Below are 70,992 nucleotides of genomic sequence, written 5' to 3' on the forward strand. Positions count from 1 at the left end.
CCAAAGTACATCTTGCTTTGAACGGACCATGGATCACCCAGATCCTCCTTCAGGGCTGAGTGTTTTGGACTAGGGCTGGTTGCTTGAGTCCAGGTGGCACGGTTGCAAAGCTAGTTGTCAAAAGATGAGCTGGATGGACCAACACTGCTTCATCCGGATGGGTCCTGGCAGATATAACAGTGATACCTGAGGATGCCACCAGCTCTGGACACCCTGCTCCTCTGCCAGACATCACCCATGGAAACCTGCCTGTGCCTTCAGCATCAGTGCCCAGCTCCCTCCACCACCCTGGCTGAGGGGCTCCTGCTCCTTACGGACCCTCTTGCCTGGCAACTCTCATTACAGGGGCTGCCCACACTGATGCAAGGGATGTGGTACAGTGATGCTGGTAATATGTATCCAGGGAGTCAAATGTGCCCGATGGACGGCTCTGAACTGAAGCTCCTGATATGTCCACCTGGGAGAGGACCTGGGAATCACTGTGTCTTCGTTGCAGGCAGGCGAGAGACCCAGAGCCTGGGCAGGGAGCAGTGTGCCTGCTCTTCCATAGGTGCCCTGGAGAAAGTGGGATGTGGGGCTGAAGACGTATTACGTGTTCATTTTAGACTCTGGCTTCAAATTATTTCCCAAATGAAAGATTCCTGCCTCCACTCCCTCTCCTTAGTGACATTATTGACCAATGTACAGATTTCTGTAGTGGGAATGGGTTTGCTTTTTGTCCTGATGGGTGAGATTGCTGCAGACCCATTCCTGGTCTTGTAGCTTGTTGCTTACAGCGAGATTTGCTGGCCCAGCTTTTGCTCCGTGTAAATCACCCGCACGCACTCTCTGCCAGATCCTTCATCTATTCTTGGATCCCCGTGTCCTGCAGATCTTCAGGGCTTTGCTACATGGTCTTTTAGCTACAGGTCCCTTTTGTTACTTCAGATATTAGGAAATCGGGTGGAAGACATCTGCTTAGTGTCTAATGTATTTAGGATACTCATTAAAGGGATATTTTCCCCTGTTATCTCATGTCTGATCTCTGGAGGAGGATGCTAGTCACTGTGGCCGCAGGCTGCCGTGTCTCACCAGGGCCCCACCATGGCACGGGCTGTGCCTCGCAAGCCCCCCACACCCCTGGGGACCTGGCCTTGGCTCCTGCCCGGGTAGGACAGGTCCGGCCAACACTGTGAGCTGAAAGCTCCCTCGCAACCCCATGTTCAATATTTCATTTTGCTCCACTGTTTAGCCTTTTAATGTGGTTCTGCTTATTTTTACAGGTTTCCCAATCTGCCCCCTCCCCACATTGTTTATATTTTTGGAAAGCCTTCTGTTTAGTGCCTGTAATACCCCTGACGTCCTTTAGCTGCAGTGGTCTTCCCTTACCCGCTCCTCTGCTGAGACTTAACTGGGATTTGTTTCAATACTAATCTCTCAAACTGTTTATTAAACCACCTCCTGATTTATCTGCAAAAGATTTTTCTTTAAGTTATAAAATTTCAATCAAAATTCCTTCGGGCATTTCGCATTCCCCTCTTACGATCACTAAATCCTATTTGTTCTCGGCATGCCCCTCCTTGGCTCGCAGCCCGGGCTCGGCCCCGGCGTGGCTGGAGGAGGCGGCAGTGCAGCAGAGAGCGCGGATGCGTGCAGCAAGTGAGCGGCTCCAGTTGCCCCCCTGCCCCAGCAACCTCCCACCTCCAGACAAGGAGACTTCTAGAGTTGCTCTGCTGAAAGCATTTCTTTCCTTTTCACCTTCAGACTTAGCCGCTAGCAAGGCTTCCCTGTTAGCAAAGGTGAGTTTTCCTTGTTGTTTCATCCCCTCGCACTTAGTTCCAAGCCCGTAACATGCTAAATAATTCCTCTTCCACCTTGGTGTTTACATTCTTCAGATACTTTCCGCTGCTTTTCATGTCCCGACTCATTTGGTCCTTTGCTGGGTTATACCTGGCTCCTTTCATCTTTGCCTAGCAGAGCAGCCTCCCATCCCTCGCTCTGCCCAGCACCCCTAGTTCCACAGCAGCAGCACTGGCCAGGCTGCTTTCTCCCCCAAAAAAACCTTGTCCACCCATCCCAGTCCTTCCAGGATGAGGTTGGCCCAAAGGATGAGCTTATTCCCTGTGCCTGGATCCCAGCAGCTTTCCCAGCCAGCTCACTCCTCTTGGTGTAAATCAGGTGTAGATTGGACCAGGCAGCATTTTATACCCATTTCTCACTCTGCAGGGAATACAACTGTCTAAAATCCTGATTTGAGAGGAAGCCCATGAATGCACATGGCAAAGCTTCATCCTCCCAGACCCAACTGCTCTACCCTATTTCCCACACCACCACCGCAGCTTTTCCTAGTGCCCAGGACAGCTTTCGGCCAGAGATGAGGACAGAAAATATTTCACCTATCTGGAAAAAAAGTATTTTGTGCTCAGGCTTTCAAACATCTTTTGGGCTCTATTTACAGGAGGAGGAAAACCCTTTAATGATCTGCATACCGAATAATGTCACATCAGGGGTTCAAATCCTTCTGAGGGTTTTACCCTTGATGTCATTTGATTATATATTTACTATAGCAAAGGAATGGCAAGTCAGTAATTGGAATAATACAGCTATGCAGAGAAGACAAAACCACCTTATTAGTTTAATGCACACTATTTCCCCCAAAACACAGGTCCTGACTAAAGTTAGCCAAACAAAACAGTCCATCTACTATACGCAGGACACTTCAAAGAGAAAATTAAAAGGGACAAAACCGATGTGAGAGGATGAGGAATCCCAGAGGGTCCTTATCAGGATCCCTTTCAGTGGATGTTCCCATGTTTTAGTGGGAAAAAAAAAAAAGCAACAACAACAAAAAAGACCCGGGAGTGCGAGCCTCTGCAGCTGATAGAGGATTTTCCTCTGGCTAGACACAGAGTCTTTAAAAAAGCTGCGGCAGAGTGTGGGATCATTAAACACCTTCAGATTCCTTCCCCGCTGCCAATCACGGCATCAGCAACCGCCCTCTCCGTGGCGTCTGCTGATCCCACTTTGAAAACCTCCCCATTTATCACTGCTGGGAGAGATCCTGCTGAGACCGCTGGAGCCTGCTGCTTGTCAACAGGGCATCTTATCTTCTCCAAACATTTACTTAACCCTTTGTCTGGCAGGCCGGGAACAATGGGAGCCCGGCCGCGGCCCCGCGCTGGGGATCCCAATTCCAGCCCTGCCTTGGGCAGGCACTGCCGGTCCCTGCCTGGTCACGGGCACTGGTGGTGGGCTGGGCAAAAGGAAGATGCTGGAGACCACCATAGTACCAGCCTCCACCTCCATGGAAAAGGTCACCTGCAACACGGTAGAGCAGAGAATTATTTTTTTCACTGTTTTCTACCAGGGACAGATGTACGAGGAGCTTTTCTAGCTCTAGGCAAGCAATGAAATACATCATCAGTAATTCAGATAGTCCCCCAAAATCAGCTACATCAGCCCAGAGCTGGTGCAACTCTACTTGAAGGAATGACACCACTTTCAGAAGACGTAGCTCTTGCTGTGTACCACTCTAAAGACAATTTTAAATTATTTTATACTCATTGCCATTATAGGTGGAAGACTCTGGATGTGTATTCGTTGAACAAATTGTCATTTCAGAACAGGTTTTCTTATAAAAGCAGGCTTTTTTGGAGAACTTTCCTATGATGTAGCAAGTGAACCAGAGTTACAGGTTCCCAGTGGAGATGGGTCAGACACCTGCAACAGGAAAATGAGATCTCAACTCTTGACCTTCAATGCAACAGGAGAGAAATCCACGAGCCAGATCCTGGTCCCAGCAGCACAAAGCCTCTGATGTGCATCCACTCCTGCTGTGCCAGCACTTAAAGAGTCAAATGGCAGTGATGGGGTACCTGCTGCCAGAAAGGATGCCCGTGGGGCCACAGCTGAGAAATTTTGGCATTTTTGGCATGAAGAACCTCAAGGCTACACATCCTCACTTCATAACAAGGCTTTAGTAGCCCCACAGCAGCTGATGGCATGTACAGAGGCACTGGCCCAGCAACGCAGAAGGATAAAAACCTGTAAGGAACCAGAGGACATGGACATGAGCTCTCACAGCTCAGTTCTCCCAGTTGTGAACAACCTGCAGCAGCCTGGCTCAGCAGCTGCACTGAGGACAGTAACAAATGGCTGCACATTTGAAGCCGAGTTTGAAGTCTTTGTATTGTCGTTGTAATGCTTTGTGCTGTTATCTATGACAAGAGCCGGGAGTTCACATCTTTATCTAGGAATAAAGACTCACAGATCACGGCAGTGTTTGATGGTATGACAGCCTTGGGAAATCTGGAATATAGTCAGCAACAAACAGCCCTTCCAGCACAGTGGTGGTGGCAGACCGATGCTACTTGCTTAATCCCAGTCTGGATTACTAGATTCTCTGAAGTGTTTTAATTAACTGTCCTTCATGTACTTGCTTAGTGGAGTTGGGAATGACATTGATAACGCTTACGTGCTTCCTAGTACTTCAGCAAGTAACGCTATCCAGGTGGTCTCCCTAAGCCATTTGGAGGGAATATAGGAAGGGATAAGTAAGAAAGAACTTTATATTTCTGAGTCATATATATGTTATATCCATACTGCCACTCAGTTACATACTTAATTAAGCACATATTCACAGCCTTGGGGACAGGTTCTTGTGTTCTTAACTCACGTACCACCTAACAAAGCTTAGGACCCTTTCTAAGGAGACAGGTTATTTATTCTTCAGCAATGAGTATTTATATTGAGTGTTAGCGCTGGCAAGTGACTCACGCTGTATTTGTGTGATGTTTGGCAGGCCGGTGTGGCCTTGTGGACACCACACTATTGTTACTGAGATGCAGGCATGGACCTTCAGTAAAGGAAGGGACTCCTTCAAATATAGCTTATGATGCATCTGTGAAATTTGCATTCTCCCAGCCTGTGGGAACAAGAGAGCAACAAGAGTAACATTACTGGCCACTCCAGAGCAGAACTGAGCTTAGATATCTAAAGGCCACCCCTCTAGGACACGGGACCACGACCAGTCAGTAAGAAATCGGCAACATGGGCAGCGTGTGCAGAGGTCTTCAGGACTTGTGAGTGCACAAGCAGAGAGCTCTGGTCGCCTTCTCAAGGGCACCAGCATTTACTCTTCAAACATTGCTTATAGCACAGCAGAGCCCTGGATAGAGTTAGACTGTATCCTGAATTTAAGTAAGTGCTTAAATAGTACTTAGACCAGTCTAAATTTCACTGAACTCAACGAAAAGACTGCAGTGGGAGTTAGATCGGACAATATGCATTGAATTTTGTCTAGTGAGAACTAAGTCCCTCTACATAAAGAGGAGCTCTTTTCAGACCTATGCAGCCGCTCAGAGAGCTAACGTGTTGGTCTTAGATCTATAGGAAAGTTTAGTGATTCTTTCATGCTACTTTCAATCTTTTTTTGGACAGTGGAAGTGCCAACTTACTCCAACTGTTAACTTATTTTTCTAAAGACCTGTGACCAAGAGCTAGTGCTTCTTCAGCGCTTCTCCATTCCACCCCCCCCAGCCCCCCCCGGCTTGTTCTGCGATTTTGGACAAGGAACACACAAGCTTTCTACTGGTAAAATGGAGACAAGACTTCCTTGTCTTATGTCATGGTTTTTAAAGGATATTGCGATAGGGAGAGAAGCACATAGAAGTAGGTCGAAGGAATGGTGTTATATTTTAAATGACGTCTGAGAAACAAGCACCCACCTTTATTCATTTGCTAAAAAAACAAAACAAAAGAAATCCAGGATGTAAGTGGCTCAGATAGCTTTGGATCTAGAAGGGGCTTTTGATGGGGAAGGAAAGCAGACTTTGGATATAGCTTGTACAACATTTATCCTAAGAAGAGCTATAGGAATGTGACCTATATTTAGCTAACATGCCTTGAACTATAGAGGACACTGCTGTTTAACTCATGACTCCCATTTCCTCATGTTTTTATTGAGAAAGGCTCCCTGAAATTGCCAGACATGATGTCTTTCACTGCGACTGAAGATAGTCCTTCTGGCACGGAGCATGCAACCTTTTGTTTTTACAGAGCATTGCTGAACTGACTGGTGAAGTGGCTGTCATACTGCGATGGCGTGCTTTCCCCAGGTTAAGTGACATTCCCGTACCCTTGGCAGCAGAAGACATGTTTCTCCTGTAGTGGAAACATTTAGAGGAAAGCCCCGCGTGCTTTGGCAACACCAGCTGGGTACCTGGCAAAGATCACTCAACACCGCCTGCCCTCACTCCATTCCACGTTGCCTGCACTACAATAATGGGAGCCTGCAAGCATGCTTCTCCTAATCCCAACAAGGAAAAGTGGAATTACATCAATCTTAAGGGAAGAGAAAGACATCACTTTCTGGATGGATGAGTTACAGTATCTCCTGTTTGATTTAGGACAGAGTGGATAAACCACAGTTCTAGCTCACCGATGCAAGCAGGGTTGCACAACTGCGATGCACAAGTTTCAACATGAGCAGGGGGGATTAGACACAGTGAAGACAACGGAGCTGCCATTACACATTGAGTTATCACACAGTGGTCCCATCAGTGCAAACAAGAATTCAGCAGCAGCAGTTAAAGATGATTTTTTTTTCTCCACTCCAGCAGTGATGGGCAGACATTTGGCATCAGGCTGACAGCACACCCAGACCTTTGCTGCTGTTCAGCAGATACTGCAGCGGCTTGTTTAGGTGACATGATTCAGCCACACACCTGAGCTCCAAGTAATAGTGTAAAGATAAGGAAAACCCCTTTGGGATCATCAGAAGTACTCATGGGATTTTTGGAGCACGCGTATTGAAGCCATAGGTCTACGCCAAGCTCTCCTGCCTTTCCCTGGAGCTGGCTCTGCTGGAGCAGCAAAATGCCTGCACGGAGATCAAAATGTTACTAGTTATGTGATGGCGGACAGGTCTCTGATGCTATAGCACGGCATGCCTACACAGGTAAACTTTGACTCCTCTAGGGGAAATATTGTTTAGGAAGAGAGGACTAGTCTGAAAATGCCTCCTGTGTTCCTCTTCCAGGCATTGAACAGGATAAGTTTTTTTTTCGCCCACCTGAGCTATTTTTGTTTAACTTAACAAAGAAGGATGACTACCAGGAGGAAAAAGCCATAACATCGTTTTTTTTCTGCAGTTTGCATAAGTTAAACCTCATCTTGTGACCTTCATTTCAGAATAGACATATCTGCACCAAGCCCACCAAATCAAAAACTGGTTTTTGAGTCACCCTTTTCACATCTCTTTTGCCCCAGCCATGCCCAGAGCAGTAAGTCGTTCTCATGGTACCAATGCCAGGTAACAAGCTGGCTGCTGTGTAAGCATCACAAGTCTGACTCCAGCTTGTTGGGTCTGAGACATGAATGGAGTTCAATAAGAGACATTAAGCCCGTGAAACACCAGTTAGGACACCATGGGACTTTGCCAACCAGTAATTAACTGGCTGTTAGAGACCAGAAGACCAGACACAATAGGTTAGTACCCACAAGTGCTGGCTTCCTCATTGTCTGGTAGCTGGCCATTAACATGGCTTTGAGAGGAGAACCGACGACAGCCCTATGATTATGTTTTACCCACCAAAAAACCCCTCACATTATGAACTTAATTTAGTGGAAGATGATTATGAAGCAAGAGGAAACAAAACGAGATACCCAAGATTGTCATCAGGAGCCACGGGAAGGGTTAGAATAGAAATAATCCCTTGAAAATGCTCAGCTGTTATCATAGCAAAGCTGGTTTTTAGCTAATAAAGCAGCCAGGACTGCCTGCATTACCCCAGTAATCCCATATATAGATAAATAGCTGCAGGTGAAGCTGAGTAGGTGGGCTCCCCTGGGCCATGTCCTGCCAAACATGAACACAGAAACCCTGTGAGCGGCATGTCCTCACCAGCAATTTGGGAACAGAAAGAGAGAGGTCTCAGATCCCAGCCTCACTGGGGGAGGGAGAAGATTTCAAGCCCCCCCACTGATGAATGAAGCACCTCTGGCAGAAGCCAAGATTACTTCAGACCCTGAAGCCACATCCCTGAGACAACATACAATTTCACACCGATGGTGTCTGCAGGGGCCCCACACAGGCTCGGGTCCATGGCTCTCACTTGTCCTGGGCTTGCTTGGACTTTGCACCTCATTTGCTGCATGCCAGGAGAGCAGCAAGTACTCACACAGGGGTAAATGCTGCATCATTGAAGGTGGCGGCGGCGGCGGCGGCTGCTGCTGCTGCTGCTGCTTACCTGAGCCCACCTGGGACCAGCAGTGCCTTCACCTCCCCTCTCCACCAACACCCAAGCACCCAAATAACCTCCCTTATATCGCCCAGCCCCTCCAGCCAGGGCTGAGGGATGTCCTTCTTGCTCTTAAAGAGGTGCTATCCAGATCTGGCCCATCCTCATTGAAACAGGCTTTGTTAGAGGGAGAGGAATGCAAAGGAACACTTTGGGCAGTGGCTGATGGACATGCTACAGCTGATGGTGGATGGGGGTAATGCCCACCTCTCTTTTGGGCCACATAGCATTGACGGAGCATCCTCTGCTCAGCGTAGGGAAGTGCGGAATGAACATTTTATGCACAATTAGTCATTTTTCATTCATCATCGCTTCTGTGAAGTGGCTCCAATCTGCAGAGAATTTAGCTGGAAGGGTATAAAAAAAATTTCAAGTTCCTGCGCTTTCATGCATTTAACATTTTTCCAGATACTCTTCCCAGTCCTTACTCACGTTGTTCCTCTACCTGTCATGGTCTTCTTTTAGGCATAATGTTGTTATCTATTACTTTAATCCCAAAATGGTAAAGGAGTGCTACATGGAAAAAAAAAAAATAATGGGAAATAGGCCCGGCAAATGGAGTTAAGGAGAGATAGGAAGGAGCCAGGGTCTGTCAGCTCCCCAGGGCCCCGCAGGATGCCTGCAAATGACAGACAACATTTCCCGAGTATCAGACGAGGCCAAACACATTTCTTGATAAACTAATTAAGTAAATGTGTTGAAACAATGTGAGTGTGACTGGGTGCTTGCTCCTCTGCGCGCACTGGCTGGGGCTGCTCCCGGGGCAGGAGGCAGGCCTGTGGCTGCTGCGGGGGGTATGGCGGGGGGTAAAGCATTCTTCCAGGGAGACGGGACCGAATAAAGTGCAATTTGGGAGTGGGTTATGACCAGGGTGCCCGTTGTCACCGCTCAGTGGGGAATCTCCAGCACCTGCTCAAGGGAAGCTCCGTGGGTGCCCATCCCTGGGGCCATTGTCCCACTGTGTTGAGTGAGGGTCACTTTATGGCATTTGCCTGATATAAAGTGGGGGTGCTGAGGTGGGCTGTGGCACGCCACAGTCCCCATTAGCTGGACTACAGAATCATAGAATCATAGAATAGTTTGGGTTGGAAGAGACCTCCAAAGATCATCTAGTCCAACCCCCCTGCAATGAGCAGGGACATCTTCAACTAGATCAGGTTGCTCAGAGCCCCATCCAACCTGACCTTGAATATTTCCAGGAATGGGGCATCTACCACCTCTCTGGGCAACCTGTGCCTGTGTTTCACCACCCTCATCATAAAAAATTTCTTCCTTAAATCTAGTCTGAATGAACCCTCCTTTAGTTTAAAACCTTTACCCCTTGTCCTATCACAACAGAGCCTACTAAAAAGTCTGTCCCCATCTTTCTTATAAGCCCCCTTTAAGTATTGAAAGGCTGCAATAAGGTCTCCTCAGAGCCTTCTCTTCTCCAGGGTGAACAGCCCCAACTCTCAGCCTTTCTTCATAGGAGAGGTGCTCCAGCCCTCTGATCATTTTTGTGGCCCTCCTCTGGACCTGCTCCAACAGGTCCATGTCTTTCCTGTACTGAAGACTCCAGAGCTGGATAAGGTACTCCAGGTGGGGTCTCACCAGAACAGAGCAGAGGGGCAGAATCACCTCCCTTGAGCCACTGGTCACACTTCTTTTGATGCAGCCCCAGGATAAGGTTGGCTTTCTGGGCTGCACACATTGCCAGGTCACGTCCAGCTTTTCATCCACCATGGGTAGCCCATGGGAGCAGCCATGTGCTCGGGACTCAGTTCCAGGGCAATACTCCCAACCCACGAGGGAGACATGAAGTTTTGTGGGTGAGACTGGCAGGTGAATAAGGGCTGCCAGTCTGAACCAGTTGAGCGTTGGCACTGGGAGTACTGGGGGATGTGGTGCAGTGAGCTTTGGGCAATAGCTCTGGGTAAAACCAGCTGCACATATTATTTAGTTACAGTACTGGTGCTGCTGGGATTGCTGGTGAGAGTGAAGAGGAAGATGGTGGTGGTACCCTGGAGAGGAAGGAAGCCCAGTGCATCCATCACCTGCTTTATGGGGTGAGCTGGGAGGCAGCTGCCCTGGGGTACCCTGAACTCATGCCTGTGTCCATTAGTTCGATATCACGCATACAGCCTTCCTCCTCAGCTCACACATCCACACTGGACCATGACCATGGCACATTTGTGCCTTTAGATCTTCTATTTCTTCATCCACACAAGAAGCACCACTAAGTTCAGCACGATGTCCCCAACATTTTCTGCCTTTATATTTTTCCTGCAGCCAAAAATAGCGAGCAGATTCTCAGGAGAGCAGTGCCAGGGCTGCGGAGACAGCGCCTGCTCTCTGCCCGGGCTGGGGACTCCCTTCCTCCACCTGGTCGGGGCCAAACCCCCGGCAGCAGCAAAAAGAAATATTCCTATCCCACATGCTTGCTTGCAGGATGAAAGATTACATCCTATCCTTCCTTCTCCTCCCTCTCGGTCCTCCGCTGCCTTCCAAACACAACGTTGGGCCACGCATATCCTGAGCAGCGTTTGCTCAGACACGACAACCTGGACTTGACCCCTGAGGTTCTGGCTCCACCGAGTCTTCCTGGCCGTTTCGGGCAGCAGGAACCTCTGTCAGCGCCGGTGATGGATGGGTTCAGTGGGAGAGAGGCCTACAGACAAAAAGTCTCGAAAACACAGCAACAGGCAAAAATAAAATAGTCCCTGAGCAGCAGCAGCTTGCTATGAGCAGAGCTCATGGCTCGCAGCCACAAAGAGTTGTCCCTCCTCGGGGCCGCTTGGTTGTCACCATCCTTTGTGCAGCCCATGCTGTAGATGGAGAGCTTTTTCTCTTGCCCAGGCATATGTTGGCTTTCAGGCTTTCCCACCCTTCATGTTAGCCATCAACAGTTGGAAATAAAGCAAATAGCAGCAAATGTTTCTCTAGCGTGTTAAGAAGCAGAGGTGTGGGCTTTCCAGGTGGAGGGAGTGCCATCGCAGACACAATGAATGCCTGAGGCCACATCTCTGTTTATTCATGACCAAGCTCCCAGGAAAGCAGACGGTCCACGACAGTATCTCCAACTAAATGTTGTAATCAGTCTGGCTTGACCAGCAGATGACTTCATTATATTGTGAGGGGTCAGGACAACTTCTGGGCAGGATCCATCTCCTCAGGACCGTACTACCTGCAAGGTGTCACCGAACTAGAGGAGCTCTGGCATCCCTGCCCAGCGCCCACCCCTCGCAGCTGCCAGTACACCCTGGGTGGAGGGTTTGCACTGCAGGAATCCCTGGTGAGAGACATCCCGGGGACCAGTCTTGGAGACATCAGCCTCTTGACTCCTCTGCAGTGTCTGGGCAGCCAGTGCAGCCAGAAGAGGAAACGAGGGCAGAGGAGAGAGGATCTGACCTTGTGTTTCTGCCTCCTTTTCCAGATTAAGCCGTTTCCTTGTAACAGACACACGCCCTACAGTCCAAATATTAGCTGAGTTTCCATTTCAGGCAATGCCATCAGCAGCAGACTCAATCCCAGCATGCATTTGTACCCACTCTCCATTTCATGACATTTTAACATTGAAACTCTATTCATTTTTTAAGACTAGCCTTTCATTTGTGTATCCAGCGCAGAAGGCAAGGTCATCTGAAGCACCAGTGACCTGTGAGGGCTGCATTGGGGGAACATCAAACTGGAGGGACAAGTCACAGCAACCCTTTGCTGCTGCCCCAGCTCCACGTGCCAGGATACGAGGAGAGCAATGCTGCTTCTGGGGACAGCTGCATTTGTGTTCCTCCTTATTCCACCACCCTTATTCCACCGCCAAAGCAGCAACAGGAGCTGCGTTGTGCGAATCGTTTCCTTCAACCGGGGGAATCAAGGCTGAAGACTAATCCTTTGGGAATACTAACTCTGACCAAGGAATAGGGGTTGCTGTCAGACAGCGACTGTGTGTGCTCCAAACCCTTGCCCTTATTGCCTGTGCCCCTTATTCACCTGGTGCTTTATGATGAGTTATGCTAACATACATGAAATTTAATTTCCGGTTATTAACCCACAGAAAGGTATTGCTGTTTTCAGAGAAATTACATTGCTTCCAATTAGTGTTGCCCTTTGGTTTATGGTATGTTGTTTTTCTTGAAAACCTTTGAACCAGGTTGTACACCAGCTGAAGGGCATTCTGGGGCTGTTAATAAAGATTAACTCTTTTGAGCAAATACGCGTTCTGATTCATTTGCAAGGATTGCACCATTGCAAAGGAAGGGGATCTCAGGAAATGCTAGGCGTCTCTTTGCTTTCCCTTCAGTTTTCTCCATATATATTTTTATGCTTTCCTGTTCCTGGGGTCCCATTTTCCAGCCTTGCCAAAGGAGATGTCCTTCTTTCCATTGCCACAGCAGGATGGTCATGACAAAGTGAGAGTTGCCTTCAGAAGCTAGACATTTAGCAACTGCCCTGCTTCTGCTAGAGAAAGGCTTTGGGCTGGCTTTGTCCAATCCCTCTGTAAAACTTGCATAGAGAAGAGGAAACTTGTGACACCAAGAGGAGGGAAATGAGGGTTATTGTCACTTAGGAACGGTGATATGCAAATCTATTTGATGTCTTGAGTCTTGACTCTCACTGCCCATCTTTCCCCATACTACCATAAAATTTTATGGCTCCGAGTCAGCTTTAGTCCTTCTGCTTGTTGGGTATCATTTACCCACCTCCTTACCTTCAGACCACCGACGTACAGTACAAATACAAAGGCAAAAGTGTCCTCAATGTATGTGTTTTCACTCTGACTGGCTTTCAGCTTACTTTTATTATTACATTACACTTGTATCATGCTGCCAAAGGCTGTAGTCTCCCATGCTCATTTATTTTGTCCTTTCATCGGACCTTCCTCAGTCAAAATATTTAAAACCAAGGGAAAAAAAGAAAATTTACCTTAGGAAATTCAGCTTTCATTCCTGATTGTCAGCCAACACTTCTCTAGACTCCTTGCAGCTCCCACAGGAGAAATGTGGTTTGCAGTGTGGGTCGTTGTGCTATACCTCTGCAAGGTGAGGTGATGTGTTTCTGTCTAAGAAGGATGACAATTCAAAATATTTCAATTTTCCTTTAATAAAGCTGTTTGCATGACCAACACTTGAATTTTGTACTTCTCTTATTTAAATGAGGCACACAGCCTGTCCTGTTGTTCTGCGCATAATAAGAGCACGTAGCTCTTATTTTCCAGTAAGATCACTTGAGAAGGAAATTGTTGGTGTTTCTGATTAGTCGATGGCAACTTTTAGGGCACTATGCCAGTCAAAGAGGCCGTTGAAGGTGATCCCATAGCTAACAACTGTCACTGCTGCAACCTCTCCAAATGATGCCGGTTGTATATTAGCTCTTTACCATCCAGGCCATGACTTGACGCTAAGCAATAAACAACATGTTACCCCGTGGACACACACAACTCTCCAACCTGGAGTTCCAGGACAGAATATGGCAATCCCACTTTCATCCTCATGTTCCAGGGACACACAAACACGTCCCATCTCTGAAAACCTACTGTTAAGTTCTTGGAGTACCAACGCATAGAGAAGTCCGTTATCTTTAATTTCAAGCAAAACAGTGTGAATTAGACTCATTTGTGAACAGGTCTGACGTTTAGGGAGGCAATGTCTACATGGATTTCCTTGCAGTTCAGGAGCATCTCACCCCTTTGCAGATGCAAACCCAAGACAACATCTATATGCCAGACAGCCATGGGTCAATATATTCCTTGACCATACTCATTCCTTATGGAAGTGGGTGCTTCATTCTCCACCTGTTTGAACAGGCTTGTTTAATCTACTGTCCTGGGCTAGCACTTCTGCTGAAAGCTGGTCTATAAAGCAACGAGTCTAAGATCCTGAGTGGGAAATACATTGCACTTATCTGTTTTCAGTACGGCCATATGTCTGCAAGGACGTGTGGTGAGCAAAATGGCTGCAACCTTGGTGGGTCTGCGGACATTTATTGTGAAAAGCAGCTGGGGAACAATCAAAGTAATTGCTCTGGGCCGATGTACATGTTTCTAATGAGTCTCATTGCAGAGAGACTTTTTCAGTGTGTCTTCATTATTTACACAGGACACCACTATCAGTAAAAGGCCTTATTATCTTCTCTGTATTTGTTTCTATATCTTTCAGTTTAGCAACTCTCAAATTCAGTGGGTCTTTTTTTTATTTTATTTTTATAGCTTGTTTCCTCTTTAGTGATATTATCATGGAGCCAATAAAAGTGCTTTCCTTCTACATCTGGTCAAGGAAAGATTTTGCTGGGTACACGAGTCATATTTCTGAAAATGCCTCCGAGTGAATATAAAAAGCTGTTGGAAGCAATTGAGTTTACTGTTGCCTTATGTACTGTCATTAATTAGGAAATAAAGCAAACCGCATTTTATATCACTTGTAATCAAAATGTTACAGTCTTAATGTGAAATCTTCCAAGTGCAGAGCCTGAAAACAGACTCTGTTCTTGTACAGATGAGCAGAGAAGAAAAGGATACGGAGCTTCTTTAAATTTTAAAATTCATGGCCCAGATTTCCAGAGTGACAGCATAAGAAAGGCTGCCATGCAGCAAGGCAGGATGAGGGCAGCTGCCCCGATGGGGCGGGCAGGCAGGATAACTGCACGGTGTACCCACCCCGGATAACCAGGTGGCCACTGTGATTTATTGCACCACTGCAGCATCACAGTAACTCTGGTAACTGGCTGAGCTGCAGCTCATAGTCTGGCTCCCATTCCTGGGTACCACAAAACACCCATCTTCAGCAATCACTCTTTTCCTCTGCTTTAGATTAAATTGACATTTTTGCCCCCTAATTCTGTTTTCATAGAGTTCAGAGTTTTCCTGATCCCCTTTCCTGCCTCCCAGTTCAAAACATGGAGCAGGATAAAATATAAATAATAAAAGAAATACAAACAAAATACTTTAAAAGAAAAAAGAAAAAAAGCGTTTCATCAGCAACCCCTTTTTTCACAACCTTTAACATTAGGTGCCTTTGTCAAGTCCATTAGGACCATATCTGCACTTTCCGGAGTTTGAATGCTTTCATATATTTGGCTCCATATGAACAAACTGGTGGAGCAAACATATTAGTAGATCATTTGCCATGTACATGATTCAGATACCCAGACATGTACAAAACCCAGGCAGGGATTAACCAAGTCTGACAGCACTGAAGTGACTCCAGTTCTGTGTATGTATAAGCGATAATGAACCAAAGGCCCTGTTTGCCTTCAAATAACACACAAAATGATTAATTAGACGGAGGGCATGAGTAATAATCACAATATTATATGCTCTACCGTAATGGAACGCTGCTCTCTTCTTGCTTTGTTCCTCTAATCTCCGAGAAGCAAATATCCATAGGGTGTTACCAACAGAGCTGGAGGCAGATTGCAGTTGCTTACAGTTTATAAGCAGCACTTCTTTCCCATTGTGATTTTATACCCCCGGGACATACAGAAAACCTCTTTAGAAAACACACATGGTTGCTAAAGGATTAAAGGGATCTGCAAGAAAAAAAAGCAAAGAGCTCTAGTTGCAGACTACAGACTTGGACATGTTCCCATTAAATTCAATGGCAAAGTTTTCTTTGATTCAAGGTTGGATCCTGAATCATCCTTTTATCATCAATGTGTTCTTTGGTAAAAATCATATAGTATGTCATAGAGATACATAAAAAACCAGAAACAGTTGCTCAACCCCCTATTTCTTGTTTATTCATCTACTTCTGATGTAAGGCAAAACTCCTCTTTTGAATATTTACCAAAGCAGCTCTTCTGGTAGCGTGGCTTCCACCCTCGGAGATGCTCGTGGTGGGGTCGGGCACAGGTACCGGCTGGGACTCGGGCCCGGGAGCTCGCCCCGGGGCTGAGCCTCTGGCTCTCAGCCGGAGTCGGCAGAGGGAGCAGCAGCCTCGACTTGCTCACCTCTCCTTGTCCCTCGAAGGAGCAGTGTGGATAGCAGGTTTCCAGCACAAACTGGGGAGCAAAAGGTGAAGTCAGCAGCCACCTTACGCTCTGCTCCGTGGCCCAGGGAGCCAGGCAGCGGCCGCTGCGTGATCCTGCTTCCAAACTGCGCCTGCAATCAGAGCCCGGGCCTCCCCCCCTCTCCCCTACTCGGTTAAATAGCAAGCAGGAGAAGGGGGTAAAATCCCCCCAGCGCCTTTACAATACAATCTGTACTTGCCCCTCAGCTCCCCTGGGAAGCCCACTCACTGTGTACAGCTCTGGGGTAAGTGCAGAAAGGGGCATTGCCCAACAAGGTTTACTGGTTTTGAAGTTACACCTACTTCAAGCCAGTTACCCAGCTAAACAGCCACACTTTTTGTTTTCCTCATTTAAGCAACAAAACTCATTTTTCTGTATTGACTATATATAGCTTTGCCATCCTCCAAGTTTAAAAATATTATAGGCAAATTCCTGTCTTTGCCTATTTTTAGCCGCTATTGTCCACTTTGACATTTTGGTGTGCAGTATTGACTTGGACGCGTATGGATCTGGCAGAGGTTTTGAAGGGGTTTTTCAGTAGGAAGTGACCAGGGAACACAAGCTGCGATGCATTTCTGCATTTTAATTCATTAATTAGAGCTCAGCCCAAGGGAAGCCAGTGCACTTCCTCAAGTGCCACTTTATCTTCTCCCCCAGGGACCCTTGGGTTTGGAGGGAGTGAGAAGGCAATTGCACTGCCTGTGTGGGAACCAGCCCCAGACAATGGAGTTTTCCAATGCGTATTTGCTTTTTGCTACTGTATTTTTCTCCTTCAGATGACTCCCACCTCTCTTTCCTCAAAGATGACTTGGTTTGAGGGGTGCACTTTGCAAGCAGGCCACGTTCAAGTGGAAGCAGCATTAAGTTTTTCAGTCCCCAGAGTATTTTTCTCTCAGCAACATCAGTTTCTGGTGGAAATTTTAATCTAGGATTGCAAAAGGGCTTTCTCATTCATTCAGCAAAGTAAGCTGTTTCCACCATGACCTCTTGGTCCAACTCTGCCTTTGAAGCACCTCATGTTGGCCGTTGATGGCTGGTGTAAATGGAGATGTGAGATACCCTCACAGGCTGTGCCAAGCTTGTGTCAGAAGGACCTGAACAAGTAAGAGTGAAGGTGGTGTTCTAGCCTACTCGAGAAACACTACCTGGATAAGCTTGGGAAAACTGGTAACTATTCACGATTTAACTGTCCTTGCAATCTTGCAGTAACCTCTGAAATGCAGAGCCAGGCAGCTCTGCCAGTGCAGTTCACGAACATCGGACTTTTCTTCACCACTTCTTGACCCACAGCATCCCATTCCCATCAGGCGCTGCCCACCCAGCACCTTCCCTTCCCCACAGCCTCTGAAGCACCCTGTACCCCATTAACTGCACTCCTTGCCAGCCCTGACATTTGCACACATGCTCCTGTGACCGACCTCGGCAAAGTTGGAGTCTGATGCAGAAGGGAAAATATTCCCTTCACTTGACATACCTATGTGTTAAAATGAAACAGGCTTGTATGGGGAAAAAAAACCTCGCCCTTATCAGTGTGACATTGTGGAGTCTCACGATCATAATCCAATATTAGTGTGCGATAGGGATCCTGCTGGTGGTGCAGCCCGTGCTGGGGGAGAGATTGGACCTTGTGAGTGACCTCCGCCTGGCTCGCAGGTTTGCCTTCACCTGCTGCATAACTCCCAGCACATCCCCGCTCTAACACGGGTATTTTTGACTTTAGGAGAGGAGAGGAAGGTCTGGGACCTTTCCTCCTCAGCCACTGCCCTTCCACAAAGTGCTCTGTAAGAGGCACCAGCCATCTAGAATAGCTGGATCTCTCTGGGCCTCCATCACACCCCAAAAGCTTCCCGAGCTTATGGCAGGAAGGACCGTGGGAAACAGGGAGAGCTCTGTGCTGGGAAGATGCAGTGGGGCTGAAGGGGAGGCTGGATGCAAATCAATGCCTCTTCCCATCAGTCTGCCTTCCAGATCTGGCCCTCTCCTCTGCCCTGGAGGCCACAAGCTCATTGGGTTCCTGCTGTTTATCTTACACTTGCTCAATTACTCCAGTTTTCAAGGACCTCACCTTTTTAATGCAGTAATCACAGGAGGTGTGGGAGTGCTATTATCTGCACTTTATTCTGCTAATACCCACTTCCCGCACAGCACAGGGCACTGGCTCTGGGGGGACAGGTCAGCCCCACCACTCCCCTTTTTGGGTGCAAAAGGTGTGGGGAGCCAGGCAACTTTGTCCCCAACAGGCACATCCCTGAGCTCATCCTGCTCCAGGACAGCTCTGAGCCACAGCTGGATTCATCCCTCCAAACCTAACATCCTAAATCAACGGTGCAGTCATCTGAGGCTCCACCTTAGTCACTGGACCCACATGATCCAACCACCCTCCTCACCCATGGGGATAACAGACAGATTTTTAAAGCACAGGCTGAGATGTAATAGCATGAAACCAGAAGCTGAATCTTTAAGGAAAAAAAATATTCCAAGGCTAATAAGAAATCGTAAGAACCCACTGAACTGGAACAAACCAGAGTGGATTTGCACTGGCAGAAGCTTTTTGCCCCTGAATAATCCATTCAGGGGTAATACCTGCACCCACTGCCCAGGCTCCAGAGTACAGGTGACAGCAGTCCTTGGCTCAAAGGTTATTGCATGAAGCAGAGTTTGGCCCATGGCCCTGCCTCTGGACAGGGATGTTGGACAGAAGCAGGCAGCTTTTCATGGTCACTGTCTCCTCTGAGCATGGCATGGCTTTGCTGAGGAGTATGGAGCTGAAGGCCAGCAAGCTTCCACATCCAGCTGGGACCACGAGAGTAAACCTTGTTCCCTCATCCTGCAATCAAATCCCAGCCAACAGGACCCAAAGGGACTCTGAAACCTTTCCTCTTTTTGTAAATAAAGAGATATATGTCAAAGCATTATACTTGAATGTGAACCTGAGAAGGTCTGTGCCAAATGATGACCTTAGGAGCATTAAAGCCATATGCTCTGCAGGGAGAGCTGCAGCCAAGTCCTTCTGTCACCCTGGCACCCACTGAGCCTCCTGCAAAGCCCTGCCCATGGCTGGCAGAGCCAAACTGGCCACATGTGCCTTTTCATATTTATCATCCTATAATCTCTCTGGCTCAAGGAAGGATATTTAATATGTCAATCATTCCCATTACTGCAGTGATTCATTAGTGCAGTGAAATGAGATCCTGGGAGAAACCCTCTTGAAGGAAAGGGGAGGAGAAACAAGCTGAGGAGTCTACAAGGTTAATTCACTGGGGAATTGCTTTATTTTTTAATTCAAGGCAAATTCAATCATGCTTGCCAACTATTTTAAGGAAAAAACAATTACCTTGGGTGCTAACGCACTGCAGAGACAAGAGTAACTAGGGACTGACCTGAGTTACACCCCTAAACCCAAACCAGATTTACATTTTTCCAAACCAGGGGCAGGAGAAACAGGACAGCAAATGGCACTGTTCACTCAGGCAGCCATGTACCGCTTCCCCCAGTTGTGAGACCTAAACCTAATATTAAAGTTTAGCATGACAGTGGTTAGATGATGCTAGAAACCCTCCTCTCGCTTTATGCTGACTTGTAGCTCTGCCTGTACTAGGTAACTACATCAAAACAGCAGTACAGGCAGCAGCCTGTGTATTTGCACCCCACACCAGATCAATGGGATGCACATGAGCTCCTGAAAGCACAACATTTGTCCCAGCCTTACGAGCATCCCTGGCCCAGACTTCAGCAAGAGCCACACGTGGCTGCTGAGAGCATCCATTTCTAACTGAGACGGTGGAGGTCCTACTCAGCACTACGGAAAGGCTCTTTACGTCATAAATCGTATTTAAAGGTTCTTTCAAGAAGACAAGCAAATTTAAGAGGGCAGTTAGCTTCTGGCACTTAGATGCATAACTTTATTTGAGTATTCAATTTCCTCCTTCATTCATAAAGTAAACATCTGAGTTATCTGAAAGTGACTGTATACTTATGCAATGTTTTCTTAAAAGAGTCAATAGGAGCAAGGCGACATAAAATGCTTCAGAGAGCATGACACAGGAAAACACAAGCCTTTAAATTATACACATTCAGGAAACGGTTGAATTCAGCATTTTAGATGGAAAGGTTAAAATGTTTGTGCTGAATTGTATTAAATCTTTCACCAGTAAATCCTGTAGGAAGCAGAACATTTGAAGGAGCCTACTTATTCCCAGTGTCTAGGAAAGACTCCCAGAGTTTCAAAGGAAAAGGTCCATTAATCTCATTGGACAAGTGCAATCTAATAAAAGCTGTTGTTAAATTAAGGCAACTTTGTTATTAAGTGTTTTCCAAATTTAGTCTATTCCCCCCCAATAAAATCCCTTTTTGTTCTGAAATGGAGGACCTTTGTTGCCTTCCAGCCTGAAATGATCTTTTTTAGGAAGACTTCTGTACAGAGGATTGGAAGCCTACCTACTAGTGAATAGTTTCATTTACTACGCATCTGCCTTTACAGAATCTTTATCGATAGATGAGGTTTTGGTTTGGGCATCACCTTAGCAGTATAAATATCCTACTGACCTTTACGCAGTGGACGAGGCCCCTGTTGCTTTGGGAGCGCAGAAGCCCAGCAGGAGCCACGCTCCAGCCCCGGGGAGGACAGCACGGTACTGGCAGGGATGGCCAGAGCTGCTCAACAGCAGCTCAGCTCCGCTCCGAGATGGGTTTGCAGGTTCAGGTCCATCAGCAGGACTATCCCATGCCCACTGGCCGACCCCAGCAGTGGTTGCATTTCTCAAACGCAATCCAAACATTACTATATAGATTGTTTTTACTCCAATTCCATGACAAAATCCAGAGTCCAGAAACCAAGGCCATTCCTGCCACTGACCTCCTGTTGGACCTTCAGCAAGTCCCTTTGCCTCATTGCATCTCAGCTCCATCACTGATGAAGTGTGGATGCGACAAATGACCTCTTACACGAAGATGACACCAGAAAGTGCCCTCATCACCACAGGGTTAAAGGTGGGGAACCAAGCTTGGAAGTCTGATAGAGATTAAACATTTTACCAATGTTTTACCAAAAATCTCTCTGGGGAAGGGAAGGCAATCAAGTGACAACAGGACAGCATATTCACAGCCTCTTTCTAAATTAGAACTGAATTAACAATTTCAGCAGAGGACTGAAAATGCATAGCTAGATTTATTTAAAAAAAAAAGGAATTTAGCACTTCTGGAGTCTGGAGAGCCTGAGGATCTGAAGCATTGAAACTTGTGAGCTTCTCTGTGGTCACTTCAGACTTGGCTGGGAAGGGAAATTCTCAGCTTTCTTACAAAACAAACTAAAAGCAAAACAAACCACTTTTCCTGGTGAGACTTTCATTCAATTCTGCAGACTCAGGAAGCTCACGAGATAAGCCTCCACTCCGAGGATACACTCCAAGCTGGCTGAAGCCTAGACCCAAGCTGGCAATTAGCAGGAATGCAGCTTGCTTAATGAATTAACACATTTGGTCAGCCTGACTCAGTGTGGAAAAATAACCTAAACATTTGCGGTGTTTTCTGCAGCCCAGTTGTGCACCTCAAAAAAAGGCATCAGTGATAACAAAAAGCATGTCGGTCTCCCAAGAAACCTCCTGAGGAAGTCCCCAAATTTCCTGCTTCTGAGCAGAACTGAGAAATCATAGGGATTTATCCCTGACTTTTTTTTAATTCCTAGTTTTGGATCTCAGTGGGAAATTCAGAAGCACTCAAATACCAAGTTAAGCTTATAAACCTCAAATCAGATTCTGGTTTTGTTTAAATTTGGTTTCTGATGAAGAGACAAGTAGATTCCTATTCTATCCAAATAAATTTCCAACTAATTACAGATTGATCCCTAGCCTGTTTGTCTTTGAAAAATCAAAACTGAATTTAATTACAAGAGTAGAAGACAGCTATTTTAACTGAAAAACATGGATGTTATTGTGGTTTATTTTTGGCTTTTGCCTCCTGCAAATGCAATAGGGCTTGGCTGCCATTTATTCAGGCTGCCTTTAGAAAACAAAAGAAACTCCATCCCCGGTGACCTTGCTCAGCGCGCTCCAGATGTAACTGATTTTGCGGTTATGTTACAAGCCCCATTGACACCACTGTAACTAAAATGATTGGTGATGCACGAACCAAGCCAGAAAGGAAAAGCAAGCCAGAAAAGGAAAAGTCAAGAGGTATCTTCATTTCAGAGCAACCATAGGCTTCAAAAAGTTTAAGAAAAACCACTCTGCGCAAGCACAGAGACCTTCTGAAACCTGGAGCTCCCGAGGAGGAAAAGTGCCAACATCTCAAACTAACTAGTGGTGTCAATCTGCCCTGGCTGTCACCTCCCAAAATTCTACAAGGCAGTACTGTTCCTGTCTGCAACTTTGTTTTAGACATAGGTACAAATATCGAGGGGCAGGAGACAAGGGCAGGCCAAGCGCTCCCTCCCCCGAGCATCCCAGGACGCTGCTCATGCCCTCGCAACCATGCAACTTCAAGGTGACGGGGCAGATGGGGCTCTTCTCTCCCCAGGTTTATTACCATTAACTCTGCAAAGGTAACACCAGCTCTGAAATGGGGGTGCTCAGGGCACCCCACACAGTAGGGGAAAGGAAGCAACATGAGGACCAAATCTGCATTTTTTTCTGAAGATAAGGGCAAGCAGCAATGTCAAAGTCAGTAACCTCAGAGCAGAGTCCGTCGGAGAAGAAGCACTGTTATTAAAACTTACCGCTCAGAAATGAGTTATCCATTATTAATATTTTAAATTGCTAAATCCTTTCTAATCATGTTTTAATATGAGGCAAAGCTGCATGATTTAAAAGCAAAGCTCAAGCCACTGCCAATCACTCCTGGGCATGTAGCAAAGCCTGCTGCAGGAATACTGATGAGATCAACTTTCCTGCAGGGAGAGATACTTCTGGAGCAGCTTTGCTGGGTCCTCAGCCTTCTCCAAGAGAAGCTGTGTGGCCTTTCATGCTTTGGGACTTTCCTGGGAGCCACAGACACTGCAGGTACGTTTACCCTGAATGCAGAGCACATGGCCAAGCTGGCACACAAGGCTCATGCTCATCGACCCTCTTCTGTGGATGCAAGGCTGGATTTAGGAGCAAGCTCTGCGATGTACCAAGAGGCAATGTACCAAGAGAGAAACATCCAGGAACCAGGTCCCTTTACCCTTTGGTTTTATCATGTGCTTTCACCAGACTCTTGTGGATCCTTCTGGCACCTCAGCACGCAGGAAGGATTTGCTCCTGGAGAAAGCCTGTTTTGGGGCATGACCTGAAGCACCGCTGCAGCCAGCAATCCAAGCTAAAGACAGTAAGGTCTGGGTTGCTGTTGACTGGGATGAACTTGGTTATGGAGAAATGACAGTCTGTATTTATCACTTGCTCCTGTCAAAGGAAGGTGATGGCAACATGTTCAGCTACATCTGAGTGCCAAGTCAATCCCAAATCTTGCCTTGTTATTGTATCTGTGTTATTAAATACAGAAATAATATATACCTGTTATGTCCACGATGACATAATAGGTTTTAAATGCTGTAGGACAGCAGAAAAGTAAGCTTACACCCTTCCAAGGGAATTCCCATGGAGTGAGGCTCAAACACCACCATTATTCCTGAACACTCACCATTAGACATCAGCTTCCATGGAAGTCCTCTGCTCCTGTTTGGTGCTGAGGCATTATTAATCACGGAGGAAAGATGTCAAGGCAAGGCTCAGGAGCGACAGTCACCCTGCAGTCCCCATCCGTGCTGTCTCAGTGATGGCCCTGCCAGTGACAGAGCACCACGGCACGGGAATGTGCTCCCACAAAGCAAACAAAGGTGGATCTGAATAAACTGCCTCCCCAAAAGGCCACTTTATGGTGCCCTTTGAGCAGCGGCTTCCCCATTTAACATTTATGCTTACAGATCCCTATACACACAGAGTGTCTATTATAGCCTCCATCACACTCGGGGTAAATGATTAACACTGCCAGTTCCACCTTGCCGCTCACCTTAGTCCTCCTGCTTGCACACGGAGGGGTGGTGTCTCCAGCACTATTTTCCTACCCCACTCGCTAAGGCCATATCACTAAAAGTAGCTTAATCACCCCTCCAGTTGGATGTTATAGCGGGCTCCTGCAGCTAAATGCCCGTCATTTCCATTCATTTCATGAGCCAGAGCTATTCTTCTTTATTACAAGCAAAGAGTGAACAGATGGGGAGAACGATACCGACACCTGAAATAACAGCGGCATTAGGGCCTCGCTCCATGTCCCGTCTGTGCCCACCTCTCCTTTCCTCCCATTCAATCTTTCGGGCGGTCCCACAGGAGGGTCAGTCCCACGCCTTGCCCTGGAGCCAGGGAAATGTGAGCACAGGTGAGACTGGGACAAGGGCTGGAAGTTTCCACCAGTGCTTGCTTTAAGCCACTTGCTTCATTTGGAGGAAAAAAAAAATAGTAAGAGGCACTCTTACTTTACTCTTTTCTAGTCATCCTTTCCCCCACATGTGCTCTTACTGGCACTCGTCCCTGAGATGAGGGCTACCAAAGCTTTCACAGGCATGAAGCAGCCAGTTTTGCACCCAAGGCAAGACAGACTCTTCTACTGGAATGATAAAATTTTCCCACTTTCTCCTGTTTTCTTCTGGATCATCAGGAAATGTAAATAGCATCCTATTAACGACATTAGAGGTTTATATGGGAGACTGATTCAGCACTGTTACCTTGCGCCAGCTGAGGAATTGGCCCTGGAGGCAGCTCAGACTCCAACATTTTCAAACACCACAATAGTCATGGTCTGCTCTTGGCTGCGTTTAACGTCGCTGTGGAAATGCTGGTTGTAAGATCTTTCTTCACATTCCAATACTAATGCATTTCTTAATGACAGCCTGAAAGAACAGGAAAAAAAGCTGGTAAATGTTAACAGTCCCAGTGGTATTATAGCACTGTAGACAAAGCTGCTTTTTGCCAAGTTTGACCATATAGACAGTCCAGCACTGCTCCTCTTTCCTCTCAACACCTACTGTATCCATGGCACATTACCTGTGGTGGCACTGTTGGGCAGAAATTTTGCTGAAACATGGGATCTGGGGTTTTCAGAGATGACAACAGGATACGAGGATGAACTCCCTTTAACAAGAGCCTTTTTGGTATGTGCTGCTTCTCACCAAGCTTCCCCTTGAGGAGGAGCTTCCTTGAAAGAAAACCACTTTGAAAAAGGTGTTACTGCTCTTCATTAAGTGTCTTTTGGGTTATTCAATGTAAATTTGATGCTGAACAGGAGAGGTTCTTGGAGACACCGCCTCCTACCAACCCCTGGCCACAAAGTTGCTCCAAGAAGGACCACCTGATGTGATGAAAGGAGCAGTGCTGTTTGTTTTCTTCTCCTATGCATACAATGGTGAGATTGAATACTCAGCTCTGGTTTAGCTGCTGCACAAGTAAATAGCCTAGACATTTAATTACTGCAGCACATTGACCTGGAAAGCAACATGAGTTGTTTTCCTTGCTGGTACACAACCAACTGAGCAATAAAAAGCACTGGAGAGAAGCAGGGGACAAGGACTGGGAAGTAACAGTGAATTTGCCTCTCTGCACCACCAAGCACTTCCAGAGCAATCAAAAAAACCAGCAACAGAGCCCCTACACCCCCATCAGCCCCTATAGCACCACTGTACCTGGCTCACAGCCTTGCTTCCACCTTCTTTCCAGGAAAAAACCTCTTGGATTCACACAATACTTCACAGACTTGCCAAACACTAGGACCAAGAAAGGGAAGCTTAATGCACCCCATCCTCTTATAACCATGATGGGCATGTTCCTCAGCTGGCATAAATCAGCTTAACCAGTGACTTTGGTGCACAACTTCACCTGGGGGATCCCCAAAGCCTGTGCAAAGGAAGAGCCAAGCCTATCTCCCAGCTGAGTGGTGTTTGCAGTTCAGGCAGAGCTCAGTCGGCAGCTGAGCTGCCACACAAGTTGTGCTGAAGACTTCTGTGCGCAATGCAGAAAAAATGATGGCTCTCTGTGCTCCAATGTAAAAGTGACACCCCATTAGAGAGTCTGGGGCTTCAGGGCTCCCAGCAGAAGTTAAACCACAACTTTCTATTTTCCATATAGAAATCAAAAAGAAACAAACTTTTTTTTTTTTTTTTTGAAAGCAACTGCTTGGCTGAGCAATGATTTTATTGTGCTATTAATATGATCATAAACAAGAACAACATGTGTTTATAGGCTCAAGTGCTTCATTACTCACTCGCTGACTTGGTAAAAATCACCGTGGCATCAGTATAAAGTGCAAAATGGAACAGACCATTGTAGTCATGTTGTAAAATCATCTGGGCAGGTGACCTTTGAACAAAGGCAATTGATAGCTCTGAGGCAGCTGTACAACAACAGTAAAGGTAATAGTTGTCCACAAGCCACCAGACCTGTAGGGGAGCAAATACACACCATGCCTGGGAAGGGGAGAGAGCACCAAGGGGATTGAGAAAGCGTTGGGAAAGAGAAGTAAAAGTTGGTCTCTGAAGTGCGTCTGTGAATCAGCCTTGTTTGGGGATGGGGCGGGGAGGGGTGAGACTGGTCTCAGAAGGTGGCGGTGGTGCTCTTAGCACAGCCTGGGCAGGGTCCGACCAAAGGCAGCTCCTGCCCGCTGGCTGGAGTCAGGCAGGGCAGGACAGCGGCCACCGCGTGGGAAGCCCATAACCTCCAGATCAGCCGGGTGGTCTGGTTCTCCCAGACCTCGGTTTTGGGTCCAATCTCCTCCATTGCTGCCACCCCAACCATTCAAACTCCTGCAAACGTGCGGGCTGAGCTGGGCTGTGCAACCAGGCACACGGAGGCTGTAGGAGCAGGATTGAGGATGTAGCGTGAGCTAGGAAGACCCAAAGTTTCCCATGGTTTTTGTTCACACCTATTGGGGCAAATGCTCCTCTTTGCCACATAATGAGGGGTACAAAGGGCCATGGACCCCCTAGGGAAGGTCTTCAAAATGGCAGGTTGGGAAGGTAATGGCTGGAAGGTGCATGGGTCCCCCTGGATGTGGCTGCTGCAAGGCTGGGACCTGCACAGGGTGAGCTTCCTGGGGTGCCGGCTCCTCTTGGGGTGCAAGCACCAGAAGGAAAAGAAGCCTCCTCTCTCCCGCAGGGCTGTGCAGACGGTGCTGCCTCTCTTGTTAGGGCTGACCAGGAGACAGAAGTCTGCGGGGATGGCTCCTGCCTTGGGGATGGGAGCGAAAAATTGGAAGACACCCCCGAGAAATGAAAAACCGGCATTGCGGATGATGCTGTCCAGTGAGTGCAGGGAGCGAGCAGGAAGGAAAAATTACACGTCCCGGTTGTTTCACTTCTTGTCCCTCTGCCTCGTTTCATCAGCCACCAGCCCCCAGAGCACCCCGACGCCCGGTCGACGGTTACCAACAGGCAATAAATAAAACCGCTGGAGCCACTGGTGTCAACATCTTGGCATTGTTTGGGTCTTCTTGTTTGCCTTTAAAACAACTCTCCCCCTTGGGGTCACGCAGACGAAAAAGCGAGGATCCCCTGCCATCGTCCATAGAAATCATCTTGCCATGACTTGTGTTGCACTGCCTTTTTTTTGCCTGCAAAGCTTGGGGTTTGGGGAGCTGCCCGGGAGCATTACTCACACTACGCCCAGGGCTCCTGCTCCCTCCTGCCCGCCCATGTCCCGACATGTCACCTCGGGCGCCTGCAGGTTGCCTGAGCCCGGGCCACATCACCCATTTTCCTGACTCCCAGAGGCACAGTTTGGGTTGGATTTGCGGACGGTGTCACCTCGCCAGCCCCGTGCTGCTGGCTTATCTGCTGTACGGCTGTGCCTGGCTCTGCTGCGGATGTTGGCAGGCCAGAGAGTGGAAAAACAAACGGTGGAGACATGGATCCGCGGTGAGAGCCCAGCCATGCAAACACGGTGTGCCACTGCTGAGCCCGGTGCTGGAGGGATGCCCCTCCGTGACAGCCCCTGCCCTGGCACTGGAGCTTGGCATGATGCAAGCTGCTAATGAAGCTCTGGAGGCACAAGAAATACTCCTCCAATGAAAGTTTTCATCTATGGGCTTTGATAAAAGGGTGGCTTGAACCCCCCCCATGCCTGCACAGGGCTACGTTGAAGGACCAGCCGCTGAGCTATGGCAGCGCTGGAGGGGACCAATGCTCCCCAGTGCCTGGAGCATCTCCTTTCCTCCAGCAAGGGTTGCATGGTGGAAAGCATCATCCTCCATCTCAGCTGAGTCGGGACTTGATGTCAGATTCACTCTCCCTCATCATCTTTAGCCTGTTGTTTATAATAAAAATCAAGCGATCCATCTCTTCTGACAAGAGGAAGAGTTGCTCCAGGAAGCCCTGGACAGGTCAACTTCTATAATAAGGAACTATTACTTGACGGCTTCCTGGCCATAAATAGCTGTCCAGCCAGGCTGGGGATTTTATTTAGAAATAACAAATAAAGCAGGCCATAGAAGTAACTTCATGACCTTGCTCCCCCTTCATTTCCCACCCATCTCCCCTCCTCAGTATGGTCTTCTCCTCACCCCCAGGCTCCTCAGGAGCTTGAGGGCCCCCTTGCATGCCCCCAGCAGAGCATATCTCCCCATCGCCCACCTCCCCGGGGGCAGCTCCGAGAAGCTGTAGACACACGCTGTTACCAGCTTTTGGAAGTGTGATGCGGGTTTTGCATCACTGATGAACTTTTGCTACAGCTTAGCTCCAAGACGTTATTTTCTACTTGGCTTTTGTTAAAATAATTAAAAAGGAATCTCTGCCCTGCGTGGCTGAAAGCTGGAAATTGTCCATTCAAAACATCCCCAAAACTGGATGCAAACAAATATACCTCCAACACATCCTTTATTTTTCAGTCCCTCAAACCTTTCTCTTAACTTTTGGAGGACTAACTTCTGATTTTCTAATGCTCAGAGTTGGCAATATCAAAAACAATCAGGAAATACAAACCAGCATTTCAGTATTTTTTTATTATTGGGAGGTTTTGACCATTTTTGTCATGTGGTTTGCCTAAAATAATAATAAAAAAATCTTTGTTTGGAGCTGGAAAGGGAAGAGCAGCGTGTTTATTTCATGTATGACTCATCAGCTCAGTGTTGATATGCTAAACGCTTCAGAAGCTAACACTCTATAGAGATGATCGTTTTTAATATAAAACAGTAAATGTTTAAAACAACCGTTGCTTTTTTTTTCTCTTTTCTTCCTGCTGTGGCCAATAAAACATAAGGGAGGCCACACAGTTTACATTTTAATAAAATTAAGTTATTTGGTGCCACGTTATTACAGTCTTTATTGGAAAGTGGAATAAATTGCACACAGAGGAGTCATAGGAGGGAGAAATCACTGCGAATAAACATAGATTCTGGGATGCATTTATTTGCTGGTTTCATCTCAAAGGAGGAAGGCTTTCCCCAGGAAAACAGAGGCGGCCCTGGGGCTCCGGCCTCAGGGAGGCAACCCTGGGTCGCTCCGGCTGAGGATGAGCTTTTTCGGGAGCCACTGCCACAGCGGGGCCATCCTGGCCCCGTCCAGCCAGCATTTTCCACGCGCATCCTCCAAGAGAAACCTGTCCTGCGGCCGCGGCTCGACACCCCGCAGTCCTGAAGCGCTGGGGCAGCCCGTCCTCCCGCCCGTCGGCCGTTTGCAGGGCCAGCCGAAAACGTTGGTCCCGAGGCTTTTTGCTGGAGGTTGGGGGTTTCTAGGCGAGCGCCAGGGCGCACCAGGAGTCCTGCCGGAGTGGCACGCTCAGCCCAGGCTGTGGGGCCATGGTGGTGGGGGAGAAGGTGTAGTCCTCGGGCTCGAATTTGAACTCGCTGTGGGCGCCGGCCAGCACCTCGTCCGACTGGCTCTGCGCCTGCCCCGGGGAGGGAAGCAGAAAGTCATTAGAAAGCCTGTTATTAGCCAATGGGTCACTCTCCCCCTCGTTGTAACGCAGTAGAAGGACTAGGATGGATTACGAACAGGGTGGGTTATCCCTGATGCTACTGCTGCCCTGCGGAGGAGCCCAGAGCTGGGCAAGAAGGGTGCTCCATCCTCAGCAAGCACAAGGACCAAGCGGGGAGGAGGCATCCAGAGGCCCATCTGCATTTATTTATTGACTAAACATGTCCAGTTTGGAGATCTCTAGGTACGTGTATATTTTTTAAGAGCACAGGACAAATCAGATTTATCGGTTTCAGCCAAAAAACCCCCTCTCCCATACAACGCAGCTGGCACCATGCCAGGCGCTTGGGTGCTGGAGCTGAGCTTCCCCGCCATACACACATGTCCAACTCCGGGAGGGCTTAGACTCAGCATAAAGATAGTGCTGGGTCACAAAATTTTGATGTGCGTGTTGATTTAGGGCCATTTTTTCCTCCACCAAGACAAAATAGCAATCTGCTCCAAAGAAATCCTCGGGCCAGAAGCACAGCCTTGCAATCTGGGGTCTCTGACAGCATTACAGCTCTGTGAGCGCTGAGCACCTCAGGGCTATAAAGCGCAGATAACGTATGCCCAGGGAGCCTTTTCTCGGGAGCTACAGAGTTTTCCACCCTGGGCTGATCCCACCAACTTGACAGGGTTGTAAATCCCAGGATTTCCTGGCAGGAGATGGGAATTAAACCCAGCTCCGCACCAAAGCTGGTTCGCCACCAATCGCCTCCGTGGCAGCAGGGCTTGGACCTCCCAGTTCCCCACTGCAAGATGGAAGAACCGATGGGGAGCCAACAGGCTGGAGCCCTTCCTGGTCTGCAACGTCTTGGCTCACGCTCCCTGCTTTCCTCAGTCTGAGGCAGTCCATCAGGCTGGTGGCCCCCAAAGCAATGAACTAATTGCTTAACCTCATCAAGGCCCCCCAGGTCAGCGGCTATCGAGGCGTGTGGATCATCCACCCCAGCAGGAGATGGCTGCGGGCCCACGTGCCTTACCTGGGATACCGACACAATGGTTTGTCCAGGATACTGCGAGGTCGCGCTGGGCTCTGACTTTAAAGTGACCGTGCTGTCTGAGTTCGTAATGGAAGAAGGGGAGTTAGTGGCCGAAGTCGTAGACCCTGGAAGACAATCGGTACAGGATGGTGAAGCAACATAGGTGCAAATCTGCTCTTAAGGAAATCTATATTTTAATGGCTACCATCACATCTCATGGCACAACTCTACTGTTCTCTTTCTCCACCGCATCTCTGTCAGGATAAGGCTTTGTATTTGGCTGCCAAGATGCTGATGGAGGAGGAGGAGCACCCTTTCCCAGCCTGGCAGTGCTGGTCCTGGTACAGGCCAGATGGGCTAATGTTGAATACGTCGTAATACCTTCCCCTCCACTCTTTAATACACCATTCCCAGCCCTGTTTTTTCCCATTACTCAATTTAGCCCAGATCTGCTTGAACAGGAGCGCTGCTGGGCTGGAGCCGGGTACCCACAGCGCAGAGGAACCTCACGGGAATATGACAGCAGTGAGATTTCCCACCCAGCATCCTCCTTCCATGTGAGGTCTATGCATAAATACAGGCTCTACATCTAAAGCCATCGTCAGGGAAAAAAAATCACAATATTATTTTCTAATTATCATAATTTCTTGCAGAAGACATGTTGAGGTGAATTGTGCTCCAAGCCCCCATGATGGATCATATCAGCACTGTACCTGTTGAGGTTTTGCCTTTGGTAATGTTTTTAGGCTTCCTTTTCCTCGTCTGGATGCTTTCCTTTTTCATGGCCAGAGGTCGTGGTACCTTGACATTCATAAAGTTTGGAATCATTAATATTGTATTTTACTTAGCTCCTTCCCACACACGTGTTGCTCTCCTATTTACATGCTGTAGCTCATGCAAAGCACCTAAAGTCCTTGTCCTTCACTAAGTGCTATTTTTCTCTGCAACAGGCCTTGGCTGGAAGATGTATAAGGCTAACAGCTACGGCTTTCCCACAAATTTTGTTTTTTCCTTTATTTCCTATTTTCCTTTTCCTGATTTATTAGTGACCTTTATGACAGGGCCCTATTAAATTACACTGACAGACTGAGAGCCTACATGGCTCAGAGGGAACGGTTATGGGATAAAGAGACTGTAACCTTTATGGTAGAAGTTTGAAGAAGCCTGTATGGAGGGATGCAGCCTCCCCTTTGGCTGACGGACATGTTACCAACAGTTCCCATCCTCTGTGGATAAATGTTATCAGCCAGCCTCCACGTGGACTCCTTAGCATCCTTCACACATTCTTAATTACCACATCTAGAAAAATATGCTCCTTATCTCCAGTCTGGGTTTGGGGAGCTTGAGTCTCCAGCTGCTGGAGCCTGGTAAGCTTTCTTTTTGGGGAGTAACTTGGCAAACAACCTAATTAAGAGCCACCCAATGCCAGAAATGTCTCCTCTATGCAGGTACCTCCTGAGAGTGTTCCAGTACCCCCTTAGCCTTATTCTGGAGAATCTCAGTAGACTGAGCTTTTAACTGTTCACGGAGACAGGACTGGGTTATGACTCTTCCGAATCCAGTCTAGAGGCCGGTCCCTCCAGACCTGATATCCTGGACCTGCTGGGCGGTGATCCCAGTGCCCAAAGGGTCCCTCCCGGTGCGGACGTGCTCCTCACCCCATGGAGCTTCATGTACAACCCGCAGGCGTTGCAGACGGGCTCCCCTTCGGCGTTCCTTCTCCAGAGGGTGGTATTGGTTGTGTGGCAGTTAGTGCAACATAGGCCAGCACGTCTAGATGAAGACTTAGAAACAAGCAAACACATGAGTGCACACATAGGAATGATTAATTGGGAAGTTTCCTTTCATATAAAAATAAAATCTCCAATTACACCAGTTTCCTGGAAAATATGAGACACACATGATAGCCAAATTCAGAACAAAGAAATGACATTCAAATGAGATAACTCTAATTTGCAAGTGCTTTTTTTATTGAGCTTGATAAACCTGGCAAATATCCTCGCAACTCATTTCACAAACTACCAACAAATCTGCTGGAAGTGACCGGGATTCAGAGCATAGAGAACTTCCCTCCAGGAGATCCACTCAGATGGAGAAAGAGATGGAAAATGCCAGCCAGGCTTTAAGTGCATGAGGAAAAGTCCTCATGCTTTAACTGAACTCTTCTTCTGTTTTTCTGCACTCAGAAGTACCACTAAAGTTAGTAACATCCCAATTAATCTCTGGTTTAAGACAACTGGAATCAATTGGCTGAACTGAGCAGAACCAAACTGAAGTGGCCCATGACGGGACCACGGAGGTTATTCTTTGCACATCTTGCAGACAATCTGTTCTTTTAGAGGCTGCAGAAACACCGTGCAAACATTAATTAATGACATATTTTGTGAGTGCAGTGATTGCTGGCTCTGAAACGCTAATACTTCCAAATGGAGAAGGAAAATATTCTGGCAGAAGCAGCAAACTAATTTCTGACAACTGTACTCCAAGCCACTGGAAAATTCACATATCTTTACATACAGACTTGTCAGTTCAATAGGCATTTCATTTGAAAGTCTCTTAACAGTAGGTATTGAAACTATTTTCATAAAAGACTTCACTAAGTATAAGATGCCAGTGACATAACTAATACCAAAGGCTCTCCACATTCAGGTGTTTGAATATGTTCTTCAGCCTTGAGAAAAATCACTTTGATTCCTCTCAAAGGCAGAAGATATGTGATGCAGGCAATAAAGAACTCCCTGTTTGTTTATTCTTCCATTATTGCTTGATATCATGACTGAGCAATATGATGAATGAGGTGGGAAGAGTAGGAATAAAAATGAAATGTTTTTACAAGGTTAGCAGTCAAATAAAGATCAGCTTTGAGTTTCAAGAGACACAAGTGACATGCCCAAGCTTTGATTCACTCGTTGCTCAGCAAAGAGGTCTCAGCAACTATTTGCAAATAATGGGTATTGCTTTGGAAATCATTTAGCTTTCAAGAAATAACCAGGCAAAAATAACAATACACCGAGGTGTGAGCTGACAAGCCTGGCACAGAGGAGGGGACAGCAATCCTTGTCCCTAATACAGGACATAGTGTAACAGCAAGATCCTGGAGCAGCTACAGAGCTTCCTTAAAGCCTTTCAGCTTCCAGGGCTGTGCCATTCATCCCCGCAACCAGGAGGGACCTCCGCCCCGATGGGAGCAGAGGGAGGTGCTGAGCACCCGACGGGCTCTGAGGTCCAGCTCCTGCCGCTGGTGCAGAGGGGAATTTGGAGGCACTCAGCCCTGGGGTAACTGTGCCCGGCGTGGGCTGGCAAGATCTGTCATCGCCTGTGGATGGAGGAAGGCCAATGCAAAGCCCTTTGGAAAGCCCCGAGATTTCTGGGCCACCGCGGGTCCCTGGGAGGGAGGGACACACTGTCCCTATTTCATACAACGCTTTGTCCGCGGCTTGCAGATGAGGTGGCAAGGAGACATGTGGCTCCAGTGGCCCAAGGGCAATGCCAGCCCTGCCAGAGCTCTGCCTACCCTGCCAACACTGCATCCCAACCTGCTCGCAGGCTTTCTGTTGGGGCAGTGGCACGTGCCTTCTGCATCTCCTGTACATCACTCTGTGGGCTGCCGCCTCCTCGCACAGCCAGGGAGAGCAGAAACCATCTTCCACGACCAAATATTACAATTTAAACCCCAGAAACCCCATGAGAACCTGGCCCTGCACCACAACCTGCCAGCTTAGCAAGAAAGAGACAGTCAAGGCTACTGTTGCTCACTGAAGGACAAGGGTACAATACATTATTGCTGGTTTCCCAGCAGTTCCCTTAAAAGAAAATGCATTTCTGCCTGCCTCCACCCGGCTCCCTTTGTACCATTCTGACCTTGTCTAGGAAGTTGTTGACTTCAACATTGTGCTCCAGTGTTTATTTATACAAATGCAGCATACACTCAAACAAAAACTCGTCACGGACTGGACTTGACAGCCAAGTGCTGCTGATAAGCTCAGGGAATGGTGAGTTGGTGCCTATCGAATCAACCGTGTGCAAGCGCTGCTTGGAGAGCCCGAAAAATTCAGAGCCAGCAGGGCAGGTCCTTCCAAGGGAGCCCAAAGCTGCCTCCTTTTCAAAGGTGGAAATGAAACCACAGGGTTTCACAGGAAAAAAAGAAGCCTTTGAACCCCCAGATTTAATCAACACTTCTCTGTCCCCCTTGCCAGCAGGACGGAGGGGACCCGGTGTTGATAGGAAAGAAGTTGCAGCAAAGCATGCTGAGATACCCGAGCTCAGCTCCCGAAAGCAGGCAGATCCGAGGCTCAGAGCCAAAGGTAGCGGTATCCTCTGAGATTTGCCCTTGTTTCCATGGCTCTGAGCAAACCTGCACCTTGGAGGACGAGGGAGCAGCAGGAACTGCTGGCCAGGAGAAAGCCAAGGCACACACCATGAACGCTGCATGGCTCTAGGGTCCTGTTAGATTGTCCCAGGGCTGTGATCACTCCCATCCCCACCTTCCCCAAAAGTGTCACCAAACCCAAACTGTAAAAAAGGACAGGCTGAAAAAATGCCCCGAGCCAAGCCAGCAAAACTCAGCTCCAGGTTAGTCCTTCAACTCAGGATGGTGTGGGAGCTGTGAGCACAGGACGGCTGCTGCATCTGCCCCCCGTGCTGCACCGCGCGGTGCAGCTCTGCTCCTAACACGGGGGAATTGCATGCGCAAGGAAGGAGCCATTCACCTCCACCGGCTGCTCCTGGATGGTAAAAGTGATTTGGCTTTTAGGACTGAGTCTAAGGTATCATGTTGTGAAACGCGCCAAGAAACTTTGGCTAGAAAAGATACTGCCTAAAATAAAGTGCTGCTTCCATCCTCCTCTAAGATAAACCCTTTCTGCCGAAAGCCACAGTGCTTTGAATCCAGACATAGCAAAACGGCCGTCCCTGCTGCATAGAGGATGTTGCCCTTATCTCAAAAAAGAAACAAAAAATGAACTGGAAACTACACTCCTATTGCTCACCCTCTCCCACGCACAAGCAGGCTGAGCGCTACCGAGCTGCAGGACGTCATTCCCGCAATGTTATTGGGGCCACGTTGCGTTCTCCAGGGCTTTCAGCAGGACTTTGCTTTGTGAAAGCAGAAGTCAGAATAACTCCCAGCGTGGCGTCTACTTACAGAACAAAGGTCGTAATGTAAAGGACAAAAGCAACCATTTTTCCTTCCCGTGTCTGTATTTCACCACATTGTGAAACAGCCAATTTCATCGTTCCTAGAGCAACGGTGTGTCACCGCATTCACTGCTCTGCTCCCACCCAGCCCATGTGGGTGAGGTTATGAGCAGGGAAGACATCCCCTGCCATGGAAATCGTTCGGGCGAAGAAACATCCCAAGCCACAGGGGTGCAGGTTGCTTCCTCGGTGGTGGATTTGCAGAGTGTGCCTGGCACCCTCTTGTCCATCATCAGTGGATCCCCCTTCCTTCGACAGGGCAGAACTTGTTGCAACATGACATTTCAAACCCTTGGGAAAATCCAAGATTTTGAAATGTTTCATTCCAAAGTCAGGATGGAAAGTCAAAATTGCAGCCCCTTTTCTAATCCATAAAACAAAATCGCCTCAAGTATTTCAACCTTACTGAAACGTTTCCCCTGGATAAGAATCAGCTCTTTCATTTGGGCTTTATCATTATCGTATTGATTGCCAAAATAATAATAAAAAAGGTTGGAAGTGCTTTGATAATTCCCAGCAAGATTCGCTCATCCCTGGGAAACGGTCTTAATTCTGCGAACCAGCGTTCTCCACCAGAAAACTTTGTTGAAATATTTGCCGAAAAATGCTTCACGGGTGCTACGTATGGCACTCTGCCAGCAACGATAGAGGAGCAGGCAGGGAGCTCGGGGTTCCTGAGCGCTGCCTGCACCACGCGGGTAGGGTGCAGGCAACGCGAGGCTGTCTCCCTTCCCACGCGCCGAAATAAAATACTGAATAGCAGCGAGACCTCTCCAGTTCCGTTGGGGAAAAGCTGTTCAAAAAACCCCTGGAAATTCATCCAGTGCCACATTTTGATGCCAGTCCGAAATGTGCAGTCGGATTTAAACTGGTTTGCACCTCTCTCTCTATGCACAGCTCATATTTGCTCTGAAGAAATCAGCAGCGTAACTCAGAGATTTCAGTGCAGCAGCGACCAGAGCCCGCTGCCGGGGTGCAGATTTAATGTCATTACATTAAAGGAGACCCGGAGGGTTTTGGCGAGACAAGCAAATCCTGTTGGATAATGCTAAATGTTTCACAGAAATGCCTCGATTTTGATGTGATGAACAAAACAGGGTGATTTTCCACGGAGCTGCTGCTCATTTCATTTTGCAAATCCAGAGCCACATTTCCGGGATCAGAATCAGAATGAAACATCTTGCTCAAACCCAGCTTTTTTTTTTTTTGTTTTATGGTTTTCTTACACAGAAACTTGTCACTGTTGGGTTATTGCTAATAATTTGTTTTCCAATGCAAAAAAAAAATAACTGCGGGAATACACCCTGAGTGAAAGCAAAAGGAGCTCCCAGCTGTTCCCCAGCACAGCTCCAACAAACATCCTGTTTGTAATGATGCCTTCTGATGACAGGCTCTGAAACTAAAACTGTTACCACCAAATTTAAACATTCCAAAGCGACTCTACAAAAAAAAAAAGGAGGCGCCTTTCCTCTCTCACGATGGGATCCCAATTGGAGGAAGCCAAATATCACATTGCGGGGGGGCGGAATTAATGCTTTAACCTGCAGAGAAACCGGGAACTACCAAACCCCAAATTTCCCCCTTAGGTGGGCGGGTGAAGGCAGCGGGGGAACTGGGCCCCATCCTGCTCCCATTGCGAGCGGCCGCAAACCTGCCTGGGCCAGCTCAGGATCAGCCCTGTCTCCTGTTCAACTACCCTGCCTAGACCGTGTGCGTCTGCATGAAGAACTAGGAAACAATAATAATAATTATTATAGAATAAAAAGCAACGCACCCACTGTGGGAACGGAGCCGAGGGAAGCTCACAGAGCCCCGGACCGCAGGCAGGGCTGTTCGGCCCCCACTCGGCTGCGGTGCAGCCCCTCCGTGCAGCCCCGGGACCCCTCCGGTCCCTGCTGCCCTGTCTCCGTGCTGCCCACCAACCGTGCCGGGGCAGCAATCCCTCCGGCTTCACTCCGCTCCTCCTGACCCAAGCCGGCTCTGCAGCGCAACAAGGGGCTCTTGCCGGTGCTGATGGCATTTTATTTGTGGGAGGATCGAGGGTCAAACAGGCCCTAACACAAGTACAGAGACCCCAACAGCGCGGACACCGCAACAGCCCCCCGGCTCCTGCCCTCCAGCCACCCCCCAGGTGGAGCAGGGGATCCCTGCGGGGTTTCCCCCTCTTACCAGCCTCTTCTGCGGCTTGAGCGGCCGGTTGATGCCGTTCATTTTGTGGTAGAGCCCGCAGGCGTTGCACAGGTAGTGCCCGGTGCCATCCTTCCTCCAGAGTGGCGTGGACATGGCCCCGCAGTTCACGCACTCCCGGCCGTCCCCGGGGAACTCCTCCAGGTACTCTGGAAGAGACACCCAAGGTGTGCGGGTCAGGAGCCGTCCCCACCGCACAGGGTCACCCGGGGCTGGGCTGCTCACGGGGACCCTGCGGGACAGGGTCCCTAATCCTCTGTGCCCCACTACTCCTCTGTGAGGGACAATCCCTGCCCCGGGGGGAGTTTACCTCCACCCTACAAGGTCTGGACCAAAACCCTTTATTCTCTCCACACCTTAATCTTTTAATATTTTGCTTAAAGACAGCACATTCCCCCATCCCTTCCCCAAAAGACCCCAAAGGGCTGAGCGCGGCTGAGGTCTCCCTGGGACGGGAGCAGGCAGGGAGCCCATCAGCGGGAGACCGCGGTGTTATCCCTGCGTGGGATGCAGCCCCGGCTGCAAAAATAAATTGGGGGAGAGGGGGGGGCAAAATGAGGCGATTTTCCTGATTTCCATCAAAGCGCCTTGGTCGCTGGCCGGTGGGGAGGGCCCGGCTGGGGAAGGGCTCGGGACTGCCCCTGGAGCAACGCCGGGCTGCGGCTCCGCTCGCCCGGCGCCGGCCGGGCTGGCAGCCGCGGGGTGCCCGGGGCTCCCCGGGAGAGCATCACCAGCCGCCCGCGGCCCCAAACGCCTGCTAACGAGGCTCTTCCTCACTTTTTTCCCCCCTTCCTCCGAAAGCCCCAGGAAGAAGCCGCGGAGCCGCCAGCTCCGAGCGCCATCCCCGGTCCGTCTCTGCCCCGAGCGCGGCTCCGCGGCAAACGGGCAGCCCGGAGCAAAACCGAGAGACCCCTCGATTGAGAGTCGGTCTCTTTCCTCCTGCCGCTTTTCTCTCTCTTTTTTGAAATAACTTCCTCCGCCTGGAATGTTATTTTCTTCCGAAGAAAAATACGCTCTTTTTTTTTTTTTTATCTTCAATCGTATTAATAATGATCCAACGGAAAGAAAAAGGAAAAAGAACAAAAATTAAAAGGGGGAAAATGGAAAATAAAAACAAAATGTAAAAAGTAAAAAAAGAAAAAAGTTGCAATAATTCATTAAATGAAAAAAGAATAGTTTACGCTACTTAAGAGCGGTTTACACTATTCAAGAGCAAAAAATAAACGGCAGAGAGGACGGCGGCCACTATTCGGATCCCAAACCACCAAATTCAAAGCGCAGAAGGGATTTTTGCGCCATCACCTCCCCCGGCAGGACCGCGGCGATCCCTTCCCGCACAACGCAACGGATTTTCCCAGACAAAGAGAAAATCCTGGAAAGAAACCGCTCCCGAGCACCTCCGGCGTGGGAGGAAAAGCCGAGCCGGGGAGGCAGCTCGGTGGGGAGCGGGGCTGCTTCCCTGGTTTAACTTTGTTCTTGGGGTAAAGATAAGATAATTCGGTTCACCGCCGTAAAGATGATAACGCGGCTGAGATCTTGAAGTGGCTTTTAAAGGACTTTGCAAACCACCGCCGGAGGAGGATGGTGAAATACCCTCGGGGTTATAAACCCTGCTCACGGAGAGCCCTTTTAAATCAAGCCCTAAACTTTATTCGCTCGGGGCTTGGTTTAAAAGGACTCTCCGGTGTGGATGCAAACGAATTGAAGTGAGGTTTATTGTTCAACGCCTGAGTGCGTTTCAGTGTCTCTCCAAAGGCCGCAGAGCGATGCAGCTGCGGACCTGTTTGGGCGCAGGCGAATTAGGAGACCGAGAGTCTGTTCAAATATAAACTAATTTACCACAATAAATTACTTAAAAGGGAGGGAGCTATAAATCTGCCCCGCTAATTTAAACACAAGGGTAAGTATTGAAGCACAGGCACAAAGTCGATATTGTGGGAAGGAGATATCGTGGGGGTGGTGGTGGGGCGGGGAAGGGGTTGAACGGCCTCTGCTCCTCTGTCCTCCGGGGGAATTGCTCTCCTTTGAAACGTGGTCTTTGCCCTTCGTGTCACACCCCCCCGCCCCCCCCCCCCTCTGTCCAGGGTCATCCACACCCCCCCCCCCGTGCCCGGACCATCTCTCCATCCCTGGATAAAATCATCCCCTCCTTTCCCGTCGGGGATGCCAGCGGGGCAGCTCACCCCAGGGCCGGGCCACCAACACGCCGAGGGGGGGGAATGGGGATGGCTCCGACCCGGCGCCGAGAGCCGGGAAATGACTCGGCGCCCCGAGGCGACGGCGAGGGGCGACGGCGACCTACCGAAGGTGGACCTGCGGCCGGGTAAAGCCGCCTGCCTCGTCTGCAGGCTGTGCAGCACGCTGCTCTCAAAGTGTCCGGCCGTCCAGGAAGGTGGTATCTCGGGGGTCACGTAGGCGGGGTAGGGGCTGGAGTAGGACCCGTTAACGGAGCGCACCAAGGCGTTGCCGTACTGCTCCCGGCCCCCGCCGCCCAGCAGCAGGGGCCCCTGGTAGGCGCCGTCGCGGCCCGGGGGGCTGCTGCCCGGCGGGCTGTGGGAGTAAGAGAAGCCCGACGGCGGGTGGGGGCTGCCGGCGTTGAAAGCGGCGGCCTCGCCGCTGCTCTGCCCCCAGCCCGGGGGGTTGGCGAGGTGGCTCTGGTGCGGCTCGCAGCCTTGCAGGTAGGGCAACGTCTGGAGGACGGAGGGTACCCGGGTGGTGGGCACGTAGACGGGCGAGCCGGCCGACGAGTGGAGGAAGTTGCTGGAGTCATGGGAATAAGCCGACTGGCCATGGTTGGGGGCGAGGGCCAGACCCTGATACATGTTCCGTCCTCGGCGGCGGCGGCTGCTCAGGGCCCGGCCGGCTGGGCCCCGACGGTGCCGAGAGGCTCACTCAGAGGAACCTGGGGGGAGAGCAGAAAGCCGCGGGCTGAGACCCCGGCAGAGCCCGGCCCGGGGCCCTTCGTTCCCGCCGGCGTTTCCCGCGGTGAAAGCGCCTCGTCCCTGCCTCAAGCAGGGGCTGTAATTTGTAATTTTTTTTATTTTTTTTTTGCTTTAAACTTTCCTCTGGTCAGCTCGTCCCGCAGGGGAAGCCCGCGGCGCCGGGCCGAGAGCAGCGGCCGAGCCACGGCGAGAAACAACCTCCGCGCAACGGGCAGCGGCACCGCCGGCACCTTCCCACCGCCCCGCCGCCTGCCTGGGCACTTCCAAGGGGCCGGAAAAAAACAACAGGGTTTTTTTTTTCATTTTTCTTTTTTTTCCCCTCCCTACAAGTATTTCCCTTCCCGTCTTTTTTTCGAGCCCCGGGCCTGGAGCGGGCCTCGGGGCCTTGCTGGCGGGGAGGAGGCCGGCCGCGGCCCCTCGGGCGCCCGGGCCGGGCAGGAGCGGGGTCCCGGCGGCCCTGGGCAGCGGCCCCGGACTGGAAGCATCCCCGGTGTCCCCCATGCACCAGCGTTGTCGCTTTCTTGTTAAAAAAGCGAAATAACCCTCAGGCAGGCCTCTCCGTGCGGACGGAGGGCTCAAGCCGTGGAGCACCGCAAGAGCATCCCGCCCCCGGCCCCCCTCCCGGGCCGCTCCGCCCGCACAGGTACTCACATGGCAGCGGGCCGGGAGCGGAGCCCGACATGGCCGGGTGGGCATGAAGCTGCGCTCAGACCATCCAGGGAAATCCCAGGAAAATAAAAATAATAATAATAATAGTAGTAAAAAAAATAGAGTAACGTTTACGGGGGAAGGGAGGAGAAAAACCAAAACAACCAGGACCCCCTGGCAGAGAGGGGCTGCCCTCCCCCGGTCCCTCCCCTCCCGCCGCCGCCGTCTCCCGTGGGTGCGTCCCTGGCTGCTCCCGGCGGGGAAGTGGCGGCGGCGGCGCCGGCGGCGGCTCTTTACGGCGGGCCCCGGTGCGGCCCGGCCCACGTGACGGCCGGCGGGATAGCCCCGGTCCCGGCCAGGATTGGGCGCCTCCCGGCGGGGGGGGGGGGCGGGATAAGTCCCGCCGGCTCCGCTCCCGGCGGGGGGGACGCGCCCGTCGGCTCCCCCCTGGCGCGGGGCCGCGGGCGCCGGGCGGAGCGGGGGCAGGATGCGGCCCCGAGGGTGCCCCGCACCGCCCCGGACCCTCTGGCTGCTCTCCCCCCCCCCCCGCAAGGTTGGAGGTGTCCACCCGCCCCCCGGGGAGGGGTGGGGGGTGACTCCCTCCTTTGCGGGCCTCGCTGCGTTTCTGGGGGTCGCTCCGACACCCCGGCGGGAGGAGATGCTCCCCCCCGGGCCCTGCTTTAACCGGCCGCCGGTAAATGCTGGGGATCACACCGAAAACTTTCCGGCGGGGGTTTCGAGGACGTGGCCAGGCGGTTTTCTGCTCCGAGCGAGCGCTCCGGCTCTGCTTTGCAATAAAACCCCTGCTAACGGGGAAGACGGGGGGGGTGTCTCACCAGCCTGCCCCCCAGCCCGCCCTGCCTTTCTCAAGCGGCCCACGGCCCCGCCGAGGCGGGGGCGATGCTTGCAGCCTGCCCGGCCCGGCCGTGCCCGGGGCTGAAAGCGGCTCTGCCCGGCCAGGCTGCTTTGGAGAGCAACGCTCCGGCCCCTTACCGTGCCGTCGGGGCCGCCGGGCCCCGGGCTGCCCCGCTTGCAGGGGCTCTGCTATTCCCCGAGGGAGAGCGGCGGAGAGGGTCCTCCTCCCTGCAGCCCCCCGGCCGAGCGGCTCCGGCTTTGCGACGGGGACAAAAGCCCTTTCCCCGCTTTTCCCCGTCGGTGCGAGCCCGGGAAGAGGCGGCAGGAGGGGAAGAAACACTTAGTCCCCGCTGCCCGCTTAGCCCGGGTAGTTTGGCCGATTTAACTCTCCTCCGGTGCCGGGCAGCGAGGCCGGTCTCCACTCGCCGCCGGAGCGAGGAAATATTTTCATCGTTATCGGGTTTTGCCTCCGGGGCGTGCGGGGGAATTTTTGCGCTTTTACCCCAAGGCGCCGGCTCTCTCCTCCTCGGAGAAACAGAGAAAAAAAAAAAAAAAGCCTCGGCGAGTCTCACCCGCCGCTTGCTCCATCCACGGGCGGACAGAGCTTTGCCGCCTGCAGGCCTCTGCCGACAGGATCAGGCCCTGCTCGGCCCCGGGAGCCCTCCGGTAACTCAGCTGAGCGCTGCCCGGCGGTGGGGTCCCGACGCCCCGGGGAGCCCGTCCAGCCCCGACTCCGCAGGGACCAGCGCTGCGGGAAGGGTGGGAAATTTCGGCTCCAAAATAAACTGGTGCTGGAATGCCAGCTATTTCCCTCGGAATAATGCAACGCAACTGGCTGGAGATGTATTTATTTGCTCGCGAAAGCGGCCGTTTACGGCTCGCAAGGGTATCCCCGTGCCCGCAGAGCAAAAGAAAAAAAAAGAAAAAAGAAAAAAAGAAGAACAAAAAAAGAAAAAGAAAAAAAAAAGGAAAAAAGAAAAAAAGGGAAAAAAAGCGATAGAAAAATAAAACAACAACCCGGGGAGGCTCCTGCTCAGCGAGCCCCGCGGCGGCACGGGCAGAAACGTCCCCGCGGAAAACCAGCCCCAACGGCTCCGTGGCTGTGGCTGAGCCAACGCCGGGGTTTCCTTCGTTTCGTTTCGGTTGTTAAAAGCGGGGTGAAGCCGTGGGGACGCGGGGGTTTCCAGGCTTTACAATTTCCAGGTGTTATTTAACTGAGATTTATTCCATTTTTTTTTTTTAATGCATGCGAACTGCCCGCTCCGATCGCTTCTGGCGTTCAAATAAATGTGAAAACGTTGAAAGAAACGAGGCGCTGCTGAAATCCGGAGGGATTTACCCCGTGAGCACGTTCACGCCGGAGGAAACAGCCGTGCGCGAAAACCTGCCCGTGGACGTGTTGCGTGTCTGTGTTCAGACCTATCCAGTTGGTTTTGGGTTTTTTTACCAGTTTTTCAACCCACTTTCTCCTCGCGGTAGCGTTAGCTCAGCTCCCGGAGCTGCCTGGCTCTCGCCCCACCGGGCAGCGGAGACCCGAGGCCGCGGCGAGGGGCGGCGGGTTCCACGGGCGGCTCCTCCCGCCGCCGCGCAAGGCAGCGCCCGCGGGCGCGGAGCAGCGCTGCGGGCAGGTGCTTCGACACCGGGGAGTTTCCAGCACCAAGCGCGGCAGTCGCCGTTGGACTGGCCCCATATTCCGGTCCCAGTAGGGCACCAGCCCGGGCCGGTGCCACCCACCCGTGAGGCCTGCGTGGGGCTGCCCACGGGGAGGGGGCCGCACCCGGCGCTCACAGCGTGCTTCCCTATCGCTGCGGTTTGGGTGTTTGTAGAAGTTTGGGCTGCGCTCGGTACCCGGCGGCCAGGCGGGGGGTGCGGGCGTCCTCCTTTGAGGAAGACCCGACGTGGGCGATGCTTTGGGTGAAGCGGGAGGGAAGGTGCCAGCGTGGCACCGGTGCCAGCGGCCATGCCCCGTCCGCAGCCCTCGCACTGCGCCCGGGGAAGTCACGCCGGGGTGCGGGACACGGGGAGCCCGGGCTGTGCGGGCACCCTCCCGCAGGGACAGGCAGGGGCTCCCTGGCGCTCCCTGCCCCACCGAGGGCACCCCCGGCGCGGCAGCCGGGCGCAGGGTGCCGAACATCTCTGCCTGGAACCCAGCTCACGGCGAAGCTTAGACGGGCACAAAAACTCTAGCACAAGCACCGGGGCAGGTCATCCCCGGACCCTCCGGAGGAGACCACAGACCCTCTCTTCCAGCCCCGTCCGGAGCGGGGGCAGGCGGGAAGGCCTCCCGGGAGAGCCCGGTGTCACCCCGACTGTACCCGCCGGCAGCTTTGCCACCGGTGCACATCCCTTACCGGGCTCACGGTCCGTTAGACAGGCTGCGTCGGACCTGGCCCTGCTCTTCCTGGGGGATACGGTCACATTTTGCAGGAGGGAGGGGGTTAGGAAGAGGTTCCCGCTCCCCGTCCGTCCCCCCCCCCCGTCCAGGCAGAGCCTGGCTCCGCCTGCGTCCCAGCGGGGCCGGTGCGGCTCGGCACGGCACGGCTCGGCTCCCGAGGGAGCCCTGACCCCTCCAGGTGAGGCTCCCCCGGGCCGGGACAGACTGCCCGGCGCCCCGGCCCCTCGGCTCTAATCCCGCTCCGGCTGATTTGTGAGTCCTGCGCGGGGGCGGATGCGTGGGAGCGTCCTGCGCGGTCCCCGAGGGGGGCTTTTAGCTCCCCCCCCCCCCCAACGAAAACCAAGGGAAAAAAAGAAAAGGAAAGTGGAGAGAGGAGGGCAGAAGCGTACCCGCTCCTGCTGCAGCGGGCAGAGGAGAGGCAAGGGGCACCCTGAGCGGGAAACCGCGGATTCACTTTCCCCCTCGGTGCATCGGAAGGTGGCAATTAATTAAATACGTCCCCTTTCCTCCCTCTGCCTCCCACGGGCTGCAGCATCCTCCCCCGGGGGCTCGGAGGCAGCTCGCAGCCCGCTGCCCTCGGGGGTGCCGGGGAGGGCGAGCTCCGACGTTAGAGTCGAGCCCAACCCGGTGCCCCGCGGCGGGGCTCTGCCCCGGGCCGTCCGCCCAAGCAGCCGGCACTGGGCCTGCTTCGAGTCACCCTGCACCGAGCACCCCTCTGCAAAAGGAAACCCATCACGTATTTCACCCCTGCAGCCGCTTCCCGGCTCTGCCCCCAGCTCCCAAACGAAGGACGAGCTGCCCAGGGGTACAGCAAGCTCCCCGGGGGTACAGCAAGCTCCCCGGGGGCTGTTTCCCCCGGCCCAGTGGGCTGTGAACGGCGGGGATCGACGGGAGGGGACCGGTGGGGTCTGCATCCCCTCGTCTGCATCCCCCGGTCCTCATCCGTGGTCTCCATCCCCCGGTTCGCATCCCTCCATCCCTCCATCCTCCCCCCAGCCCCTTCTTACCCAGTCTCCAAGGGCTGGGTTGGTTGATCCCTGCCCAGGGACCGAGCTCAGGTCCCTCCTGCGGCCGAGGCCGGGCTGATTCGTAGGGCAGCGCTGGAGAGAAGAGAGAAGTGATGGACACAGCCAGGGCTGGGGGAGGCCCCAGGCAGCGAGGGGCTGTGGGCAAGGACTGAGCTGCCCCAGCCCAGTCAGGCAGGGACAGCAGGGTTTTGTGCCTGGAGAAGTGAGGCGATGCCAGAGGGCTGTGTCTCAAAAGGGTTAAATAAACAGCGGGTTCCGCCAAAAAATATTTATCTCCTGTTATATGCATGTGGCAGTGGCTCTCAGGAAAGGGGGCTGTGAGAGAGAGGGGGGGAAGTATTTAAAATCTTTCCCCGTCTTACTCTTGAGATCTTGTTTTCTTCCTTAGCCCATAAGGATTTCACTGGCATGGAAAATAAAAGAGGTCCCGTAGAGCTGACGTTGCCTGCTGTCCCCTACAGACCCGTTTTATGCGGATGCTTCAGTCTCAGCCATTCCTCCAGCCGCTCACGAGGCAACAACGGCTGCAAAAATCACCCCACTTCCTTCAACATTTAGAGGCTACAAAATGCAGACTGCAGCGTGTGCCCCCCTAACGATGGGTAACTTGGCATGTGCCTCCTAAAAGAGACTTTTGCTTGTGTGATTTTGGCCCCAATTGTTTAAAATTCATTTTCCTTCCAGGCTGATTTAACAGAAAGCTCCAAGTTTCAGAGCAGTCATGAAATCCTCAGGCTGACGGTGGCAGGGCCAGTGGGCACAGGCCGGGGGTGCAGCACCCGCTGCTGGGAGTACCCCGCGAGGGATAAACCACCTCTTTTTTTGAAGATGGGCAAACTGTGGCCTCCAGATTTATTTGATGCGGGGGACTCTGTGGGCTCCAATTTGCCCCAAGCCCAAAGGACAAGGACATCCAGCCCAGGCAGGATATCCAGCCCCAGGAGGGGCTCAGCACCTCGCAGTGGATGAGGATCTGACCCCACCTGGGAAGTTCTCCAGGAGTTTCGCCAGGGGCAGGGGCAGGCGGGAGCAGCAAGTGACTCAGGCTCCGGACATGTGGGCACGCTGGGGGACGCCTTGTGTATACAATTTCTTGTGCGTGTAAATGCTTGTGGGCTTGAAGCCGGAGGGCACAGCGAGCCAGCGGCCAGGCAATGAGAGGCAAAAATCTTCTGTACTGTGAAATGGAAACTATTTCCCTGAATAAACTCGAGCCCACGTGCGCTGAGCTGGTGGGCTGATGCTGGCAATGCCAGCCCGGTCCTGGCAGAGGCCAGCGAGCAAAGAGCTCTGATATGAAACCACTTCCAGAGCCTTTCCAGTTACGCAGGGTTTCCACCATGCTCCCCACTGCCATTATGGGCAATAAATGGGGAAAGAAAAAAAAAAAAAAAGGCTATTTTGGTATATTAACCTCCTTGTGGCCAGGTGAAAGGTTAAATTCACATGATTCATTGGCAGCTGAGAGACAGCACTTTGTTGCTAGGATTTTGGGGAATGCGGAGGGCTCCAGCGAAGGAGTCTCGCTAATCTTTAAGGGAGGGAGCCAGGCTCCTGTCTGACGGCTGCAGGCCCAGCAGCTCTGTGTTTCATTTCAGACTGTCACTCTCCTATCTCTCAGCTCACTCCCAGCTCCAGCTTGCTGCCAGATCTTGGGAACTGTTAACTCAGACAAATTTATAGATGGAAAAAGAACAGTTAGCCATTGTTCCTGGGGTGGGGGAGGGAGGAAAGCGAGGAGCTTCGGCCACCAAAGTCATGATGTAACCTGGTTGTTGCTTGGTTGGGAGAAACATGCAAAGGATCTTGCTCTTCCCGTGCCAGGGAAGGAAACTGGGACCATTATGTTACTGCTAAACGTTGGGAGATGGGATGCTGGTGCCCAAGTCATTGGAGACCTTTGTAGAGCGTTCCCATGAAGTGGAATCTCCCAGCTGGACATCTCTGGGGTATGAGCTCATTTTTTCATTTCAAGTCCCGTGATACTGGGTGTTTTTCCTTAAAGCTTCAAACTCTGGAGTCATGAGTTCTAGTATCAACAGCAGTGTTCTCATAGACAAAGTGCCTCACTATGTGGGCTGCTGAGAAGAAACTGGAAATGGGGAGAACTCCAGGGTTAAAAAAGAAAAATCCAGTTGGCGAATATGGACACCCTCAGATTCGTTATTCTTCAGGAGTGCCATGACTTTCAGGAAGCATTGCTGACTTAATCTGCCTGGGAGAAAAGTGGGAGACCAAGAAGTTGTTGTCCGACTGGCGCTCTGCCCCTGCTTCCCAGTTGGATACTCTTCCAACCAGCCTTCTTGGTGGAAGGGCTTTTTTTTATTCAATCCAACATTAAAACCCATATCTGGAAAATGAGAGAGCATTCACTCACCCTAGTGTTTGGTTTATAGCTTTTGGATGGTCTGTGGCTCGTGAACATGGGTCTCTCTTGGAGGTATGTCTTCCAAAATTACCCAAAGAATAGAGATACACCTCCTACACAAGCCTCCCTGCAGCAAGGCGGTACCTGTGTTGCTGTCCTCACGGTTTCTGTAGCCCCTTCACCATCTGGAGACATCCGTGGTTCTTTGTGCTTACTCGCTTGGAGGGAAGGATGGGAAGGGTTTGGAGGACTGTTAGCTGCGAGTGGGTCTGCCTGCCCTCTTCTGCAGGTAGCTTCAGGACAGGAGAAACCTACATCGCAGTGGAATAAACCAGTTGGGGTTTTTATAGCTGCTCTGAATCCAGGTCCCCTTTTTTTTAGCATTATATGGGTGTACAGAGTAGATGGAGGTGAGAAATTTCGGATTTAAAAAATAAATAGTAATACGTTAAGCGCTTAGTAAATCCAACCACTTGAGAATCTGGCTGCATGGAAGAGGGTTTCTTCTTCCAAGGTCTGAAGGGTTGCAGAAGTCTGGTTTTTTAATCAGGAGACTGCACAGATTTGATTCTGAAGGCCCAGAAGGCGGCATGGTCCCAAAACATGACTCCCCCTCGTTTTACTTACTGGAGTTTTATTTAACTCTGCAATAACAGGGACAGACTTTCACATCCTATAAAATTTCTGCCCAAAGTCAGCTGCGATATTAATGCTTGTTGTCTGCTTAATTTTGGCATCTATAACTAGAAGCACTTCTTTTTCCCATTGCAGGCTTGGTGTGAAGTTATTGACTCAAAGCCCCAGCATTACACAGATGTACACTTAGAAATACAGGTCTGAATTAATCTCTGGTGGAAGTCTTCCACTGAAGTTAACACAGATGCCCTAGGGATGAATTTGGGACACTATCTGCATTATGGGCTAATTTTCATTTTGCACCTCTCTCCTCATGTATTTTATGTGTCTAAAAATAATCTTCTGTGAGGGAGAAATGGCACTATGACTTGTCATAAGCAAGGTACTGAAAGGATGTGACAAATGAATGGTGCAGCCTTTCCTATCTGCTAGAACTAAATTTAATGTTCCCTGCATTGCTTCGCTACGCTTAATTTTAATACCCCTATGCCCAGTATTTTTCCTGCCTTCGCTCAGTGTGCTTGCAGGCTGTGCTTTCCTTTCACAGCTTCTCTGCCACACCTGAACTGCCTTGGTTTGGGTCAGCAAATCTTCTCCTCCACCTCACGAACCTCCCCTTCCCACTTCTCTCCGTTTCTTCGGCTGCATCTCTGACCTCTCCTAGCCTCATTTTTCACCTTCTCAGCAACCTCTCAGCCCTCACTGGCCGCATTTTTCATCTGCTTTGGCATGAAAACATGGCTCCAATTAGTTGGAAAGGCAGTATGGAGAGGGAGAGGTGGAGAGGCAGCGGGTTCGGCCAGAGTGGGAAGCAAAGGACTTCTTTCTCTCTCTGGGCACCCCAGCTGCGCAAGAGATGTGGTGGCTTTCCTGGTTGAATGCTCCGGAGTCGGGGAGAAGGAGGGGAGAACTTTTTCCTACTTCTCCGGACTTGCAAATACAAAGTTAAGCCAGAACCTGAGCTTTGCACCACGTGAGTTTTAGGCATGGACCGTAGCTGGTACTACCCAGCTGCTTTCTCCCAGCACAGTGGAAACCCACTAGTCCTGTGGTCAAAGCAGCGTCCCGGGGAGGACACGGCAATGGGCCACTTGCAATCTCCTGCTCACTCTTGAGATTTCGCAGGAACAAGCTGAGCAAAGCCATGTGTTACAAGGAACCACCGGAATGATTTTAAGCGAGCAAAGATATGCAGAAGCAGAAGTCCTGGCAAGCCTTTATTCAGTTCCCTATGGAAGAGAAGAAAATTATGAGCGTGTATATCCCATCTGACTGTACCCAGGCCAATCTCTAGGTAGAGTTTAGCCATTGTCCAGCTTTTCCAAACCTTCAGCCCCACATCTGGTCAGCTGGCCCCTTCCTGCAGCCAAATGTCGGGGTCTTCCTTTCAGGGGACATTGGCCAATCTGCATACAATCGGCGCGGTGGGTTGAAGCTGAGGTCACCATTGAAATCGTGTGTTTCCAAGAGTTGTTTGATCAAACAGAATTTACAGACCAGGACAGTTATTGACAGGGCTGACAAAAGTGATGCTCCAATGATTTACAGTCCAGGTGTGTTGTCAGAGCAAGATATTTACCTGAGATCCCAAGAACTGTTAAAATTTAATCCCTAGAGACCTTCCCTGGCTTTGCAGCAGTGTCTTGAAGGGTCACACCTCCTGGACCATTTGAAGTCATCATGCAAATAGCCCAGAGTTTAGGAACTTCCAGGGGAAATAAGAGCAGATACAGTGATTTAAAATGTTTTTAATGGGTATAAAACTGGGGAGGTGAACTGATATAGGATGCCCTTCCCCTTATCCCAAATGTACAATTCTCCACAATAAACCTCTTCGAATATATACACATTAGTCAGGATTATCTCTGAATGTCTAGCGGGCTAAGAATATGGATCCTGGAGACGTCAGCAGGAGGATTCATTAGAGGAGATGGCAAGTGCTTGGAAATGGGAAATGGATTCTCTTATAAACACAGCCTGCACTGGCGTTGACCTTAAGACTGAACAGAATTGGCTGGAGAGACAGGGAAGGCAGGGAAGGAAAACAACGTTCATACGCAACCGTCTCAATTTTTTGTAACAAACCTCATTATCGAGGTTTCTGTAACTTCTCTTCATGTTCCAAATGAAGGGAACTCTCACCCTGAAAACCGAGACTGCTGAAAAGGGAACGTCAAATCAGTCCAAGCTTACTCTTTCCCGGTGAGACAGATTTCGTAGGTTTTGGAGGTACATGATGCGACTCCAGGAGGGATTCCCCCTCTGCTGATGTGCTGGAGCTTCCACATGACCAAAGCATTACACATTTCTTGTCTCACAAGCCAGATTATTTGTTATTGTCTCTTAAATCTTACTGGCCATTTCAACTCTGCAATATCAAAGTTCATGTGTTTGGATGAATTCTTGTATTTGAAGTGAAAAGATGCTGGGAGATTTTAAAGCTGCTCTGTGCGTACATGGGCACACACGCCTGCGGCTGGTTTCCCCTTTATTACCACCTCTCCTTGCTCTCTCGTTTGCTTACTGGGCAAAATGAAAGGAGCTAGCACCGAGTATGAAAGGAACTCGGCAAGCCAACATTGACTCCTACCTCATATCTATTAGCTGTAAATTACTTTAACATGAGTGACATCACACTTGACTCTTGGTAAAACAGTGTTAAGTTAGTGGGTAATAAAACAGCTTGACACTAATGATGGGTTCTGCGTGATAAATTACTGTCAGTGATCAGATAAGGGTTCTTGAGACTAGCCTTGAACTAAATCTGTTTTGTTGCTACATCTTGTGTGCAGTGTTCCACTTCTTACCGCGGGGATTAAGGGCTCAGAGCCCAATCCTGCACGGTGCTCAGAGGCGAAAGGGCTGCTCGTGTGCAGGAGCATTTCCAGAAGCGGCTTCCAAGCATCAGGCCGCTCCCACGAGTGGAGCAAGGAGGGTTTGGCCCTAACCTTGAGAGCAGCCGTCCAGTTACGCACGCCTCACGACCAGTCTTTCTGATGCAGGAACAGTTTCCAGCAGTGACTTAAGTATCCAAATCTCTGATATTTTTCATAAAAAAAAAAAGGAGCATTACACAACTAAGGGGCGGATCCTGAAAGTTTAATTTTTTTGTGCGTTTGATATGATGGATTTCGTTATTGGATGATATTTTTTGACCTATGCATTAGATCTGTCCTACAAACCATAGATGTCAATGACCTCAGTAAGAACAGAGGATGCTCAGCAGCTGGCAGGATCAGGCTCTCATTCAAAGAACTTGTTTTACTTGCAAAACTTTGGGAGAAAGCTTTATATCCAAGAGCTGGGAGCTGGCCAAAGTCAATGTAACGCATGGGATTTTGAATATTTTTTGCATGTATTTTCTTTGGAATCTAACCAGGGTGCTGCTTAGAAAAGGCTTCACAAATTGTTTTACATTGTTATTATTATTTGAGGCTCTGTTTTCATTTATCATTCAGGTAACATGCTTGTGAGATATTTTTTTATACTACTTCTTGTATAAACCATTGTATTAAAACATTTACCATCGTTCAATTTCATGCCTAATCACTGTTGTCCTGGCCTGTTTATTACGACTGCTCTAACCCTGGCATACTTGTGTATTATAAATGGCTTCAACGAAGAGAAGTTTTCACTATGTTCATCCAGATACCTCATTCATCTATGATTATGACAGACCTCGTATTAAGATGCACTGGTTTTAATGCAAGTCGTAATTAATTTATCATTCTGCAAAGTCCATAGTGAGAGAAGAGCCCTTGAGAGGATGGCTCCAGTGCAACAGAGAGGACCGTGGGGAAAATAACTGGATATGTCTGGGTCTCCCAAGGAACAGGGATTACTGAATCACGGACACTACATCAGGGATGCAGTTAACATGCTCCCGCTCTCAGTTCTTTGCTAAAACGCAAAATATTAATTGGTGCTTCCAACTGAGCAGTCAAGTAATGAAGAGCCCAGAGACACCATTTAAATTGAAATATTAATCAATCCCTATATTAAGGTTAATGCACTGTTTACGGTGAGAGCATGCTTAGTTCTCCACGAAGGGCAGTCTCAAGGATGGAGACGAGGACCGGGCTCCGGCCATGCCCGTGGTCCCTGCACTCGGGGCAGGCGGCACAGGAGCAGGGCTGCTGAAGTCGTCACAGGTATTCCTGCAAAACATCTCCAATGAAGCAAAATCAGTTTTGTTCCACACACTTTTCCCATTAAATCCCATTTTCCTCAGAATTTTCTTGGCTGTTCAGTTCCATTTGAAAGGAGTGGGCCTTTTTCTGCATGATTCAATGCAAAAATAATTTCTCTTGGCTTTTTGTTTGTTTGTTCGTTCGTGTTCCTTCCTATCCCATATCTTGATTCCCTTTGGAAAAAAAAGGTAAGGGAAGAGAAAGAAAATAACACTTCTGTTTGGAAAGAAAGGGAGGAGTCTGTGTGGGAGATGTCAAATTGAGCAGAAAATCCCTGGACTTTCTCCAGAAACCCCCATCCACTTGAGCTGTGGATATGATCAGTTTATCAAAACACCCTCTGGTGCATCACTGTGAGAGAGCAGAGTTGTCCCTCCGTCTGGAAAGGTTTTTAAATGGTCCCCTGAGATTATATGACAGAGGTGAGATTCTCATCTGTATTGCAGCCCCTGTATGCAAAGCAAAAAGGTGCAAGGGGAGATAGAGAGGGGCTGACACCCCCCGACATGCCCTGTTGGAGCCAGGAGGAGCTCTGGGTGCGGTGGCACTGGGGATGCAGGGGACACCGGGGCTGCCGCTGCTTGCTGACACTCTGCTGGAGATGGAGCCCTGCTCCCTCCTGCTGCCCCCTCACTCACCCCAAAACTCACCTGTGCCCAAACCCTGACAGTCCTTCCTCTCCCCTCCATTGCCATCTCCTTCCTGGCCAGACACTGTACTGGAGGGAGAAGCCTGGAGCTCTCCTGACTGGTGATGAATTCGCTCTCATCAGCATTGAGGACCTACTTGCAGCCCTCCCGTTCTCCCACCACCCAGTGCCGACTCCGGGTTCCCGCAGTGCGGATTTGGAGGGCACTGGAGCTGTGAAATCCGCAGCGGGAGCTGGTCTGCACCCCAGATTTCCCCGCAGCTCTGCCGAGCCCTGCCGCTGGGAGGGGAAGCAGCATGCCAGCAACATTTGGGCAAGATCTGCAGGCGTAGCCAGAGCTGAGGAATTCCTTCTTTCTTCCACCCTTTGATTTGCTGAGTGCGACTGGGGGCACAGATTTTACATCCCTGCTTCTGACAAACCAGCCCATGAATGTGTCACACACATGCTCACAGACGTGTCCAGGCTTAAACGCTTCTGTCTTCAACGTGCCCCTTTTTTTCTTTTCTTTCCCTTCCTTCCCTTACCAGACATAACGTAGCCCAACTGACCAGAGACACCGTGACTACCATGATGTAGGAAAGAAACAATCTCTGGCTGGAGCGGCAGGCTCCAAACAGCTTATCCGACAGATGCATGAGCAGGAAATGCAATATCATGTCCAATTTCTCATACCTTATTCATGACTGTTGCAATCGCAGAACACATGTAGCCCAGCGATACGCCGTGCGTAATGCTTTTGGGGTGAGTCTTTTCTCTTCTCTTGCTCCAAAACAGGCGCTTTTGCTGGGAGGGAAGAGAGCTCCTGAGAGGTGCTGATTTGGCCGAGCTGAGAAATACCCATGGGCTTATGTAAAACAGCCCAGGCACGGAGAATGGAAATGTGCCCACATTTGCTTTGCTAATTAACCTTAGCTTGGGCTCAGAGGGACTTGTTTTGGAGGGGTAAGTGAGATGAGATGGACCAGAGCCCAAACAGCTCTCGCCTGCTCTGTATAGCTGCCTCTGGGGCCCAGAAAAGTTTTCCTCTTATCCTTTTGGACCCGGATCTGGTCTCTCGTTTCCCCAGAAGCACCCTGAGCCCATCAAGCAGTGAAAACACTTGATGTCGTGACTTCCCCAGGCACGAGCAGGACCTCCTGTCTCTGATGTCCCAACCTCCCCCCCAGCCAGCCTTATCCTAAAACCAGAGCAAGGATGAGACGCCAGATTCTCAGAGAGCATCACAGCACCTCGGTGCTCCCGGACTCGTGCAAAGAAAATGTTATTTATCCCCATCTCCTGTGTGCCGGGAGCCTCAGCCAAGGTACCTGAGCTGCATCCTACACAAGCTGTTCCCCTGCTCTGCAGGAGGAGCATTTCAAAGAGCAACGAAAAAGGCTTTGTTTTGTTGGGGACTGTAATCTGGTCTGGGTGCTGGCCTGGGCAGAGCAGGATGAGGCAACTCTTTGAGGAAGGAATTGGGGCCGGTTTCCACGCTGGGATCCTGGGGTCAAGCACCCTTTGGGGTTGGCTCTGTATCTCCCTGACCTCTCTAACACCCAGGTACAGCAAAAACCTTTCTATTAATCTAATAACTTTTTTTTTCCTTTATACTGTGCCATAGAAAAAGGATTGAGTGACAGCCTAATCTGAATGAAACTCCTCTGGCAGCGAGGGCAGGAGAGTAGGGATTGTGCCCCGAAACACAGCCCTGCGCAAGGTTACAATAATATAATCATTGAGAACTGCGGGAAAGATGACTTCAAAGTTTTAGAAAAATCCCACCTGGGTGTGTTTGTGTGGAAACACCCATTTCTGCATGTCAGTACCACTCGCACAAGAAAAATTTAGCAAAGCTCAGCCCCGTCCACTAGATTAAAAACCTAATTTCTGCAGTTTAACCCAAGTGGTGGGGTTTTTCTGAGTAGCGTTCATCGCGCTTAAAAAGGTGCCCACAAATTTAATAATAATGATTAAAAAGTTTCTACATTCTTGCCCAGATTCCAGGGTTTTCCTCTAAGCTGGCTGGCCATACTGTAAAAGTTGGTAATAAATATCTGTCTTTGGTATAATAAAAGCAATGTTTATATTCTTGACAGAATGCATTTGTGAACTTACAGTCATTAGAGATGTAAACTGAAGGCAAGAAGATAACCTCTCTCCCAAACGTTCTATTTATTTCTGTAAAGTAATTTGTATGATTTATCTTATAGACTAAGGTTTATGGTTCACTTTGAACTCCAGGTTCTTAACTCGGCAATTGCCTGTTTGGGCTGAAGCGTATAAGTGATGGCATGACCCAAAGTGCTAGATGAAAGGAAAAAGACAAAAACAAGGCAGGCTTCTGGGATTTTAACCATCATTTCTATATTCCATTGACATGTCTGGGTTAAATATTTTCCTTTAGAGGCCAATATGATCATTCCATCTGTATGCCATATCTCCCAGTGACAAGGCAAAGCGCAGAACATGGGCATCTTCAATGAGGCATGCCAGGATGCATCCAACGGGGAATGCAAGGAGGTCAAATGCTGGTTTTAGTCATAACTCCCAGTTTACACATACTCATAAGCAAGACAGAAACTACTTCGTGATTCATAAAAGAAGCATTTGATGTGGGTCCGCGTATCGCTGCTGTACCGGGCTGGAAAGCCCATGAGTTTTTTAAACAGGCTTCTAAGTCATGTTTGCAAGAGATAATATTTAATACTAAATAGACACAACCTTCCTGACTCTGCAAAATCTAAAAAGAAATTGAGAGATGTGACCTGCCCCATTCATCCAACACCAACCAGCAAAAGCTGTTAACGTAATAGGAAAGCTCCTACAACGCTCAGGTTTCGGGCAGATGGACACTACGGTGAAGTGTCTTGAAAGCCAGAGCAGCGCTGAGGGATCTGCAAAGCTCAGCACAGAGCAGTGCTGAATAGGTGGGGTGATCCCAACTTTCTGTTTGGTTTTGTATTTTTATCACCTTTTTATAAGTAATGTCTCATTCTGGCATCTTGTAAGAAGGCAATTGAATGTGCTTTGCTAAAATATTTAAGGTTGGTTTAACTCTGCCCACCCCTGAGCGTGTCTTTCTGCAAATAGGAACCACATCGTTAGGGAGAATTGCTGGAGACAGCGTAGGACCTGGTTCCCACCACGTTGTGGGTGCTACGAGTTGTTCCTGGGGAAATGCTTGCTTGCATTCAGCCCTGATTTTAGCAGATTCCTCATATAAGGATGTAGTTAAACATGGCTCATTTCTCAGCATCTCCACTAGTGCCCTCATCAGAAGGGATGAACTAATTTCTCCATCAATTAGCCTGGCAAAAATGCAAGAGACTCAAGCGTGTATCATGACATATATCAGTTTTCTTTGAATAGGTGAGAAAACCTGGAGTAGGAGGAAAATTATCCCTCATTCCCAGATCTGGCTGGAAGGTGGAGTTTATATTCTGTAGGAAACTTGAAGTATTCAAACCATTTTTCATTCCAAATCAGTGTCAAAAAGTCACCTCCCTTCCAAAAACAGCTCATAAACTGGAAATTTTGAACATTTTCCATTGAGAAACATCTGAACAGGTCAATAATAGAAAAATATATTAAATATATATATATGAGATACATATATATGAAATATATACTGGAATAAACCCAGGAAAGTCAAACTATTCATTTTGTTGCATTCCTCCTGCGTATTTTCAGAACAATGGGGTATCTCCATGTTTTCAAGATGCCGAAGAACAAGCACAAGTGATTTTAGGCAGATTATTATGCTTTGAAAAACAATTGTGTGAACTTTTAGTTGTTCTGGGCAGCTCTAAGGTAGGACAGTGAGATGGCTTTGAGAGCTATCGGTAAATTTAGGAGCTATTTGTAAAAGGTGCTGGCTTAGCATGCATAGTAAGCGTTCAGCCACCAAATACACCCAGGGTGCGGGGACAGCACCATCCTCTCCAGATCTCTACCATTAGGTTAGTTTAGCACCAACACTTCTTTAGCTGTTATTTTATCTGATGGCACTGGAGCTTAATTCAGGTCGGTAGCTGTCAGGGTCCCTGCAGAAATCCCTCCCGAAGGCTGCAGGATTTGGCCTCCGGCTCTCACCCAGATTAGCAGGAAAAGATGCTCTTTGTTCCGGATAGGGAGCAAAGCTGGAAATTATTGAAGCTGTTTAATCTCCTGGCTAATCGTTTGCATACACAATTACCTGCCCTCCTCGGCACTTCTGCTATCTAGCCCAGCTGAAAACGATTTCTGAGTGAGGAAGAGTTGCGTGCTAAGCGCTGGCTATATTTTGGTGCATTTAGTTATCAATATGTGGAATTCTGTCCAGTCCTGGACGTGAAAAATCCGTATCTTATCTGGCCTCTGCCAGGTCAACATTACTCACAATTCAGACACCATTTACCCTGCAGGGCTGAGACCCGTGTGATGCCTGGCTCTGACCAGTACTATTATTCACTTACTCTTGAGAACACTATAATTAATCAGAAATTCATGTTAACACCCTGTCTTCTCTCCCCTGCCTCCATCAAAAATCCCCACCAGCCACCCAGCTTCTGAAAACCACTGGATTAAGCCCTTACTGATGTTAATGGGAAAAAGCTCAGCAGGAATTCATCACACTTGGGGTCAGCCTTCTGCTTTTTCTTGTCTCCTAAGGTAGGCAGAAAGTCTGGAAAATGGGAGCAGGGTTAGGAGCTACCAGCTGCATGTGTGTGGTGTTTGCAGTGCTGGATATGGCCATCGCTCACCATGCAGAAGTGAAAGAGAAACTTCCCTGGAATTGGTTTAAGTGGAGACAGAGTTTGATACCAAAGCTGCTGTCGTGTCAATAAATTATTATACAGTACAATAAAAATTGTGAAAGGAAGATGGTAATACAGAGTTTGGAAACATCTTCATGAAATGCCTTTCTTTGCAGGTGTAAAAATTCTCCCTTTTTTGAGATAGAGGTAACCCGCTGATATCAAATAACATATCATACTTAAGAGTTTTCCTACTCATGTAGCATCTGAGGTGTCACCCAGCAATTAACAGGGATGACAAAAAGGACACCCGTGGGCACGCCAGGGGCTCCTGGCTCCAGGACACCCGTTCTTGCCCCAGGGATCTTCTCCTCCACCCAATTTCTTCAGGACTAGCAGGAAAACCATCCCAATGCAGGGGGTGACGGAGATGCCCCCCACCTCAGGAACACAAGCTGTCCTGCCCAAATTCCTCTTAGCGCATGCATTTAACCTGAAACATGGAAAATCAGAGGCAAGAGCTGGCCCCAGCGCCGGGTTCTCGGGAGCCGGTGCCGGTGTGGGCAGGAGCAGCGCGTACAATGGGCCATCTGTTTCCCTCTGTTTTTATTCCCAGATTGGATCAGCCAGGCTAAAGAAAAATAGAGCGAGCTGGAGCGCCAGCGCCGCAGCCCTTGCTGCACAAGGGGCACGGGCATCGGGGAGGTTCAGAAACGCATAGCCTCTTGCAGCGGCAAGTGGAATGGAGACAGCTCACTGCTCGGCTTGGAGAATTAACAACAGCATGTCTGAAACGTGAAAATTACACCAGAAACCAGGAAAAATGAGAAATCCCCCAAAACACTGAGTGTTGCATTTTTTTTTTTTGACAGCTCCTTCACCCTGTCTCTGGGTGATGCCGAGTTTTCTCTATTTCCCTGGCTGCAGGAGAGTTTGCTGCTCAGAGATGGGGTTGTTTCTTCTGAAATTGTGCCCATTTGCCCCAAAATGTCTCTGAGCAGGGCCTGGGAAGGGCTCTGCCTGGGTCCCAACCCAGCAGGCTGTGACGGGCTTGGTGCTCTGCACGAGAATAATTTCATCAATGTCAGGGAAACTACTGGTAGCCTTGATGTTAAGCACATGATTAAATGCTTCGTTCTTTTAAGCCTTAAAGGTATAAATAGACGCAGGCTGCAAGGTGCATGAGAACAAGTATCAGCAGGATTCAGAGCCTTATTTAGGGTCACCCTGTGCCTCAGCAAAGTTTCACTCTCTCCTGGGTCAGGCATGGAAATGTGCATAATTCTGGCTGGAAAAGCACCTTTTTTGAGTGGGGCAGGTACTTGCCATTGCATAGCGTATATTGGCTTTATATCAAAGCCGTAACCATGCGGGAGGTGGGCACCAAATAGGATTAATCTGCCTTGAAATCTTGTTCCCCCATCAGAGCAGCTATTAGGTGGTAACCCAGGGGTGACCCTCCTGGGCTGTCCTTGCAGCCCCCTTCCCCGCGCCCACCCCACGGGTGTCTCTCCACCCGCCGAAAGGACTGATAAGCGGGGAGGCGATTGCTGTTTTCTCTCTTTGGGGCTGACCTGCCGCTGACCCTGCTCTTGACAGGTCACGCTGCAAAGACGGTGGGGCACGGCGGGTCCCCGCGCTGGCGCTGGGGAGGACGGTGGGACAGGAGCATGTCGGGGCCGTCCTGGGCTCCGGGGACGCCTCTCAAGGAGGTTTTAAATGGGTTTGCTGTGCAACGTGCGGGGATGCTTTGGGAAGTCGTAGCTGCCCGCTCCTGATATGTGCACCTTCCCCATCCGTGTGCCTGTGTTACGGGCATCTTGCAACCTCCCCCAGGCACTCAGCCCCTCTCTGAGGGATATTTTAAGAAAAAAAATCTCTGTTTCACAACGTCCTGGCGGAACCCACTAATTTTGGATGTAAGAGCGGACATCTCATGGCGCTCAGAGGGTACGGCTGGACGAGAGCCAACCTGCAGGGCACGAGGCTAGACCCCAATGGCTGATTCCTCCCCAGTTCGCAGGCAGGGGCCCCCCATGTTGTAGCAAACCCCCAATGCCTCCCTGGGATCATGGAGAGGGGCCCCGTGCCATGGCTCGGCCACGTGAGCCCTGCTTCGGGACCTTCTGCTTCTCAATACCTTTGAAAGTCTGAAACATCAGGGTTTACCGTTTCAAGGTCTTCTTGACAGCCATAAGGTATAAAAAAATATAATAAATGAAAGCTGAGATAATTGCACAATAGCACAACTCCAGGAGTAGTAGAAAAGAAAAAAAGAAACAACACTTGTTGCAAGATTCGGGGGTTTATCATCAGAACTGGAATCGTTATCATTAAAAGCAAATATTGCACACTAGAAATATCTCTGTTATAAAGCCATATGGGAATTTCGCACTAAAAATAACCTGTGTTTCTCTTAGTTGTACTATGGGAGAACCTCTGGACCCTAGCTGTAAATGTGTTAGGCGCCCTGTAAACAAATAATATCAATATCTCCGTTGCGGTATTTATACCCTGCATAAATACAACAGGGAAAAAAAGCCTTTGCAAAAGAGGGTGAGGAAGCATAAAGAGATTAAAAAACCTGCAGAAGAAGTCACTAGGAGAGAGACGAGCGAATACAGAATGTTTTATCATTAAGATCGTTCCTCTTAGAGACACAGACTATTTAAATATGTATTTTTAATGTAGTCAATAAATATAAAGGCAACATAGAGAAGTGATTTTAAATAAACAAGTAATAAATAACTTGAAAATATATCAACAATGAAAACACAACAAAAAGGTTCATATAAATGAAGGTGCTGATGGCAGAAATGCATTTTACACAGCAGTGTATATAATAGAAATGCTAACACTTATTGCTAGCATAGAAAGCTTTGCAGGAATACTGTTTTGGGGCCATAAGGTTATTCATTTCAGAGCTTTTGATTGTCAAACTCCTTCAGAAAAATGACACTCTTTCATTTCAGCTCCTTTACCATATAGGTATTTTTTTCAAAAAATAATCTCATTCATGTTTTCAGAAATGTTTTTTTTCCTTTAAGTGCTTCAAACAAACTTTTACAAATAACACCTCATTTTGGCTCGTATTGCTCTGATAAATCACTGAAACAACACTCTAAAATATTAGAATCAGTTGACTCACAGAGTTTAGCGTTTAGAATTGAGATAAGAACCGAAAAGTCACCGAAGGCAACAACGACTTCGAGTCCAAGAGCAAAACGAAGGAAAATCTGTAAAGGGAATTTGCAGTTAATGGAAACACCACTTGAAATATTTACCTTGTCACTTTACAGCATTTTCCCTATAGTTTTGTCTTATGTCCAGATAAATACTAACCTCTCTGGCTAACGACCTTTTCCAGTGCTTATCTCCTCCAGCAACCCCATGTCCTTGGATCTCTGATCCTCCTGCCTTTATATCCACTGCCTTCGCCCCCGCTGTACCCACGCCCGTGCTGGGGAAGGGTGCGCAGCTGCAGCGTGCGGGGGACTCTCCCGCCTCTCCTGGGTTTGCATTCACAGCCACCCCCAGCCAGGTCCTGCTCAGGGACCCTCAGCCCTTGGTGGTGGCGGTGGGATGACGGGGAGTAGCTGGGAGAGGGGAGCCTCGGTGGGGATGTGCACGGTCTGGTCCCCACTGCCGGCTCAGAGCATCGCCCCCACGCTGGCTCACGCTGCGGGGTGACACTGGGGTTTGCCCACTGGCCCCAGGGCTGCAGCCTGTGCAGGACCCCCTTGCTCCCCTCCAGCCCCGGGCCGCCTCTGGAGGGAGGAGAAGCCGTGTCTGAGCCGCTCCGCTCCTGCTGAGCCATTCCACATGAGCCCCAGGTGGGCGCGCAGCCCTGGATTTTGGCCGCCAAGCGGCTTCTCCCAGCCATATCCTTTCATGACCCCATTTCCAAAGCTTCCCCCGCACCCAGGAGCATATGCGTCCCTGCTTGGGGCTTGGGAGAAACCCACCTACTTATTTAAACCAGATCGAGAGGGTGTGAGCAGATTAAGAGGGGATGTAAAGAGGCTGTTTCTGTCAGGCTATGGGCAGACTACAGCTGTCCTTTGTATGCGACCCTATAGAAAATGCAAGAGCAGCTGTTCCTGGTCTGGACCTCTCCCAAAAACGATTCGCCTGGAGGCACCCATGGAGACCGCACAGCCCAAGGGTGGTGGGCACCCATCAGACCTTCTCCACCGCTATGGCCCTGAGGAAACCCAACCTAACAACATCATTGCCTGGCAGCTGGGAAGCCTGAACCCGTATCTATTCCTACCCTCTGCTTTTTATAAATTAGATCCCAGCATCTCAATGTGTTTTAAGAACTTTCCAAACACTTTATTTATCCCTAAGATCATGCAGGAATAATCAATCCCCTGAGCATCTGGTTCCTTTTGATTTCTTTTCTTCCTCTCCTCTCCTCCCTGCCCCCCCACCCCCCAATCTGGAAACCTGCTGGGGAACCAGCGGGAGACATGTACGATACTGAGTGACTTCATTTATACGGCTTATTCAGTAAAAGCCATCTTCCAAATGCATCCTGCTGTTAGAGGCAACAGCCGAGCAGGGAGGGAGAGAGGAGGGAAGGAGGCTGGGCAGGGAAGAGATGTTCATCGGAGGTGGTGAGTTGAGAAGATGGACAGATGTAGAGGAGAAAGTCAGGACAGCAAAGGGACCGGCGACTGAGGACAGGGCCTATGTGTGGGCAAGGAGCAGAAGAAAGGTGAGCGTGGGGCAGGGACACACAGGTAGAGGGGTGGAGAGGAAATCATTGAGTGATAAGAGGTTTTTCCATTGCAATCCTGGTGCATGCACGGTGGGGTGAAATGTTAAAGCATTGGAGTTTCAATGGATGGGACCAGGTCTCCTGTCCACAGCGAATGTGACTGCTATTGCTGGGTTAACTCATGCAATTTTTCTGCAAAAGTTGTACAGAAACAGCCATATTACGATGACAGCACCTTTTTAAAATTTAGCTGATTTTACTTCGGAAGTGAATTAGGATAAGCCAGAAAAAGTCCATCATGAATATGAAATGAGCATCCGTATGGGGTGTTATTTCAGATGACAAACGCATCTTTAAATTCATCCCAGAGTTTATGCTGGCATGATGTTAGAGAAAGATCCTTCTTGGGACTGTGGGCTGTGGTCTTTCCATCTTGGGGAGATGGAAATAGGTCTTAAAATCTGGGCCCAGCTGAGCTGCTGGGTATCTGACCCATAGCGTTACCCCCACCAGCAGACACTGAGCCCCGCAGCCCCGGCATGCATTCTGGGCGATGGAGCTGCCTTATATCCAGCCCTGCCCCGGGCAGATCATCCTGCCTCTGTCGTATTAATTGGCTGTACTTGGGCAGGGTCCATGAGCCCAACATGTTTGAAGGTTAAAAAGCAAAAGTCCTACCCACTCCCTCTGGCTCAGGGGCTTTCACCCTGTTTTCTTGGAACGGTGATCTCTGTGAAATGGCTCCCATCCACGGCACAGCCGTAAAATAAATAAATGTGTAAATTGATGGGGCACACTTCAGACTTTGAACCGCAGAGCCGAGGAGCCTGGACCGGTGTTTTCACAAGCTCGCGACTGAGCTCTAGCCCTTTGTAAACTTTTACTGGATTGCCATGGACGTGGCAGAAGCAAACAGTCTGCCTCAGCAGTTACAAACACGCGGGGAGGCTGCGGCAACGGGCGGCCGCCCGGGAAGCCGTGCATGGCACCGCCAGACACGGGGCCGGGTGACTCACGCCCTCCCCGGCCATAAAGCTCGAGGGACTGGTAGGAATTGCAGCCTGGCGGGGCCGGGACTGGGACCGGGGCTCTTGGAGCGGCTCCGCCAAGGGGGCATCTGGGCGACGCTGCTGCTCCCCGTGCTGCCTTATTGACCGCTTAAATCCTCCGCAGATCAAAGCGGGTCTGAGAGTGTCTTCCTAATGCTGCTTGAACTACACTGACCTTTTCCTCTGGAACCTCTGTTAACTCCTGCCCATTACTCATTGTAAACAAAAGGGAGATCCAAAGGGTTTCCAATGGCCAAGATGGATGGGAAATGTTAGGAAGCTGGTGAAGGATGCTCAGGCAGATGACATGATTTAGGGAAAGCCAGGAATTCAGACCCGCACAGGCTGGCAGCCCCAATCCACATCGTAACGCCTTTAACTTCGTCCACGTCTCACATAGAAATGGCTTAGAAAAGGTGATGAGCTAAAATGCTGGAGTGGCTCAAATATGAATGTTATAGCTTGGTCGTAGGTCAAACTGGAAAGTGATCGCCAGCCCTGCTGAGCGCATGCCAGTGCCATGTCGTGGTTTGCAGCTATATCGGACAAAATCATCCCATCAAGTTGGAAGGACCTTGAACTCCAGAGGAGCTCTGCTTGGAGCTTTGAACTTTGTGGCTCGGCTCTGCTTCCAACACAAACACTGTGCTGCCATATGGATATTTGGCATTGCAGTTTATCCTCTCCTTTCATATCTTATCCTCTTTGGGAAGTCCTCTGGTATACCTCACATTCTCTTTTCACCGGAAAGACCACGTGTACAGGCTTGAAACGACATTAAACCCCATCATGGTCCATTACTCTTGTCGTAAAAATGCCTTTTTTCATATAATGCATCAGAAATGCCTGGTTAAACTCCGGGGATGTTTCTGCATGGGCTGCAGAGGGGAGGAACAGCGATGCACCCTGCTTCCCAAACACGAGCCCGTGTTTGTCCTGCAGCGCGGAGGTGATAGCTGCTGATGGACAGCAGCCACAGCCAGTCCTGGGCTGGGACCCAAATTCTCCTGAACCCTTCCTGGTGGTCAGGAAAGTGCTGGTAACCAAAAATGAGATGGGTTTTGTGTGCGATGGCTTCTCAGGTTCATATTCAGGCACAGGCATATGACTTATCTGACCATTCAGATCAATTCTTCATGCTCTCCAGTGAACTGCTGTTGAGGTCAGCCTGGCAGGCTGCCCTCCTGCCTGCTTTTCCTGCCCGCAGCCAAGGTCCCGATACAGGGGGACTGGGGGTGACTGCCGGAGCAAGCATCCTGCTCCTGGCCATCTCCAGCAGACCTGCATCCTGGTTTTGATTTAAGTGGGGCTCCTCTTTCCCCAACCATAACCCCCACCCGCTGCCTGCCCCGAGCCCTTTATCTCCCCTCGGCTGGAAACAAAGGCGCAGGGTGCGACACGGTACCAGCAACGCCGATTCCCCGTCCGATGGCGAGCGATAACGCGGAGCCGCTCTCGCCTGCCGCCAGCCGAGCGGCACCCGCCAGGCGGCTGCCCCGTGCCCGGGCACGCTGCCTCCCCCTGGGCCCCTCGCAGGCGTAGATCAATTAATCTCTGACTTTTCCCCATTCCCTCCCTGTGCAGCCTGGCCCTTGGCCCAGGAATTTTCCCCTGGCTGCCCATGGAGTCGGCCGCAAACCCTCAGGAAAGTGCTTTTGAAATACCTCTGCCTGGGCAGCCTCGGGGCTTTGGGGGTTTTTTGGCATTAATGTCCGGGGATTTAGATTTTTTGGGAGCCGCGGTTCACGGTCCGGTACTGCGGGAGGGAGACACAATTCGCTGTGCGGAGGCTGGGCAGTTTGGTAACTCCTTCGTGTTGTGGGTTGTTTTTAATGGAGCTGCAAGCGTGGGATGGGAAAGGAGAAGAGAGGGGGAATAACTATCCCACCGTGCTGCCCCGAAACAAGGGGGTTTATGATCGCTTCAGCACTTTAACTGCACCCTGTAAGCCTGTGCGGTGCCATTTACGTGGACAAACTAAAATCGCTGCTACAGTTTCACCAAGTCAGGAGCAAGATGGATGAAACGCATGAACACGAAAAGCAAGAGGCCAGTTTCACCCTAGGAAGCTCCAGTTTTGCAGGGGAGAGGGAGAGCCAAGCCTTTGCCCAGGGATTTGGGGTTTGCAGTCTGCCGGGCACACAGTGACCTCTACTGTCTTCTCCCCAGCAAACCCCAACCCGGCAGGCGAAGGCAGATGGACATGGATCTTCTATGGGGAATATGAGCTGTGATTATTGGCCAGAGAGCGCTGTATTAATCGCACTGCAAGTGCAGTCGTGGCTGGGACGCCGCACGCTCGCCCCAGCCATTCTTTAGTGCCATCTTCAGGCAAAGCTTAAATATTGCTGAGATCAAAGAGCCGAGCGTGGCACCAGCCAGGCAGCCAGCTCCTCATCCTGCGATGCCCAGGCCTGGGAGCAGCTTCAACACTTGCTGGGGTCCGTACGGGTGAGAGATTTGATCAAGGTCAGCAGGGACTTTCCAAGGACTGCAGTGATGGGCACAGCGTCTCTTGCTTGAGATTAGGTGCTGAGAAGTTTTTCCAGGAGCTGGAGCAGCCACCAGGTAAACTCCAGCCCAGCGAGCTGGAAGCTGGGGTAATGTCAGTATTTTTCTGAATAAGATACTCACCTACAAAAACTCCCTTTTGGGTCCTATTTAGAAAGGGGGGAGCAGAAAGGGCTGAGGATTCCCACTGTGCTGCCTCCTGCATTCTGCTGGGTGGGATCCAGCGGGCAGGATGGGGGGACAGGGAGGATGCAGCCCTGCGTGGGCTCCAAGGACAGCAGCCCCAGCACTGCAAGCCCTGAAATACTTATTGCACCTCACTTTGCTCAGACTGTTCCCAGCAATATTTACTGGTGTGCGTTAGAGCTGCAGGTCTGGCCGTACAGCCCGGATGGCCAGGCTGGGGTGATCTCTGCTCTCTTGGGGACTCTCTTCGAGGCTCCGGAGCAGGCAGGGGTTATATGGTGCTCCCTGCTCAGGGCTGGAAGCACCCACGCTACAACCTGGCATGCACATGCTGGGAGCAGCTCCTCCGCTGTGGATGGAAGCAGCAAATGGAGCTGAAGGTCCCATCCAGACCCAGAGCCCCCAGCAGCTCCTGGGGGACTCCCCAAAGTTGCCGGGGCTCTGGCATGCTCATGTCTCAAAGCTGTGACCTCCAGCTTTGCCAGCGTAGGGACGCAGGATGAGAAAGGCTGCAGCCTTGCCTGCCTCCTGCACACATCTGGCATGGACTTGGAGTCGATCCTGCAAACTGTTGCTCATGTTCCTCTTCCGCTGCAGGATTTTTCAAAGACCAGGCTTCCTACAGCTGATTTACAGCGCTTTTTAAAGCAAAGGGGCGATTCCAGAGAAGCCACCAATTATGTTGATGAAAAGCCTGACAGTAAACAGTGTCTTTTCTCCCTCTAAAAGAAAAAGACACAGAGGGAATTCAGCATCTTCCCAACATCAAAGCTAATAACAGAAGTGAAGTGAGACTCTGACCTTTAACAGCCTGCCTGTTAGTGTGGATTATATCATGTCAGCAGCCATCTGCAATATAAACTATACCTGGCTTTGATGAGACCTCTTATAGACCTTTAAATGGGTGGAAATACTGCACGGCTTTCTACAGAGAGGAAACCACACGAATACCAAGGCATTAGCTACGCGGCACATGGGATGAGGGTGTCCAGCCCGAGCTGCTGGATCGCCAGGGCTGCCAGAACCCTCGCGCAGCCGTCTGGGAAGCTGGAGCCAGGGCAGGTTGTGGCTGTCCCTGCCAGCCCCAGGGTTCGGATATTTCGCTGTATTTGAGCCAGTATCACCTCCTGGGCCTTTTCCTGAGGGCAGAACGAGGTTGCATCCCTGCTCTCGTATCGAGAGGTTGGCTCTCTGGAGACTTTAAGGGTTTGTCAGCCTGATTGACAAATTAATCAATTTGGGCAGCCTCCATCCCTATTTTTGCTGGTCTTTCTTTTCTTTCCACCCAAAATGCTGCCCCTCAGATGCTCTGGGGATGGACAGTCCCCCTGAGATGCAGCACCCATCTTCCTGCAGTGTCCTCTCAGGTTTCTCAGGTGATTAACCAAGCTAGCATCCTTACAGATTTCCAATTTTCCCTGGGTTTCCCCCTCCTCCTTCATCTGGAGACTGGGGAACAGCAAAATATAAAATTGCAAGGCTAAGTATAGCAGGAGCTACTTCCAGTAATGTATTAGCCTAAGTGTCCAATAATTAAAGCTAAACGGGAGTAGAAAGTCTGTGTAAAGCATGTGCATTGCCCGTGTGAATACCATTAGGTGAGCGGCATCGCATGGATGCTGGTGACCATGAGCTGGCACAGGCAGCCTGTGCTACTAACAGGGAGGGCGTAGGAAAATGCAGGTGACTTTTAACTATTTGAAATATTAAGAGACTCCAGGAAAAACATATGTTTTAGGCCAATTCTCTGTTAGATTATGTCAAAAATTCCTGGGAGTGGAACAGTCCTTTGCTTAACAGAAAGCACAGCACTAACCAGTGCCTTTATGGAAGGAAACTGGGCTTCTTGCAGACATGCAGGACAGGCAGCTCAGTACTCAATGCACCAGCGATGAAATGGAGAGAGCACTTGTAACTCTCGTGCCTTAAAGCTGTGTGCCTAACCCAGCTCTCCTGGGCGAGCTGCAGGTGTTTGGTGCTGCCATGCACCTTTGCAGTGATTTTTTTGGAAGTCTTATCAATTTGCAGCATGGTGAGACCCCCACGTTACTGCTGCTGTTTCTGCTAAGACCCAGCTCGGGTGAGGGGATGGTGCATGAACTGTTCCATCCTGAAGTAAACTGCCATGCTTTGCTGCTCTCCTGCTCCCAGTAAGGATGGAGCCATTTGCTGGTTGATGCCAGAGGCAAGTTAGGGAGCCGTTTGTGCTGTCTTAGCTGTGCTGGCCGTAGCATTGAAGGCTCCAAACCCAGCCGTTGCCCCCACTCTGGGGCTCCTGTGCAATCTGGAGACTGATTTGTGACCCTGACAGCACAGGGATCAGTGCTGGAACGTCCTGGCACTGCTCTGGTGTGCTAAGAAGTGTGTAAAAGCTCTGCTGCATTGAAGCTTTGGGGGTAGATAAGGGCAGAGCGGGATCAGGGATTGCAGGTGCTGGTGGCAGGAGTTTTCCTTCCTCGCAGAAGCATCTCAGTGAGTTGGAAGGTGATAGCCGCGGCTCCCCAAAGAGGATCCAGAAATAGTAGGTCTGATGGAGCCACGGAACATCACTGAGAAGCCGATCTAATTTCCTAGTATGTCGAAACATCTCGTTGACTTCTCAGGGGACCTATCCCTAGAAAGGAAGTTTTCTTAACCATATCAGGAAGAAAAGAAAAACGGAGGAGGGAAAAAAATCATCATTACGCTGACACCTGGAGATAACATTTAAAGCCAAGCATTGAGTAGGATAACTCTGCTCCTAAACAAAGCTGATTTATTAGGAAAACTCATCCGTTTACAGTCCATAAGTTAAGGGCTCAGGGTTCTGTGCACAGCGGTGTTTCAGTCATCAAGGAATATGGTAATAATGTTTTATGGAAATGTCTGAGACTTCCTCTCCACGGGGCCCTGGCCATTTCTGTTATGAAATACACAATGCTTTCGCATCTCGAAGTCCTACACATTGAGCCATAAAGACAAACATGAATGATCTTGTATCTTCTGGGGCTTTATGATGTTATAAAATATGTTTTATGTTCCAATCAGCAGCGACAATTTATGAACAGAGAGGCTCGAAAAGATATAACATCAGACTATGTATTTTAATATAGTTTGAGAGAACTGTAATGCCTTGAATGACATTTGCTCTCAGCGCACATGGAAAATGAATAGTAATGCAGCGGAGATTGATGGTTTATTTCATCAGGAAGGGTCTTCTGTGCGAAGAGTTTTATGAGTGTTATAGACAATAACTAGTTGGCTTAAGGAAGACAATTTATTGGCCGTGTGGCTACCTTCTCCTAGAATGCTCGCATTTTCTTAGTGCCTTGTTTGTGAAATTTGTTAGCATCAATTCCAAGAGGTTTTTTGCCCCCCTCCCATAAGTATTAAAATTAGAGCCAGAGATAGACACCAACCATTTTTATTAATGTTTCATTTTATTTACACAATCTATCAGTTATAAGAATGTATTATGAAGTAACACTGAAATGATCTATTTTATATGCAACTCCTCTGGGGAACGAAAATAAACCTGCTCAGAAGTGGAAGTAACGCAGGTGTCAGACAAG

At 49.9% G+C, this 70,992-nt stretch overlaps 1 protein-coding gene and 1 long non-coding RNA gene across 2 annotated transcripts; both read right to left on the minus strand.

The window, feature by feature from the left end:
* Positions 1-15,242: 15,242 nt before the first annotated feature.
* On the minus strand, positions 15,243-25,968 carry LOC127023309 (uncharacterized). Its single transcript, XR_007767421.1, has 4 exons — positions 25,912-25,968; positions 24,958-25,122; positions 16,040-16,253; positions 15,243-15,782 (listed from the first exon to the last, which is right to left on the minus strand). It is a non-coding gene; the product is annotated as an uncharacterized LOC127023309 (long non-coding RNA).
* Positions 25,969-29,192: 3,224 nt separating this feature from the next.
* On the minus strand, positions 29,193-42,245 carry GATA5 (GATA binding protein 5). Its single transcript, XM_050907231.1, has 7 exons — positions 42,134-42,245; positions 40,843-41,442; positions 38,523-38,689; positions 32,816-32,941; positions 31,871-31,958; positions 31,158-31,282; positions 29,193-30,103 (listed from the first exon to the last, which is right to left on the minus strand). Exons 2-7 carry the CDS (start codon positions 41,360-41,362, stop codon positions 29,948-29,950), a joined length of 1,182 nt encoding a protein of 393 aa, XP_050763188.1. The 5' UTR covers positions 41,363-41,442; positions 42,134-42,245; the 3' UTR covers positions 29,193-29,947.
* Positions 42,246-70,992: the final 28,747 nt, after the last annotated feature.

The sequence above is a fragment of the Gymnogyps californianus genome, chromosome 17 (assembly GCF_018139145.2).
Source record: "Gymnogyps californianus isolate 813 chromosome 17, ASM1813914v2, whole genome shotgun sequence".
Classification (NCBI taxonomy): Eukaryota; Metazoa; Chordata; class Aves; order Accipitriformes; family Cathartidae; genus Gymnogyps; species Gymnogyps californianus.

Bases quoted from the DNA above. Each gene is read 5' to 3' on its own strand.
- GATA5 (XM_050907231.1), bottom strand. From the start codon at position 41,362: ATGTATCAGGGTCTGGCCCTCGCCCCCAACCATGGCCAGTCGGCTTAT. The intron at 32,942-38,522 runs GTAAGAGGGGGA...CTTGTTTCTAAG, and splicing joins TCAAGCCGCAGAAGAGGCTG to TCTTCATCTAGACGTGCTGG. The intron at 31,283-31,870 runs GTACAGTGCTGA...ATTGTCTTCCAG, and splicing joins CAAAGGCAAAACCTCAACAG to GGTCTACGACTTCGGCCACT.